This window comes from Oncorhynchus kisutch, unplaced genomic scaffold (assembly GCF_002021735.2).
Source record: "Oncorhynchus kisutch isolate 150728-3 unplaced genomic scaffold, Okis_V2 scaffold4087, whole genome shotgun sequence".
NCBI lineage: Eukaryota > Metazoa > Chordata > Actinopteri > Salmoniformes > Salmonidae > Oncorhynchus > Oncorhynchus kisutch.
In genome coordinates, this window is record NW_022266032.1 from 61,615 (window position 1) to 133,703 (window position 72,089).

Sequence of the window (72,089 nt, forward strand, 5' to 3'; positions counted from 1 at the left end):
AAACAAGGTTGACGATTTCATCTTAAATCAGCCATGAATCCCTTTGTGACAGGGAGAATGGATGCATAGTGTGTGCAATTGAATTCAAGCTTCACACATTTATTTTATATGATCTAATTAGCATAATAATACAAAATCCCCCATTAAAACCTTTCTGCTTAAGGTAGAGATCTGTTTCTCAATACACGTCATCCACAGAGGAAGGTGGCAGAGCTGTTCAGTTGTTCAATTGTTAAAAACTTCCATGACTTTGTCAACCAACTTGTTCTGATCAAAATGCCTGTGGTTATAAGTGGTTATAACTAGGTATAACCATGTATAACATTTAAATGACCTTATATAAATGCTTAGTTGCAGTCAGAACAGCTCATAATAGTATGTCAGTGGTATGAACACTCAGTAGAACTGTAATACAGAGACCAGCTCCCTCTGAATGTACACAGTGCTGTATTGGTGGGTATTCTCCGAATAATTGTTATTCTATGGGAAATTTTATTTAAATACCAAAATTCCTATAATATAATTTCCTTCTACCGTCCCTACAAACAGAAGATGGCACATCAATGGTATCAACTTCAGATGAGTCCTCTGGGGCTTGTGGGAGTTGTAGAGCAAACCGGACAAAAAAAGAGAGTCTGATCTTTCCACAGAGTTTGTAGGCCAAACCGTTCCTATGCTACAGACGTTTTAGTGAGAAGACCGATTATTGGGATGTCTCATGGTCTGACAAACACCTCTGTGGCCCGGCCACCTTACACTGCAGATGCAGAAGGGAGATGCGGGGGAATGAAACACATGCATTGCCAAAAAACGTATACAAAAAAACATATCTTTAGCTTAAACTGATTTTAATGGGGATTTTGGGGGGGATTTTTTCATATTATGGGACTTAGATTGATGCACCAGTGCGCCAATAGACTCTACAGGGATTTATACACTGAGTGGACAAAACATTATGGACACCTGCTCTTTCCGTGAGAATGACCAGGTGAATTCAGGTGAAAGCTGTGATCCCTTATTGATGTCACTTGTTAAATCCACTTCAATCAGTGTAGATGAAGGGGAGGAGACCGGTTAAAGAAGGATTTGTAAGTCTTGAGATAATTGAGGTATGGATTGTATATGTGTGCCATTCAGAGGGTGAATGGGCCAGACACAAGATGTAAGTGCCTTTGAATGGGATATGGCAGTAGGTGCCAGGGTCACCAGTTAGTGTCAAAAACTGCAACGCTGCTGGCTTCTTCACATTCAACACTTTCCTGTGGTATCAAGAATGGTCCACCACCCAAAGGACATCCAGCCAACTTGACACAACTGTGGGAAGCAGTGGAGTCAACATGGGCCAGCATCCCTGTGGAACGCTTTAGACACCTTGTAGAGTCCATGCACTTGAGGCTGTTTTGAGGGCAAAAGGGGGTGCAACGCAATATTAGGAAGGTGTACCTAATGTAGCTGATTCATGAATTCGACTCATTGATAAACGCTGCCTGCCTGTCTGTCTTGTCCCGACTTCAATATTATGGGATAGCTGGAGATCGAATTTAAATATTGAAACAATGTTGCAAATGTCGGAGAGTCAGACAGCAGGTTTATACACATCTCTGCTGTTGAAAACTAAATGTTAGTCTATTATACATGTGACACAATGTCTAGATAAGGGTACGACCAAAATAATGTACTACCTGGAACCGAAAGGCTTCTACCTGAAAACAAAATGGATCTTCAAAGGGTTTTCCAATGGGGGCAGCTGAATAGATAGATGTGTAGAGGGTAACCACTGAGCAGGACAAAACAATTACATCAGAAGACCTAGACAACTAATACCCTGAGTGCCAGTCTTTGTGGTATTATTACATCTCCTTGTCACTCATTGTCATGGCTTGATAGTGATCAATGAGTTGGTTAGACCACAAACAGATCTGGGACCAGGCTAGACAAATATATAGTGAAACATTTATTTTCCCAGAAGGAGGCATCTGTGTGTCCAACACATTTAATTTTACTCAGAGTTGTGGCTAATCCAAGGTTGTGTTGTCAGAGGAGGTTGATAATAGCAACACCCAATCATATTTCAGCCTCTGCCTGTCCTGAGGTGAATTATTTGTCTCAGTGGCTAGAAATGACTATAAGTTGCAGCACATAGCTACAGCTCTCACAGTCACAACTTGGGACAATTAACAGATACACGCAACTTCACTAAAAGTGACTATTCTACTTAACTACCTTTCTAATTAAATATACAACAATCTATTGTACAGTATTTTAATAAATTATAATAAACATTTTATTGAGTTGTTTGTTGACATTTATGCATATATTATCAAACGATTCAGATGCCAACAATCACATTTTTCTATATGTTTGTATTCATACATGTTTTTCACTTTTATCTGAGACATTTATCTTGAACTGGTCCATCTGGTCCCAAACACGTAGCAGAATGTCAACTGTAGAATGATACGCACGCTTAGAATGTCATTTGACATATGTGTTACGGTTTTCTTCTGTCGAAGGAGAGGAGGACCAAAATGCAGCGTGGTTATCTTTGTACATCTTTAATAAAGATGAAAAAATACGAACAATATACAAAACAAGAAACGCGAAAAACCAAAACAGCCCTATCTGGTGTAAACAAACACAGAGACAGGAACAATCACCCACGAAACACTAAAATAATATGGCTGCCTAAATATGGTGACCAATCGGAGACAACGATAAACACCTGCCTCTGATTGAGAACCACTCTAGGCAAACAGACTTACCTAAACTGAACACAACCCCATGAATCTACAAAAAACTAGACAAGACAGAACACATAAATCCCCCATGTCACACCCTGGCCTAACCAACATAATAAAGAAAACAAAGATAACTACGGCCAGGGCGTGACAGTACCCCCCCCCCCCCAAAGGTGCGGACTCCCTCTCTTCCTGGTCTGTGTTCTCCCTCTAGCCTCTCTCTACCTTCCCTCCCTGGTCTGTGTTCTCCCTCTAGCCTCTCTCTACCTTCCCTCCCTGGTCTGTGTTCTCCCTCTAGCTTCTCTCTACCCTCCCTCCCTGGTCTGTGTTCTCCCTCTAGCCTCTCTCTACCCTCCCTCCCTGGTCTGTGTTCTCCCTCTAGCCTCTCTCTACCCTCCCTCCCTGGTCTGTGTTCTCCCTCTAGCCTCTCTCTACCCTCCCTCCCTGGTCTGTGTGCTCCCTCTAGCCTCTCTCTACCCTCCCTCCCTGGTCTGTGTTCTCCCTCTAGCTTCTCTCTACCCTCCCTCTCTGATCTGTGTGCTCCCTCTAGCCTCTCTCTACCTTCCCTCCCTGGTCTGTGTTCTCCCTCTAGCCTCTCTCTACCCTCCCTCCCTGGTGTGTGTTCTCCCTCTAGCCTCTCTCTACCCTCCCTCTCTGATCTGTGTGCTCCCTCTAGCCTCTCTCTACCCTCCCTCCCTGGTCTGTGTTCTCCCTCTAGCCTCTCTCTACCTTCCCTCCCTGGTCTGTGTTCTCCCTCTAGCCTCTCTCTACCCTCCCTCTCTGATCTGTGTGCTCCCTCTAGCCTCTCTCTAGCCTCCCTCCCTGGTCTGTGTTCTCCCTCTAGCTTCTCTCTACCCTCCCTCCCTGGTCTGTGTGCTCCCTCTAGCCTCTCTCTACCCTCCCTCCCTGGTCTGTGTTCTCCCTCTAGCCTCTCTCTACCCTCCCTCTCTGATCTGTGTGCTCCCTCTAGCCTCTCTCTACCCTCCCTCCCTGGTCTGTGTTCTCCCTCTAGCCTCTCTCTACCTTCCCTCCCTGGTCTGTGTTCTCCCTCTAGCCTCTCTCTACCCTCCCTCTCTGATCTGTGTGCTCCCTCTAGCCTCTCTCTACCCTCCCTCCCTGGTCTGTGTTCTCCCTCTAGCTTCTCTCTACCTTCCCTCCCTGGTCTGTGTGCTCCCTCTAGCCTCTCTCTACCCTCCCTCCCTGGTCTGTGTTCTCCCTCTAGCCTCTCTCTACCCTCCCTCCCTGGTCTGTGTTCTCCCTCTAGTGTTAAACAGTAATGTTGTAATGTACTGTATGTCACAACTGTATTTCTACTGTACCTCATTAATGTATTTCTACTGTACCTCATTACTCTATTTCTACTGTACCTCATTACTGTATTTCTACTGTACTTCATTACTGTATTTATACTGTACTTCATTACTGTATTTCTACTGTACCTCATTACTGTATTTATACTGTACCTCCATTGTTACACTCCCATTGTGAAGTAGAAGGGTTCCATTATATTAGAACACAACTGTACTTTAGAACTAGAAGAGACGCCACTATCAAAATAAGAAACGATGGTAAACTGTATAGACACACATAGGCTGGGATTCAATCCAATATTGTGTAGACACACAGGCTGGGATTCAATCCAATACTGTATAGACACACACAGGCTGGGATTCAAACCAATACTGTATGGACACACAGGCTGGGATTCAAACCAATACTGTATGGACACACAGGCTGGGATTCAATCCAATGCTGTATAGACACAGGCTGGGATTCAATCCAATACTGTATAGATACACATACTGTAGGCTGGGATTCAATCCAATACTGTGTAGACACACAGGCTGCGATTCAATACAAGGAGTGTTATAGAGCACTAGACAGCTGACAATGCAACTTCAGCAGACATTCGTATGTATTTACTATAAATGTGATCTCTGTGATTGGGGAAATTGCCTTGGGTGAATTGTCAGCTGTCTAGTGCACTACTCTGTAATACACCTTGGATTGAGTGTTGTTCTGTACTGTTAGGGCGGCGCACAATTGGCACAGCGTTGGCCGGGGTAGGCCGTCATTGTAAATAAGAATTTGTTCTATAACTGACTTACCTAGATAAATAAAGGATAAATACAAAATAAAAAATAATAAACTGTTACCTGATTTTTTTTTCATTGTGCCCTTGAGCAAGGCACTTAACCTCAATTGCTCCAGGGATGCCGTTAATGTCTGACCCTATCTAAAGACCCCAGCTCTCTGCGGGTGTTGGGATTTGCAAGAAACACATGTCCAACTCACACCTGGACAAGTGTGAAATAGGACAAATAACAGCAGCTACTGTAGTCACCATCTAGTGAGTCTGACCTGAAATAACCCCTGAACAGAGATGAGTACTGAATTGCATGGCATCTAAAGGCACATTTAAAAGTGTCCCTTTCAAATAAGGGGATCTGCTGTACCGATGTTATGTCAGGAAAAGTCAGCAATCTGTCGTGGTAAAAAAATGTTTTGTCATCCAATAGGCTTTGATTACATTTCCAATATCCTTGCGCACGTGGAAATTCTGTAAGAGTAATATTTATGCCAATTATTTTATGTTCCGACCGCATTCTGTCTGCTATCAACACTTAACTTTTGGTGGCAGCGAGAATGACATAAGAAAGTTGTCAAGATGACGAGCTTGATTGAGCCTCCGCCATGTATATCTCACTAACCTTTTTTGTTGTGTGATTTCATGCCACACCCGTTGAAGTAGGCTGGCCAAAAAGAGAACAGAATATTATATAAACAAGATGGTGTACTTCAGGCCACACCTGTAAAGTAGCCAATACGAACTATAGAGAGCAGCCATTTCAAGAGTTACAGAAAAACCACGAGCTGGTAAACTACAGACTGCAGCTATTTCAAGTGCAAACGCAAGGAAGAAGATGAACAGAAAGGCAAGAAGTGATCATCAAAGTGAGTACTACTATTGTGCTTTTATACCTGTCTATAATGTCAGTTTTGAGAGTATTCTGAATGAACTCGACTCCATTCTATATGAGCCCCAAAATGACGATCTCCTTCTCTGAATTGCCTTGTGAAACCCGAACACTAAGATCGTATTTTATCATGTAGCTTGGCAATGGAATAAGCTTTCTCTCACATTTTGGAGAGGTGTGTTGCCGCTTGGAAACACCAGTTAGACCTCTCACTCAAACCCTTGTAATGTTTTATCTTATGTTGCATCTAACCCAATTTCCAATAATATTCTTACGTTACTGAATGTATCCAGAGTATTTTCAGACTTAGAAAAGTGCAGTAAATGTAAAACGCACTTCAAATCAACAGAGTAATCTCACTGGGAACATGTCAACGTCTACACCACGTTGGTTCATAGTAATTTCATTGAAATTATATAGAAACATTGATTAAACCAGTGTGTACCCAGGCTGACGTTTGGATTTAGTCTTGTGTCAGGTGTTGAGTCCTCACCTTAAGTCTAATAGGCGGCCGGGGTAGGCCGTCATTGTAAATAAGAATTTGTTCTTTAACTGACTTACCTAGATAAATAAAGGATAAATAAAATAAATAATAATAAACCACTACCTGATTTTTTAAAAATTGTGCCCTTGAGCAAGGCACTTGACCTCAATTGCTCCAGGGATGTCGTTGATAATGTCTGACCCTGTCTAAAGACTCCAGCTCTCTGTGGGTGTTGATAATGTCTGACCCTGTCTAAAGACTCCAGCTCTCTGTGGGTGTTGATAATGTCTGACCCTGTCTAAAGATCCCAGCTCTCTGTGGGTGTTTGATAATGTCTGACCCTGTCTAAAGACCCCAGCTCTCTGTGGGTGTTAATTACATCTGACCCTGTCTAAAGACTCCAGCTCTCTGTGGGTGTTGATAATGTCTGACCCTGTCTAAAGATTCCAGCTCTCTGTGGGTGTTGGGACATGTGAGAAACACACGTACAAGTGTGAAACAGGATAAATAACAGCAGATACTATAGTCACCATCTAGTGAGTCTGACCTGAAATAACCCCTGCACATCTCATGACTGTTTTAATCATGGCAGTTATCTACAGTTTCTCTTTCCCTGTTTGGAAACATGCGGAACTAGTTCATCATCGTTCCATTGGATAACAATAGACATGTTGTAAAAGATATGTATCTAAAGAGACATTGGCACATGTACGATGAGTCACAAATGGCACCCTATTCCCTCAATAGTGCACTACTTTCTACCAGAACCCCAGTGCACTATAAAGGGAATAGGGAAGAAGAAGAACCCCACATGTACCTCCCACAACACAAACATCCTTTTGAAAGGCAAGGGAGTGAATCCTTTAGCATGAGTGAACTTCACCTGGGTATCTGTGAGGCAGACGAGAGAGCTGAAGGAGGCCGGTTTATAATCTGTGTCATTGCCAAACACACTGGCCTTTCAGTAACCTTCACATATGAACATTCTATCATTAATGAGCTGGAAGAGATCAGAGGATTTGATCCTGATTCAATAACCCTCATCGATACCCTTAAATCACAAGGGTTATGCAAATATTACAACTATCACCTTTTTTTAGTTCAACAGATCACATTGGTGTGCGGTTGCAAAGTAAATGTTTTGTAAGCTAAACTGACTTTTACACACACAGCTTACATTGAGCCATACTGGAAATGCATCTCCCGAGGAGAAGGACTGTGAGTCTAGAGGGAGTCATTCCATCAACACCAGCTACAGTGTTTATTGTATTTCAGGTCACACCTGTAGTCAAATCCATGAAGTACAAAGCTGTGTCTCTACCCTGTTCAACTTGTATATGGTCTAGTTGTTATTTCAATGCTGTGTCTCTACCCTGTTCAACTTGTATATGGTCTAGTTGTTATTTCAATGCTGTGTCTCTACCCTGTTCAACTTGTATATGGTCTAGTTGTTATCTACAAAGCCGTGACTCTGCCCTGTTCAACTTGTATATGGTCTAGATGTTATCTACAATGCTGTGTCTCTACCCTGTTCAACTTGTATATGGTCTAGATGTTATCTACAATGCTGTGTCTCTATCCTGTTCAACTTGTATATGGTCTAGATGTTATCTACAATGCTGTGTCTCTACCCTGTTCAACTTGTATATGGTCTAGATGTTATCTACAATGCTGTGTCTCTACCCTGTTCAACTTGTATATGGTCTAGTTGTTATCTACAAAGCCGTGACTCTGCCCTGTTCAACTTGTATATGGTCTAGTTATCTACAATGCTGTGTCTTATCAGTTGGTTGATGAAATGAAACCTTTCTGCTAGTTTCTTACTTCTTATCTCTACTTTCATCATCTCTCTAAGCTGACATTGAATTGTTTTAAGATGTCATACTATGGATCAATTAGCTATTCGATTTAGAATTTTAGATTGCCTTTAAGTCACCTAAAAAAATATAAAACAATTATTTTTTGAAAATATTGAATTTAATTGAAATGATATAGAAACATTGATTAAACCAGTGTGTACCCAGGCTGACGTTTGGATTAAGTCTTGTGTCAGGTGTCCTCACCTTAAGTCTAATAATTTTTTCTGAATCTCAAAACTCTTCCCTTTTAATGATCCCATGGTTATGCCTTCCATATTTATTCTGTAAGAAACATTTCAATTTAGCCCTATCCATAAAAGCCAATTCCCACGAGTGTAAAGGGTTAAAGTCAACGGTAGCATGAAAACCTTGTACCAAGACATTTTAGCCAAAAAGCTGGTTGTGTAGCGGGGTGCGTAATTGGCGGCAGAGAAGTCAGGCACAGGAGAGCAGAACTGGGTAATAACCGGAGATTTATTGAACAAAACCAACGGAATCCAGAACAACAAGATAAATGGGCACATAAATAACCTGTCGTGCGCTCGCGGGGAACGTTCACAAGCATTACAAATAAACAATCCCACACAAAAACATGGGGGAACAGAGGGTTAAATACACAACAACAAATTGAAACCAGGTGTGAGGAAAAACAAGACAAAACACGTGGAAAATGAAAAATGGATCGATGTTGAGCGCCGCCCGAACAAGGAGAGGACCCGACTTCGGTGGAAGTCGTGACAGTACCCTCCCCTTGATGCGCGGCTCCCCCCCCTTGGAACTCCTGCAGCATTGAAGGGTCCAACACGTCCTCCACTGGAACCCAGCATCTCTCTTCCGGACCGTACCCCTCCCACTCCACGAGGTACTGAAGGCCACTCGCCCGACACGCCTCGAATCCAGTATAGAGCGAACAAAGTACGCCGGGTCCCCCTCAATGTGGGCACCTCCTGGAGCGGGCCAACCACCACCGGCCTGAGGAGAGACACATGAACAAGGGTTTATACGGTAATCAGGAGGAAGCTGTAACCTATAACAAACCTTGTTCACTTTCCTCAGGACTTTAAATGGCCCCACAACCACTTACCCAGCTTCCAGCAGGGATTGCGGAGGGGTAGGATCCGGGTCGAGACCCGGTCCCCCGGTGTCAACACCGGGGACTCACTGCGGTGATGGTCTGTGCTGGCGCAGCACGGCCCGCTGGAGGTGAACATGGACACGTCCCATGTCTCCTCCGTGCTCCTGAACCAGTTGTACACCGCAGGAGCGACTGGTACACACTGGAAGGGGGAGAGGTTAGTGGAGGAGTCGCGGAGCAAGTTCTGAGCCATCTCGGCCCAGGGCACGAACACTGTACACTCTCCCTGCCGATCCTGGCAATACGACCTCAGAAACCTGCCAACATCCTGGTTAACTCTCTCCACCTGCCCATTAGTCTCGGGATGAAGCCTCAAGGTAAAGGCTGATCGAGACCCCCAGATGTTCCATGAACGCCTTCCAGACCCTCCAAGTGAACTGGGGACCTCAATCAGACACTATATCCTCAGGCACCCCGTAGTGCTGGAAGATCTGCATAAACAAGGTCTCCTTGCATATAGGCCCACTGCAGCTCTGATTGGTTAAGCCGCACTGGTCTGTGTAGAGAACGGTCTGAGTCATGCGCAATAATATCCTACTCTTATGAGTTCTGCCTACAATTAAATCTCTTGCATAGTTTGTATTGTTTCGGTGTGTTACATTGAAAGTGACTAATATTGCGTTGATTCGATCACAATTGCCACAGTACAGGTAAACTTTAACAGTGTAAACTAACAGGGAAAACTCTAGAAAGTTGAGTGAAGTTTTATCTCGTCGTGCTTCTCTCTGTGAGCTGATATTTCTTCTGTGCTCTGCATGGCAGTCCAGAGGGAGCTGTGTGGCTACCGCACACCTACACACAAGCACAGTTTAGAAGGAAACTTTCTGGAGGATCAAGTTTTGAAATCGGTGGAATTATAGTATGACAGCTAAAGAGTTGGAGAAAACACTTTCCCTTTGTAATCCGTGATAGTTTACCCTTCCACATCCGACTTGTGTCAGAACCATTGTAGTAGGATTCGCTCTTAGTCCTGTATTGACGCTTTGCCTGTTTGATGGTTCACTGGAGGGCGTAGCAGGATTTCTTATAAGCTTCTGGATCTACAACTGACATTTCTATGTAAATTTGGTCGGGTCACCTAAAAGTTACATATTGCCACTTTAACCTAAGTTAAACCTAACTTTCAAATCATCACTGACTTAACACTCAGTAAGGAGCACCAGGGCCAAAGCACAGTAATTAGGGCATTCATCATACTATTATTTCATTCAAAGTAGTGCTACAAATAACCAATAAAGATCTCAATAGGCAATCGTGCATTACAAACTATAGGAACAGCTATAGGACGAGAGATAACAAACAGACAAAAAAATTGAAACTCTCGGGGGTCGGGATGAGACAGATAGGCAGTGTTTCTCAGCCAGTCAAAATCATGAAACCGCAACATTTTTATGGATATATATATATCTATATAAACAACAAAAATGTCAAATGAAACGAAGTACAGCTAGTTTGCAGTCTTTCCAGCTTCAGTTTGAAGTAATTGTGTTAGCTGTGTTGTTGGCCCTTCTGAACAACAGTGTCCTGATGAGAGAGCACATTTACTATGCCAGGCGAAATCCTGCCTCATTAGCTCATTGTTATGGATGTATCCAATAAATATCACAAGAAAACAGTTTAAACAAATGCATATGCAGCTACTTTGATGTTATAAAAGTGATAATGCCCTCTAAGACAGTGTTTGGAGGATATAAACAGCAAGTGCATGGTTTGTCTCGAGCCTAACACCCGTACCAGTATCCTCTTAACACTGGCTTCACGGGAATTATCAAATCACTACTTCGTTACTATATTTCTACTGTACTTTATTACTGTATTTCTTCTGTACCTCATTACTGTATTTCGACAGTACCTCTTTACTTTATTTCTACTGTATTTCATAATCCTATATGTAAGGCATATATATGTGTGTGTGTGTGGAGTTTGTATGTGTATGTGTGGGGAGTTTGTATTAAATACCTGATAACAACTGAACTCGATGTTCTTGGGCTGTGGGGCCCTCTAGTGGTGACCTTGAACACAACACTCTCTGGATCAGTGGAGTTGGAAAGAGCACGAACAGATCTGTGACCATGATGTTCAGGCTATCAGTCAAAACAGACAGACATAAAATAAATGATAAGGAGAAGATTTCGAAGTATGTCCTATATCTAGGCCATATAAGAAAGCTGGAAAAAAAATACAAAAAAATATTCTATAATAATTTTTGACACATATTTAGCCTGTTTTTTTTTGTTGGTACAGAACTACCTCCATTCATTATTTTGGATAGGTACAGAACTACCTCCATTCATTATGTTGGATAGGTACAGAACTACCTCCATTCATTATTTTGGATAGGTACAGAACTACCTCCATTCATTATTTTGGATAGGTACTGAACTACCTCCATACATTATGTTGGATAGGTACAGAACTACCTCCATACCTCCATTCATTATTTTTACCGGTACCGGGTTACCTTCAGACGAGTCCCATGACACTTGTGGGGGTCGTAGGGCAAAACAGATAACTATTGTATAACACCATAACAAAACCATAATGACAGTGCAGTTGCAAGTTGCTGTCATTAATATTGGCACACTTACATGATTTAATACTTGTTCTAATTAGGTTGAAATTGAAAAAACTTTTGGTGTTCACACGTATGTGTTTGATTTAGAACGGCACAGGACCAAGAAAAACAACAAGTCAAAAATGAATTAGAATGAATTAGTTTACTGTGCAATTTATCTCTCCTGTGGTAAATTTCAGGCAGCCTGGCTGACACAAACAATGTGGTAAACTGTACAACGAGGAAGAACTGTAACTCACTGTTCTGGACAAGAAGCCGTTAAAGCAATATTCTCTCAGAAATTGAGCAGACGCATTGATTGGTTCTCTCAAATATTTTCTTTTCTGGGGGGTTGAAAGCTCTCATTGTTTGGATTTGAAAATACAACAGTTGTAATAGAAGGTGGCGGCGCTGGAAGCTGTGTGTGAATGTGTGAGTGAGGAAGGGTGCGTTCCACAGCTAATGCGAGACACAGCTAAAGCGAGACGACGTAACAACCAATGGTTGCGTGCCACGTCACCAACTGTCATCGACTGGAAAACATTCAATCCAATACTGTATAGACACACACAGGCTGGGATTCAATCCCATACCGTATAGACACACACAGGCCGGGATTCAATCCAATACTGTACAGACAGACACACAGGCTGGGATTCAATCCAATACTGTATAGACACACACAGGCTGGGATTCAATCCCATACCGTATAGACACACACAGGCCGGGATTCAATCCAATACTGTACAGACAGACACACAGGCTGGGATTCAATCCAATACTGTATAGACACACAGGCTGGGATTCAATCCAATACCGTATAGACACATAGGCTGAGATTCAATCCAATACTGTACAGACACACAGGCTGGGATTCAATCCAATACCATATAGACAGACACACAGGCTGGGATTCAATCCAATACCGTATAGACAGACACACAGGCTGGGATTCAATCCAATACCGTATACCCACACACAGGCTGGGATTCAATCCAATACTGTATCGACTCAGGTAGGCTGGGATTCAATCCTGTACTTTATAGACAAACACAGGCTGGGATTCAATCCTGTACTTTATAGACAAACACAGGCTGGGATTCAATACAAGACGTGGTCTAGAGCACTAGACAGCTGACAATGCAACTTCAGCAGACATTCGTATGTATTTACTATAAATGTGATCTCTGTGAATGGGGAAATTGCCTTGCGGGCATCATCAGCTGTCTAGTGCACTGCTCTGTAACACACCTTAGTGTTGTTCTGTACTGCAACCTGAGGTCAGAGCATTGGGCCAGAAACCGAAAGGTTGCTGGTTCAACTCCAGGAGCAGACAAGGTGAAACATTTGTCCGTGTGCCCTTGAGCAAGGCACTTAACCTCAATTTCTCCAGGGATGCCGTTTTTAATCATGGCAGTTATCTACGGTTTCTCTTTCCCTTTTTGGAAACATGCAAAACTAGTCCATCATCATTCCATTGGATAATAATAGACATGTGGTAACATGCAGAACTAGTTCATCATCGTTCCATTGGATAATAATAGACGTGGTGAAAGATAAGATATGTATCTAAAGAGACATCGACACCTGCAGGATGAGGGATGAGGCAAAAGGAATGGCAAATAAGTCTGGTTGCACAATCGATTGGTAAACGTATTGCAAATTGAGAAATCATGTGACTAAACTGAATAACAAGAAGAATAAACTACAATATGAAACAAAGATAAATGACCTGAAGAATGATAGTAAAAGGTTTTGGAGCACCTTAAATTACATTTTGGGAAAAAAGGCAAACTCAGCTCCATCATTCATTGAATCAGATGTCTCATTTATCACAAAACCCACCAACATTGCCAAATACTTAAATGATTATTTCATTGACAAGAGTAGCAAACTACACATCCAAGTATATCTGACCAAATTATTAAAGACAATCATTGCAATTTTGAATTACATAAAGTGAATGTGGAAGAGGTGATACAATTATTGTTGTCTGTCAACAATGACAAGCCACCGAGGTCTGACAACTTAAATGGAATATTACTGAGGATAATAGCAAACAATATTGCCAGTCCTGTTTGCCATATTATCTATTTAAGCCTACTAGAAAGTTTGTGCCCTCAGGCCGGGAGGGAAGCAAAAGTCCTTCCGCTACCTAAGAATAGTAAAGCTCCCTTTACTGGCTCAAATAGCTGACCAATCAGCCTATTACCTACCCTTAGTAAACATTTGGAAAACATGGTGTTTGACCAGATACAATGCTATTTTACAGTAAACAAATTGACAACAGCATTTCAGCACGCTTACAGCGAAGGACATTCTACTAGCACAGCACTTACACACATGACTGAGGGCTTTGTGATGGCCACTTCAATACCTTGACTTTGTTGTCCTTAAGCCATTTTGCCACAACTTTGGAAGTATGCTTGCGGTCATTGTCCATTTGGAAGACCCATTTGCAACCAAGCTTTAACTTACTGACTGATGTCTTGAGATGTTGCTTCAATATATCCACATAATTTTCATTCCTTATGAAGCCATCTGTTTTGTGAAATGCACCAGTCCTTCCTGCAGCAAAGCACCCCCCACAACATGATGCTGCCACCCCCGTGCTTCACGGTTGGGATGGTTTTCTTCGGCTTGCAATCCTCCCCCTAATTCCTCCAAACATAATGATGGTCATTATGGCCAAACAGTTCTATTTTTGTTTCATCAGACCAGAGGACATTTCTCCAAAAAGTACGATCTTTGTCCCCATCTCCAGTGGCAAATCGTAGTCTGGCTTTTTTTATGGCAGTTTTGGAGCAGTGGCTTCTGCCTTGCTGAGTGGCCTTTCAGGTTATGTCGATATAGGACTCGTTTTACTGTGGATATAGATACTTTGTACCTGTTTCCTCCAGCATCTTCACAAGGTCCTTTGCTGTTGTTCCGGTATTGATTTGCACTTTTCGCACCAAAGTACGTTCATCTCTAGGAGACAGAACGAGTCTCCTTCCTGAGCGGTATGACAGCTGCGTGGTCCCATGGTGTTTATACTTGCATACTATTGTTTGTACAGATGAACGTGGTACCTTCAGGCATTTGGAAATTACTCCAAAGGATGAACCAGACTTGTGGAGGTCTACAATTGTTTTTCTGAGGTCGGTTGATTTTCCCATGATGTCAAACCAAGAGGCCCTGGGTTTGAAGGTAGACCTTGAAATACATCCACAGGTACACCTCAAATTGATCCAAATTCTGTCAATTAACATATCAGAAGCATCTAAAGTCATTTCCAAGCTGTTTAAAGGCACAGTCCACTTAGTGTATGTAAACTTCTGACCCACTGGAATTGTGATACAGTGAATTATAAGTGAAATAATCCATCTGTAAACAATTGTTGGAAAAATTACTTGTGTCATGCACGAAGTAGAATTCCTAAACGACTTGACTAAACTATAGATTGTTAACAAGAAATTTGTGGAGTGGTTGAAAAATGAGTTTTAATGACTCCAACCTAAGTGTATGTAAACTTCCCGACTTCAACTGTATATATACATCTCACTGAGGATGACATTTCACGTGGAGTCATGTAAGTTTCACTCTTATCAAAGAACACACGTAATCTCAGACTACGGAAAAACTTGAATAGATCTATCTGGACGTCAAAGTCATCAATGTGTGCAGTGGGTACAATGATAACCCCTTATAGAGAACACTGAGGTTGATGTCAGGGTCAGAACCCCTTATAGAGAACACTGAGGTGATGTCAGGGTCAGAACCCCTTATAGAGAACACTGAGGTTGATGTCAGGGTCAGAACCCCTTATAGAGAACACTGAGGTGATGTCAGGGTCAGAACCCCTTATAGAGAACACTAAGGTGAGCTGATGTCAGGGTCAGAACCCCTTATAGAGAACACTGAGCTGATGTCAGGGTCAGAACCCCTTATAGAGAACACTGAGGTTGATGTCAGGGTCAGAACCCCTTATAGAGAACACTGAGGTGAGCTGATGTCAGGGTTATAACCCCTAATAGAGAACACCGAGGTGATGTCAGGGTCAGAACCCCTTATTGAGAACACTGAGGTGAGGTGATGTCAGGGTCAGAACCCCTTATAGAGAACACTGAGGTGAGCTGATGTCAGGGTCAGAACCCCTTATAGAGAACACTAAGGTGAGCTGATGTCAGGGTCATAACCCCTTATAGAGAATACTGAGGTGAGCTGATGTCAGGGTCAGAACCCGTCCTGGGTCTCAATTGGTCGGTGTCGCAGGGGGTGGTAGTGGATATCTTCGTCCCCTGACGTATGAGCCGAACCCTCGTACATGCTGGGAGTGTTGTCCTCAACATTGTCCCCGGTGTCCCCGCCCTCTGTTGTAGAAAAAACGCTCACCATTGGTAGAGGAGCCAGAGTAATAGCTGTCTGTAGATACACAGGCATTGAGCATGTTGCTCTGCCAAGGAGAGGAGGTAACATGGAGATCCTACTACTACAGAGGGAGGCTTACTGGATATCCTCTCTAAAAACATTGACCCCTAGTGGCCTGAATATTAACTTTGATCTCAGGCCCTTTTAATGAACAATTCTCTCTTTCATGAACAAGTCATATAAATGGATATATTCTTTCTACGGCTTTTCAGCGTACACCTAATATGTTCCCCCTGTTGATGATGCTTATTATGCATTAAGGTTTAACCAAAAGATTACAAATATAAATGAAATACGAAACAATTAAATATGTGAAATTGATTTAAACAATAATGTATGTTGATGCTAATATTATGTACAATATTCAATTATGTTTCCATATGATAACAATAGCCTAATATATTTAATATACCATAAACTATTGTTTCTTTGACAGTTTCAATCAATTATTTATATTTAACATAATAATTATGAAACACCCTTCACTGTTATTGGTTGCTACTAATTGCACTGTTTGTCTACATAACCTGGTTCAAGCATTCATGATATTACCCTGAAGAAGATGGTGTAATATTTACAATACGAATGTTAAGCATGGTCCTGACATCACCCTGAAGAAGATGGTGTAATATTTACAATACGAATGTTAAGCATGGTCCTGACATCACCCTGAAGAAGATGGTGTAATATTTACAATACGAATGTTAAGCATCACCCTGAAGAAGATGGTGTAATATTTACAATACGAATGTTAAGCATGGTCCTGACATCACCATGAAGAAGATGGTGTAATATTTACAATACGAATGTTAAGCATGGTCCTGACATCACCCTGAAGAAGATGGTGTAATATTTACAATACGAATGTTAAGCATGGTCCTGACATCACCCTGAAGAAGATGGTGTAATATTTACAATACGAATGTTAAGCATGGTCCTGACATCACCCTGAAGAAGATGGTGTAATATTTACAATACGAATGTTAAGCATGGTCCTGACATCACCCTGAAGAAGATGGTGTAATATTTACAATACGAATGTTAAGCATGGTCCTGACATCACCCTGAAGAAGATGGTGTAATATTTACAATACGAATGTTAAGCATGGTCCTGACATCACCCTGAAGAAGATGGTGTAATATTTACAATACGAATGTTAAGCATGGTCCTGACATCACCCTGAAGAAGATGGTGTAATATTTACAATACGAATGTTAAGCATGGTCCTGACATCACCCTGAAGAAGATGGTGTAATATTTACAATACGAATGTTAAGCATGGTCCTGACATCACCCTGAAGAAGATGGTGTAATATTTACAATACGAATGTTAAGCATGGTCCTGACATCACCCTGAAGAAGATGGTGTAATATTTACAATACGAATGTTAAGCATGGTCCTGACATCACCCTGAAGAAGATGGTGTAATATTTACAATACGAATGTTAAGCATGGTCCTGACATCACCCTGAAGAAGATGGTGTAATATTTACAATACGAATGTTAAGCATGGTCCTGACATCACCCTGAAGAAGATGGTGTAATATTTACAATACGAATGTTAAGCATGGTCCTGACATCACCCTGAAGAAGATGGTGTAATATTTACAATACGAATGTTAAGCATGGTCCTGACATCACCCTGAAGAAGATGGTATAATATTTACATTACGAATGTTAAGCATGGTCCTGACATCACCCTGAAGAAGATGGTGTAATATTTACAATACGAATGTTAAGCATGGTCCTGACATCACCCTGAAGAAGATGGTGTAATATTTACAATACGAATGTTAAGCATGGTCCTGACATCACCCTGAAGAAGATGGTGTAATATTTACAATACGAATGTTAAGCATGGTCCTGACATCACCCTGAAGAAGATGGTATAATATTTACAATACGAATGTTAAGCATGGTCCTGACATCACCCTGAAGAAGGTGGTGTAATATTTACAATATGAATGTTAAGCATGGTCCTGACATCACCCTGAAGAAGATGGTGTACTATTTACAATACGAATGTTAAGCATGGTCCTGACATCACCCTGAAGAAGATGGTGTAATATTTACAATACGAATGTTAAGCATGGTCCTGACATCACCCTGAAGAAGATGGTGTAATATTTACAATACGAATGTTAAGCATGGTCCTGACATCACCCTGAAGAAGATGGTGTAATATTTACAATACGAATGTTAAGCATGGTCCTGACATCACCCTGAAGAAGATGGTGTAATATTTACAATACGAATGTTAAGCATGGTCCTGACATCACCCTGAAGAAGATGGTGTAATATTTACAATACGAATGTTAAGCATGGTCCTGACATCACCCTGAAGAAGATGGTGTAATATTTACAATACGAATGTTAAGCATGGTCCTGACATCACCCTGAAGAAGATGGTGTAATATTTACAATACGAATGTTAAGCATGGTCCTGACATCACCCTGAAGAAGATGGTGTAATATTTACAATACGAATGTTAAGCATGGTCCTGACATCACCCTGAAGAAGATGGTGTAATATTTACAATACGAATGTTAAGCATGGTCCTGACATCACCCTGAAGAAGATGGTATAATATTTACATTACGAATGTTAAGCATGGTCCTGACATCACCCTGAAGAAGATGGTGTAATATTTACAATACGAATGTTAAGCATGGTCCTGACATCACCCTGAAGAAGATGGTGTAATATTTACAATACGAATGTTAAGCATGGTCCTGACATCACCCTGAAGAAGATGGTGTAATATTTACAATACGAATGTTAAGCATGGTCCTGACATCACCCTGAAGAAGATGGTGTAATATTTACAATACGAATGTTAAGCATGGTCCTGACATCACCCTGAAGAAGATGGTGTAATATTTACAATACGAATGTTAAGCATGGTCCTGACATCACCCTGAAGAAGATGGTGTAATATTTACAATACGAATGTTAAGCATGGTCCTGACATCACCCTGAAGAAGATGGTATAATATTTACAATACGAATGTTAAGCATGGTCCTGACATCACCCTGAAGAAGGTGGTGTAATATTTACAATACGAATGTTAAGCATGGTCCTGACATCACCCTGAAGAAGATGGTGTAATATTTACAATACGAATGTTAAGCATGGTCCTGACATCACCCTGAAGAAGGTGGTGTAATATTTACAATATGAATGTTAAATGTCCTTGATGAATTAATAAACACATTAGGTGATCAATAATAACTGTATTCTGTAGGTGATTAAAAATAATAAAATAAAATATAACTTTTTGAGGTCATTTAATTCATTTGTGATTCAAAAAGGGTTAAAGAGGTGAACTTCTACTGTAAATGGAAATATGGACATTTTGTTAGACAATTGTGTTTTTAAATCATCTGTGATTTCTTTATATACATGTATTCTACTCGGCTAAGGAAACTTTAAATATATTTTACATTTGTCAAATAAAATCAATTAATTCATTCAATCTTTATGACTTGAAACTGTAACTGTGTAGTTCTACCAATTTGGAGCCTTTTGAGAAGTGCAACTTGGTAAAAGAAAACTACTTAATATTTCACCTAATTTTAACATTCAAAGGGCCTATTAAGTGCCAAATAAAGTAACAGGGTTGACTGAAGCAGGGTTGACTGAAGCAGGGTTGACTGAAGCAGGGTTGACTGAAACAGGGTTGACTGAAACAGGGTTGACTGAAACAGGGTTGACTAAAACAGGGTTGACTAAAACAGGGTTGACTAAAACAGGGTTGACTAAAACAGGGTTGACTAAAACAGGGTTGACGATTTCATCTTAAATCAGCCATGAATCCCTTTGTGACAGGGAGAATGGATGCATAGTGTGTGCAATTGAATTCAAGCTTCACACATTTATTTTATATGATCTAATTAGCATAATAATACAAAATCCCCCATTAAAACCTTTCTGCTTAAGGTAGAGATCTGTTTCTCAATACACGTCATCCACAGAGGAAGGTGGCAGAGCTGTTCAGTTGTTCAATTGTTAAAAACTTCCATGACTTTGTCAACCAACTTGTTCTGAACAAAAGAAGATAAGGAAGACCTTGTTGGACAGAAAATTAAACGTTTTAGGTTTAAAAATGTTTTCTAATCACAACGCTACTATGGCCTTTTTAATGATTCATATAATTTTTTCACACTAGCTTATTTGCCTACAGCAAGATGATTCCTCCAACGGGGAAACTTGGGATCTGGGAATTCTGCCTAGGTTAGCAAAGTTTACTAGTTCTGACTGGAACATGAACACGGCAATCCAATGAGAGGTCAGGAGTCAGGGTACTAAAGGTCAAAGAGTCAAAAGTTCGTAATCACTGTCAGTGGTCACTCCTCAGGTGTAGATAGATAGTATCCAGACAGACAGTGGTCTCTCCTCATAGATAGTTAGTATCTAGACAGACGGTGGTCTCTCCTCATAGATAGCTAGTACCCAGACAGACGGTGGTCTCCTCATAGATAGTTAGTATCCAGACAAGATAGTGGAGGTGATCATGTGCTGGTATGTATTCTGCTCTTCTGTGTCATTTTAATCACATGTACTCATAGCCCTTAGGGAGAATCTTAATGATATGTCTTTGTTTCCTCGCACGCTCTCTCCTCCTTCTCAAAACCCATTAGATGAGATGGCCAGAGGGGAGGGACCTTTAACTTTCTCATCAAATGAGTTTTTCTCACTTATCAGTAAGGGGATTAAATTATCTGGCCAGTGTTTGAGCCAGGTAAAAAGCGTTTGCATTCGTCTTGGAAGCGGCTGCCTCCCGGGCCTCACTTCCAACAAAGGTGATGTAGCGGTGTCCCATCCTCGGGATGGTTGAGCTAACTTAGGCTAATGTTATTAGCATGAGGTTGTAAGAATAAAAAAAAATCCCAGGACGTAGACTGGGCAGATATGGGCAGAAAGCTTGAGTTCTTGTTAATCTAAGTGCACTGTCCAATTTACAGTAGCTGTTACAGTGAAATAATACCATGCTATTGTTGGAGGAGAGTGCACAGTTAGGAACTTGAAAATGTATTAATAAACCAATTAGGCACATTTGGGCTGGCTTGATACAACATTTTGAATAGATATGCAATAGTTCATTGGATCAGTCTAAAACATTGCACATACACTGCTGCCGTCTAGTGGCCAAAGTCTAAATTGCATCTGGGGTCGACTAATTCATTATATTTCTTTGTTTTGTTTTTTACCAGATCTAATGTGTTATTTCCTCCTACATTCATTTCACATTTCCACAAACATCAACATGTTTATTTTCAAAAGGTATCAAGAATATGCTTCATGTCCTGATCTACAGGACAATAAGCAATACTGCAGGGCAGTTATGGTTTCAGGTATTTTTGTGTTCTAATTAGGATGCCATACTTTTCAAATGTAAAGAAATAACCTACATTTTCAGCTTTTGCTCGTGGGCGTGGAGAGGTGTGCCCTTTCTGTCCAATAATGCCCAATTTCTGTGACTGTTAATTTGGTCGGGGATTTATGAGCCAAAAAGGGTCCCAGAAACAGTGCTCCTGTCTTGAGGAGCAGACAGATAGGGAAGCCCTGGCTGCACAGACCAGAGTCTGAGGGACCTTTTCTTGTAAACAAGCTCTTGTTTTAGACACTTCCCCTCTTTCTGGGCTTTTAGAGTTCACTGTAGAGCGTATGAGTGGTCTTATAGAGTTCACTGTAGAGCGTATGAGTGGTCTTTTAGAGTTCACTGTAGAGCGTATGTGTGGTCTTTTAGAGTTCACTGTAGAGCGTATGTGTGGTCTTTTAGAGTTCACTGTAGAGCGTATGTGTGGTCTTATAGAGTTCACTGTAGAGCGTATGTGTGGTCTTTTAGAGTTCACTGTAGAGCGTATGTGTGGTCTTATAGAGTTCACTGTAGAGCGTATGTGTGGTCTTTTAGAGTTCACTGTAGAGCGTATGAGTGGTCTTTTAGAGTTCACTGTAGAGCGTATGAGTGGTCTTTTAGAGTTCACTGTAGAGCGTATGAGTGGTCTTTTAGAGTTCACTGTAGAGCGTATGTGTGGTCTTTTAGAGTTCACTGTAGAGCGTATGTGTGGTCTTATAGAGTTCACTGTAGAGCGTATGTGTGGTCTTTTAGAGTTCACTGTAGAGCGTATGAGTGGTCTTTTAGAGTTCACTGTAGAGCGTATGAGTGGTCTTTTAGAGTTCACTGTAGAGCGTATGTGTGGTCTTTTAGAGTTCACTGTAGAGCGTATGAGTGGTCTTTTAGAGTTCACTGTAGAGCGTATGTGTGGTCTTTTAGAGGAACCAAACAACCGCTAGAAACCCCCACCTGACATTAAGGTGAGAGATGTTCTGTGACCTTCCAACCAGAGAGAGACCTGGGTTGTTATGATGCCAAAGTTGTTATTGTGTTATTATGATGACATAGTTGTTATTGTGTTGTTAGAATGAGATAGTTATCTACTATATGAAATTGTTTTAAGAATATCATTCACTTGATTTAGAATTTCAAAAACCGTTGAAGTATACCAAAAAATGTAAATAAATGATTAGCCCATACATAGGCATTGAATAACTGATTCACTACATGGATCTCCCCTAAAAATCTAAACGAAGTTAGATCTGAAGTGTCTGTCCTGTATCTGAGACGTATGAGAAAGATCAGAAAAAGTTGTTCAGATTTTGTTCTACATGTATTGAACCCTTTATTTTTGGATCTAAACAAAATAATAATATACTTCTATTAATTATTTCAACTGATACCGGTGGACGTTCAGATGAGGTTTGTGAGGCCTGTGGGCATCCTAGAGCAACCCTACCAACATGCACCTGTTCAGAGGGTAGATTACTCGTTGGTTATTACTGCCGGAACTAGAAGCACAAGCATTCCGCTACACCCGCATTAACATCGGCTAACCATGTGTATGTGACAAATTAATTTGATTTGATTTGAGAGGTCATATTAGTGTGTAGCCAAACTGTTCGGACGCTACAGACAGAAGTTGGCAGATCAGCTGTACCAAGGTCAGACGAGTCCCAAAACGCTTATGGAGGTTGTAGAGCAAAACAGAGAACACCATTTGTTCGCCGTGTGAGTCTCATCTTTCCATAGAAGGGGTCATAATAGTTTGCAGTTTGGTCGGACGCTATAGACTGTGTCACATTTCACAACAGATGCGGAAGTGTGACATAGGCCTGATTTTTTTTTAAGCATTGCGTTACATGTATCTAGTTAAATAAATCAAATAAAATATTCAGCAGTCTGAATTCATCTGAATTAATTGAGGGCTCCCAAATGGTACAGCGGTCTAAGGCACTGCATCTCAGTGCCAGAGATGTCACTACAGGCACTGGTTCGATTTCAGGCTGTATCACATCCGGCCATGATTGGGAGTCCCATAGGGCGGTGCACAATTGGCCCAGCGTCGCCCGGGTTTGGCGGTTGTCTGGCTTAGGTTGTCATTGTAAATAATATTTTTTCTTATCTGAGTTGCCTAGTTAACCTCTTAAGCCTACAGAGGTAAAATGAAAAATAGGCACAAAAACATAAATGTTTAGAGAAGCTTGGAGATTATTCCACAAGTAAGGTGCAAAGAGCTGATTGACCTAACTCTGTACAGACCAAAGGAATTTCCATGTAGTTCAGATAGAGCATGATCAGCAGATAACAGTTTATTATTATTATTATATTTATATTATTTTGACCCCAAAATATTGCTAATGTATACAATATAGCTGTTTATTAGAGATTCTAACATTTAACACACTGCGTAGGTTGTCACGTTGTCTAAATATTGTAGACAGGAGCAGGAATACGTAATAGTTTTAAAAAAAATTCTACACCCAAACAAAAGAGCAAGGTGTAGACCTCTAAATAATACACAGGACGAGACCTGTAAAACAAGTGCACAAATACACGTAGCATGGAAGACGATACAAAAAAAACAGGTACTCACATGACCAACGGACATGGTAACAGAGGGCACATGTATAACATACTAATCAGGGGGAATGGGAACCAGGTGTGTGTAATGACAAGACAGTCCGGGGTTGGTGGTAATGAATCCAGTTCAGTGACGCCTAGAAGGTTGGTGAAGTACATCTCCTGGAGCTGGTGATCGGTATGAGCAACAATACAGGGGGGATCCGTGACTGTACCCCCCACCCCCCCCCCCACCCCACCCCCACCCCCACTCCTGCTCCCGACGCACTGCACTAGCAGTGGGACGACACCGGCCTCGGGGACGACCCCAGGGATGCGGTGCGGGTTGGTCAGGGCGCCGAAGGTGGAAATCCCTGGTCAGTGAAGCGCTCAGGATGTCCACCGCAGGAACCTAGCACCACTCCTCTGGGCCGTACCCCTCTCAGTCGATGAGGTACTGGAGACGCCCCACCCGACGCCTCGAATCCAAGTACGCCGGACCTCCCTCGATGTCCAGAGGACGAGGCGGGGCGTCACTGGGTCCAGCCTCAGCGAGGGGACCAGGCACTAGTGGCCCGAGGAGATGCACATGAAAAGTCGGGTTAATGTGGTAATCAGCAGGGAGATGCAAACAATACGTTACCCCATAAGCTCCCTCAACTTTAAACAGCCCCACAAACTACAGGCTCAGCTTCCGGCAGGGCAGGCGGTGTGGCAGGTTCTGGGTGGAGAGCCAGACCCGGTCGTCTGGAGAGAAGACAGGCACCTCACTGCGGTGGCTGTCGGCCTATTCCTTGTGCCGACGCACAGCCCACTGGAGACAAGTTTGCGCAGCGTTCCAGGTCTCCTCCCCTTGCTGAAACCACTTGTCCACCACAGGGGCCTCGGTCTGGCTCGGATGCCAAGGTGCCAGGGCCGGCTGATACCCCAACACACACTGGAAAGGAGTGAGGTTAGTTGAGATGTGGCGGAGGAAGTTCTGCGCGTACTCAGCCCAAGGTTGAAATTCCGCCCACTCCCCCAGCTGGTTCAGAGAGGTTAATGCAAACGATGTGTCAGATTCCAAAAAAGCTTTACGGAAAAAGCAAACCATGCAGAACGGCGCTCAGAAAACAAATACATTTATCCGCCATGTTGGAGTCAACATTCTAAATATTCCCTTACCTTTGATCTTCTTTAGAATGCACTCCCAGGAATCCTAGTTCCACAATAAATGTTTGATATGTTCGATAATGTCAATTTATGTCCAAATAGCTACTTTTGTTAGGGCATTTAGTACACAAATCCAAACGCACGTGCAGGTCCAGCCGAAAGTCGGACAAAGTTCAAAAAGTTATATTACAAGTCGTAGAAACATTTCAAACTAAGTATAGAATCAATCTTTAGGATGTTTTTATCATAAATCTTCAATAACGTTCCAACCAGAGAATTTCATTGTCTGTAGAAAAGCAATGGAACGCAGGTCGCTCTCATGTGAAATGCACATGACCAGCGCATGACTCTGCCAGACCACTGACTCAAAGAGCTCTCATCTTGCCAGACTTCACAGTAGAAGCCTGAAACACGTTTCTATAGACGGTTGACATCTAGTGGAAGCCTTAGGAAGTGCAATTTGACCCATATCCCACTGTGTTTTCGATAGGGGCTGAGTTGAAAATCAACCAACCTCAGATTTCCCACTTCCCGTTTAGATTTTTTCTCAGGTTTTTGCCTTCCTTATGAGTTCTGTTATACTCACGGACATCATTAAAACAGTTTTAGAAACTTCAGAGTGTTTTCTATCCAGATGTACTAATAATATGCATATATTAGCAACTGGGACTGAGGAGCATGCCGTTTACTCTGGGCACCTCTGGGCAACTTATTCATCCAAGCTACTCAATACTGCCCCCAGCCATAAGAAGTTTTAACACGTTTTTAATTACTACATGATTCCATTTGTGTTATTTCATAGTTTTGATGTCTTGACTATTATTCTACAATGTTGAAAATATAAAAAATATAGAAATACGCTTGAATGAGTAGGTGGTCTAAAACCTTTGACCGGTAGCGTATATATTTTTTAGCTGACATTGGCTCAATGAGTGACTGTCAGTGACTGACATAACAAGAGGGACACTGCTGATGAGCAACCAAATTTCGAAATTGTATTCTGCTATTATAACTCTCCACAGTAAGTTGAGACCCCGACTGAGTTCCTAGTTTAATTTGATTAAAATAAATTAACACGGGCCCTATGTCGCTTATGCTTAGGGCCATCCCTGCCTTCATATTTGGTTGGTGATTTATGATTGTATGTCCACGGGATGGAAGGAGGCAGAGAGACATGCCCCTCCACTGCATCACTATATGTAACCCGTTCCAAGAAGCTAGGCATACGTCACACGTTACTACATCACAGAATAGGCATTTGAACATTTACATTTTTTGATTTTATGAAAAAAAAATTTGTCATGTAGCTTAATAATAACAAACTTGTATGCCATCTGTAAATACGAATAAAATTGTGAGTTACCGAAAAACCACTCAGCCATCAAGTGCTTTGAAAGGCTGGTAATGGCTCACATTAAGACCATTATCCCAGAAACCATAGACCCACTCCAATTTCCATACTGCCTGAACAGATCCACAGATGATGCAATCTCTATTGCACTCCACACTGTCCTTTCCCACCTGGACTAAACTAAAGCTCAGCGTTCAACACCATAGAGCCCTCAAAGCTCATCAGAAAGATAAGGAACTCTGGGACTAAACACATCCCTCTGCAACTGGATCCTGGACTTACTGACGAGCCGCCACTAGGTGGCGAGGGTAGGTAACAACACATCCGCCACGCTGATCCTCAACACTGGAGCCTTTCAGGGGTGCGTGCTTAGTCCCCTCCTGTACTCGCTGTTCACCCACGACTGCGTGGCCAGGCATGACTCCAACACCATCATTAAGTTTGCAGACGACACAACAATGGTAGTCCTGATGAACGACAAGACAGCCTATAGGGAGGAGTTCAGAGACTTTGCCAGGTGGTGCCAGAATAACAACCTATCCCTCAACGTGACTAAGGAGATGATTGTGGACTACAGGAAAAGGAGGACCGAGCAGGCCCTCATTCTCATCGATGGGCTGTAGTGGAGCAGGTTGAGAGCTTCAAGTTCCTTGGTGTCCACATCACCAACAAAATAGAATGGTCCAAACACACCAAGACAGTCATGAAGAGGGCATGGCAAAGCCTATTCCCCCCCCCAAGGGAACTAAAACGATTTGGCATGGGTCCTCAGATCCTCAAAAGGTGCAACATCGAGAGCATCCTGACTGGTTGCATCACTGCCTGGTACAGCAATTGCTCGGCCTCCATCCACAAGGCACTACAGAGGGTAGTGCGTATGGCCCAGTACATCACTGGGCAGTGTCAGAGGCCCAGTACATCACATATGGCCCAGTACATCACCAGGCAGTGTCAGAGGAAGGCCCTAAAAATGGTCAAAAACCCCAGCCACCCCAGTCATAGACTGTTCTCTCTGCTACCGCATGGCAAGCGGTACCGGAGTGCCAAGTCTAGGATCAAAAGGCTTCTCAACAGATTTGACCCCCAAGCCATAAGACTCCTGAACAGGTAATCAAATGGCTACCCGTACTATTTGCATTGCGTCCCGACACCCCCCACCTGCCAACACCTCTGTTTACATCTCTGTTTATCATATATGCATAGTCTCCATAACTATACCTACATGTATATATTACCTCAATTAGCCTGTCTAACCTGTGCCTGTATATAGCCTCGCTACTGTTATAGCCTCGCTACTGTTACATGTTCGCTACTGTATATAGCCTCGCTACTGTTACAGCCTCGCTACTGTATGTAGCCTCGCTACTGTTACAGCCTCGCTACTGTTACAGCCTCGCTACTGTATGTAGCCTCGCTACTGTATATAGCCTCGCTACTGTATGTAGCCTCGCTACTGTATATAGCCTCGCTACTGTATGTAGCCTCGCTACTGTATATAGCCTCGCTACTGTTACAGCCTCGCTACTGTATGTAGCCTCGCTACTGTATATAGCCTCGCTACTGTATGTAGCCTCGCTACTGTATATAGCCTCGCTACTGTATGTAGCCTCGCTACTGTTACATCCTCGCTACTGTATATAGCCTCGCTACTGTATGTAGCCTCGCTACTGTATATAGCCTCGCTACTGTATGTAGCCTCGCTACTGTATATAGCCTCGCTACTGTTATAGCCCTGCTACTGTATATAGCCTCCCTACTGTTATAGCCCTGCTACTGTATATAGCCTCGCTACTGTATATAGCCTCGCTACTGTATATAAGCCTGCTACTGTATATAGCCTCGCTACTGTATATAGCCTCGCTACTGTTATAGCCCTGCTACTGTATATAGCCTCGCTACTGTATATAGCCTCGCTACTGTATATAAGCCTGCTACTGTATATAGCCTCGCTACTGTATATAGCCTCGCTACTGTTATAGCCCTGCTACTGTATATAGCCTCCCTACTGTTATAGCCCTGCTACTGTATATAGCCTCGCTACTGTATATAGCCTCGCTACTGTATATAAGCCTGCTACTGTATATAGCCTCGCTACTGTATATAGCCTCGCTACTGTTATAGCCCTGCTACTGTATATAGCCTCGCTACTGTTATAGCTCTGCTACTGTATATAGCCTCGCTACTGTATGTAGCCTCGCTACTGTATGTAGCCTCGCTACTGTATGTAGCCTCGCTACTGTATGTAGCCCTGCTACTGTATATAGCCTCGCTACTGTTATAGCTCTGCTACTGTATGTAGCCTCGCTACTGTATATAGCCCTGCTACTGTATATAGCCTCGCTACTGTTATAGCTCTGCTACTGTATGTAGCCTCGCTACTGTATATAGCCCTGCTACTGTATATAGCCTCGCTACTGTTATAGCTCTGCTACTATATATAGCTCTGCTACTGTATATAGCCTCGCTACTGTATATAGCCTCGCTACTGTATGTAGCCTCGCTACTGTATATAGCCCTGCTACTGTATATAGCCTCGCTACTGTTATAGCTCTGCTACTGTATGTAGCCTCGCTACTGTATATAGCCCTGCTACTGTATATAGCCTCGCTACTGTTATAGCTCTGCTACTGCATATAGCTCTGCTACTGTATATAGCCTCGCTACTGTTATAGCTCTGCTACTGTATGTAGCCTCGCTACTGTATATAGCCCTGCTACTGTATATAGCCTCGCTACTGTTATAGCTCTGCTACTGTATGTAGCCTCGCTACTGTATATAGCCCTGCTACTGTATATAGCCTCGCTACTGTTATAGCTCTGCTACTGTATATAGCCTCCCTACTGTATATAGCCTCCCTACTGTATATAGCCTGTCTTTTTACTATTGTTTTTATTTCTTTACTTATCTATTGTTCACCTAATACCTATGTTTTACTTTAAAATTGCACTGTTGGTCAGGGCCTGTAAGTAAGCATTTCACTGTAATGAAATTACATTTGAATTCGGCGCACGTGACAAATAAACTTTTATTTGATTTGAAGCTGGAAAACTATAGACTTCCACTATTTCTAGTTACAGAAAAACCCCTGGAGCTGGAAAAATATAGACTGTAGCTATTCCAAGTGCATACACAAGAAAGATAATGTCAATATGTGAGCAAAGTGAGTACTACTATTGTACTTGTCTATTCTGTCAGTAATTTGGAAAGTGTTACTAGTTTGTTATTTTTTGATGTGTGAACCCTTTCTTCACCTCTGCTCAGGGAGTCAGGCATCTGAACAGAGATACCAAACTAACTTTAAAACATGCTTTCAAACAGTGAAAACTCTACCATTAGGTTGTTAAGGGCGGATCGCCACTAGATTTAATCAATGACATTTTTTTTTTAATTAATGAGAAAAATATGGCATATGGAAACCAAACAAGGGCGGTCTATGGTGATAGGTGGGATGCGCTGACAGTGGCTGTAAAGGCGTGTGTAACTGTGGCGCAGGAGAGCAGAACTATGAAATAGCCGGAGCAGTTTAATCTTTTTTTTTAAATTACGGCATACAGAAATAATCAAACATGGGTACAAAACCCGACGCACAACAGAAAACATTAAAACAAACAATTCCGGACTGGGACATGGGGGGGGGACAGAGGGTTAAATACACAACATGTAATGAATGAAATGAAAGCAGGTGTGTGGGAAGACAAGACAAAACAAATGGAAAATGAAAAGTGGATCGATGATGGCTAGAAGACCGGTGACGCCGAACGCCGCCCGAACCAGGAGAGGAACCGACTTCGGCGGAAGTCATGACAGTATCCCCCCCCACCCCTTGACGCGCGGCTCCGACACCGGCCTCGGGGACGACCCGGGGGGCGAGGCCTAGGGCAATCCGGATGGAGACGGTGGAACTCCTGCAGCATTGAAGGGTTCAACACGTCCTCGACCACCCACCCACCATAATAATAATAAAATAATGTTGAAAACAGGCAAAGAAAACATTAGCCTGACTCTTGGTGCCTGACAATTTCCCTGCAGTTTCACATTTAGATGCCCCAATAATGTCCACAACGAAGGCAAAGTCGCTCTGCCAGTCTGTGTCTTTCAACTCAGAGAAGTCATCAGCTTTACCAACCGTATCAAGGAACATACCCATCTCCCCTCTCAGTTCACACACACGGTGAAATACTTTCCCCAGGCTTAGCCAGCGCTCATTTGAATGGTCCTGGTGCCTCTGTGTCATTGAGCAGCTGAATTTACTGACGATGGTTCAGCCCCCTTTGCCCATATACAGTTAACAAGTTTTACAAGCACTTTGACAACATTTTCCAGCTTTAACACACTGTTACACAGGGCTTCCTGGTGAATAATCACTTCCTCTGTGTTAGGGCTTTCTTCTTTTACGTTGTCTTGTAATCTTTTTAGTAGGCCAATGTTTTACCGATTAAATTTGGTTATCCGTCTATTGAAAATTGCACACTCCCTTAACTTTTGTTGTGTGACAAAACTGCACTTTTTAGACTAGCCTTTTATTGCCCCCAGCACAAGGTGCACTTGTGTAATGATCATGGTGGTTAAACTTCTTCTTGATATGCCTCACTTGTCAGGAGGATGGATTATCTTGGAAAAGGAGAAATGTTCACTAACAGGGATGTAAACACATTTGTGCACAAAATGTGAGAGAAATAAGCTTTTTGTTCATTTATGTACAATTTCTGTGATATTTTATTTCACCTCATTAAACATGGATCAACTCTTTACATGTTGCATTTATATTTTTGTTCATTGTAATATTGTGAGTTGCCTTGTATTAGTTATGGTTTGTCTTTAAGCTTTTTCTAAAAGATTTACATTGAAAGTTGTCATTTTTATGAGTTTGCCAGATGTACAGTAACTGACTATTCAGAGAGGGATTATGTTTTGTTGTCATGTACTGTTTACTATAAGCTGTTTTCCTTTAGATGTTTCTATCTTAGTAGCTTAGTTGAGATTTAATTGATGTTAGTGTTTATTCAGTGTCTGTAATTTCAATCAACAATAATTGAATAAAACTAAATTATGATTAACAAAAGACATTTCCCTTTCTCAAATTTCCTCTAAAAACAATTATGACATTTTCAACTGACCATTTGGCTTGTTTTATTGGTCTCGGTCTCCACTCAATAGCCCATCAACCACATAGTAAACAGGTATTACATGGAATCACCAATCACCTGGAACACAGTATATACATATTTTCTGTTGTGCAATCATGCCCTTGTTAAATATTTTATCTAACTGTTATAATTTTAAAGACTATTTTAAAACCTGTGTGTTTCAACAGATTCAGGGCTGCACTCTGACCTAAGGATAGTTCTGGTGGGGAAGACTGGAGCAGGGAAGAGCGCAACAGGAAACACCATCCTTGGGACGGAAGATGCGTTCAATGCAGAGGCGTCTCCAGTGTCTGTCACTGCAGAGACTAAGAAGAAGATAGGAAAGGTGGATGAGAGGAAGATTGAAGTCATCGACACCCCAGGGCTCTTTGACACATCAGTGGATGCAGTGAAGATGAAAGGAGAAATAGACAAGTGTATTGAGATGTCAGTTCCAGGACCCCATGTGTTCCTGCTGGTGATCAGACTGGGGAGGTTCACAGAGGAGGAGAGGAACACTGTGAAGTGGATCCAGGACAACTTTGGAGCAGAAGCCTCAAATTACACCATGGTGCTGTTCACTGGAGAAGATCAGCTGGGGAGGAAAACAGCTGAGGACTTTGTGAATAAGAGTGAAGAGCTCCAGGCTCTCATCGCTCAATGTGGCGGCAGATACCACTTTTTCAATAACGTTAATAGAGTTGACAACCCTCAGGTCAAACAGCTGCTGAAGAAGATGGAGAAGATGGTGGAGGAGAATGAAGAAAAATTCTACACCCATGAGATGTTCGAGAAGGCCCAGGAAATAATGGACTGGGAAAATACTACGGTTGTGAAATTTTTAAAATCGTGGCCTGTACCTTTAAAAATAGTGACAACACCATTATGGATCCCTTTTGTTCTGAATCAGAAAAAAAAAAGAATTGACATGAAAAAAAAGCTCTCTGATCTTCTATGGGGAACAGATAAGATCAGGGATGAGATCAGAGAAAGGGCAGATTTATCGAATCAAGATAATATAGTGGACTCAGGAGCAAATACAGGTTCTGATGTTCTTGTTTCAACTCCAGCCACCACTGCTACCCCTATCCTAGCCACTCCTACCCCAGCCAGCCCTATCCCATCCTCCTCTATTCCGGCCACCCCTATCCCAGCCTTCACCATGTCATCCACCTTTACAATCACCATTCCACCACTTGCAAATGCATCTCTCTATCTGATAGTGGGAGCTGTTGTAGTCTGCATATTTGCAGTATTTGTAGGTCTATCTTTGATGGGTTAGAAGTTACAATAGATACAGTGCATTCAGAAAGTATTCAGACCGCTTCTCTTATTCCACATTTTGTTACGTTACAGCCAGTTTCTAATATGGATTAAAAAAACAATTTTCCTCTTCAATATACACACAATGCCCCGTAAAGACAAAATGAAAACAGGTTTTTAGAAATGTTTGCAAATGTGTGAAAAATAATATTTACATAAGTATTCAGACCCTTCGCTATGAGTCTCAAAATTGAGTTCAGGTGCATCTTGTTTTCATTTATCGTCCTTGAGATGTTTCTACAACTTGATTGGAGTCCACCTGTGGTAAATTCAATTGATTGGACATTATTTGGGAAAGGCACACATCCGTCTATATAAGGTCCCACAGTTGACAGTGCATGTCAGAGCAAAAACCAAGCTAAGAGGTTGAAGGAATTGTCCGTAGAGCTCAGAGACAGGATTGTGTCGAGGCACAGATCTGGGGAAGGGTACAAAAAAACGTCTGCAGCATTGAAGGTCCCCAAAAACACAGTGGCCTCCATCATTCTTAAATGGAAGAAGTTTGGAATCACCAAGACTCTTCCTAAAGCTGGCCGCATGACCAAACTGAGCAATCGGGGGAGAAGGGCCTTGGTGAGGGAGGTGACCAAGAACCCGATGGTCAGTCTGACAGAGCTCCTCTGTGGAAATGGGAGATTCTTCCAGAAGGACAACCATCTCTGCAGCACTCCATCAATCAGGCCTTTATGGTAGAGTGGCCAGATGGAAGACACTCCTCAGTAAAAGGCAAACATTTATATTAACATACAATATATTCCTCTTATAATTCTAGCATGAACTTTCTCATCAGATCAGTATCTGAATGCATTCTTAGTCTAAATGACTATACATTATAAAGTGTGTAGACCTCCACAATCAACCTGATACCCCAAAATATACAATTTTAGACAAGTCTAAATCAATGATGGGTACAGTTGGCCAACCCCCCCTTCATTCTTCTGGCGTCTCTTCATTGTCTTCTTCAGATAGCTTCACAGTTCAAAGTGGATGGCCCATGATAATGTCCCAATTCCAATGTCTCACTTGGACCGCCACCACCTTATGTATTTTCCATTTGCTAATCAGTACACCAGCAACATGAGAGAAGTTTGGAACGGATCTCTCTCCATGCTCCCTCCACGTGGACTCCTGTCGCACTCTTGAGAGAAAAGGCAGTTGATACCTTCAACTGGATACTGTGTACGGGTTGCTGGCTCTGACTCAGGTCTCATGGTAGAAGTGGTGAAGGACAAGGCCGTAGTGAACGCCATTGTTGCCGTTACTTCAGCCGGTTAGAGGGGGTTTGAGGCTCACACTGTTCTAGGCAAAATTATCCCGGCCATGCATCTAGATACCACCTGGGGTCCCTATCGCCATAACCAGAAAAACAGTTTAGTTTAGGGCAATTCTGATTCAAATAGATCAGATGATACAGTGTCCCTTTTAAGTGGAATAAACACCTTCTAGAAAAAAAACCATCTTAGAGCCCCTTTCAAGTAATCACAGTATATACATATTTTCTGTAGTGCAATCATCCTCCTGAAATTTTTTCCAACCTGTTGCATTCATTTGGTCAAAATATAAAACCTGTTGTTTAACAAATCTAGGACCTTCAAAAACGTTGGGGCGGTCTTATCAGCTTAATATTCGGCACTAAAACATTTACTTGGATCTACTTTAACTTGAAACACTGTTGCACATAATGGAAACCAATTATCGTTTTAGATTACATTACCTTCTTGCTTAAATCACTGGTGGAGTTGTAAAAATCATCTCCCATTCTTCTGCACCAAATGTCCCACTGTGTCACTTACAGCCCACTCGAGCCTAGCGGGCACCACTCGCTTTCACCCGCAGACTAAAACGTTTCATTATTAGAGTCTATTCAAAAACCACTAATAACATATTCCCATTCACATACTGTCAACAATCATTACATTTTAAGTTATCAATTGTGATCATGTTCACAGTTCTAAATTAGTCCTTCAATTTCAACTAAGCAAGCTGCTAAATCATTCAGTTGACATCTTAAAACAAACTGGCTGCTGTATCTAGCTAAGCAAATGTTGGTATAATTGAATTATTGTTTAGTCATTATTCATAAAATTCCTAACAGCAAACCATAGCAATAGTTGAGTTACAATCAGAAACCCAGATTTTAGTAACATAGACCCTATGCCTATAGAAATATCAAGTCAAAATGACAAATCCTGCAAATAGACCAATTATAATGGTTTGTAGTTTTAACATCTGGCCCATAATAACAACACAATTACCAGAAAATAGCCTTAAAGTTCATCCAAGTGTTTCTTTGCAAAGATTTCACATGTGCAAATGGGATTTAGCAGTCAACGAGTTGAATTGACATTCATTGGTTTGGAAACAGATCTGCTGAGTTTAATAAAAGTGGATGTCTTTTCTCCTCAAAGATTATTATTTTGATGGAAAACCTCATTTGGCTTCTTACGTCATTTCAAGTTACGTCTTTATTCTGTGTTAATTCGCTCTAACTTTATGGGAAAAGGGTTTATTTGATAAACACATTTTCCTCTCTTGCTGCGGGAATAAATAAACACATTTTCAGGCTTCATGGGCAGGCTTTCTTTCCCCGACATGTATAACCAGGACAGAGAAAATACCATAAGCGTTTATATTTGTTTTAGTTAGGGGTACCTAAACTTGATATACGCCAATCTTTTTCTGAGCATATTTCCCAGACCTTTTCAGACAGTCGTAGAATGTAAAACCTTATTTTTATCGAATGATTCATAAAGGGACCACACTGAATACTTTCACACCCCTCACGTAGGTCTGGATGGATGTTCCAGTTCTATATTATTATACGTTCCCCCTTGTTACTTTATCAAATCTCTAGTAATCAATTATACCCACGTACAAGTTCTCATGTGTTCATATCTTCACAGAATCTCCATGTAACGTTATAAATCAAAACTTATAATCCAATTTTCAATGAAGTTATTATGTACATTTCTATATCTTATTATCCATATTTCTGATGATCCAAATTTCAATCTTTTATTACCCAAACTCCAGGTTAACACTTATTTCCACGCTCACACAACTCTCATACCACATTCACACAGTACTGTTCCCAAACATACTCAATCAATATGTGTTCTTACTTCTATGAGTTTCCACTTCAGGACTAGTTCCTGGAATTACAAAATTTGCACAGTTGCATCTTACCATACAAACCCAAGGCATTATAATGCATTTCACCCCTCTCCTTACAACGACAGTACGTTCACGACTCCGTGTTTTCTCCTCTTAGGACAGTATCATCAGAACTTCCTTGTTATTAAAAAAAAAAATCAGAATCTCATAACCTGAAAGCAGAGGTACGTTCACGACTACATGTCTATTTTCTCAGGACACTACGGTCACGATTTCCTTTCTATTATGACGATTTCTTCCCTCACACAAATCTTATCATCGTAAGCACGGCAGTACGGTCAGGTCTTCTACTCTAGGGCAGTACGGTCAGGTCTTCTACTCTAGGGCAGTACGGTCAGGTCTTCTACTCTAGGGCAGTACGGTCAGGTCTTCTACTCTAGGGCAGTACGGTCAGGTCTTCTACTCTAGGGCAGTACGGTCACGACTCCCTCTTTATTATGACAATACCATCAGGATAACATCTCTAAAACGTCAGTACGTTCACGACTTTGTTTTTATTGAATTGTTTTCAAGAAATATTAGTCTCACCCTATTCGATTTGTCTTTGTTTGGGATCCTGTATCCGTCCGCCGGCCCCATCTGGAGGAGCCTGGGAGGGTTGCCTTGAATCACACCTAGAGTGATTCCCATGCACGGTTGACCCTGGTCCCCAGGAGTCGTCAGCAGACAGAGATAAGGATCCCATCCTCGTCACCTTGAATGTTGTGGAGAATTCTTTATTAAGTGAGAGAGACTTTGTTAACCCCCCCCCCCCCCCCCCCCTACATTTCTCAGATGCAAAGACGATTAGAAACAAAGAGAGATTTGTTATACTCCTACAGGCTAACTTTATCTCAGGTTACAAACACCAACTCATTCTAGGTTTTATCACCAAGCCATCATAAATACATTTTTAGCGCCAAGCCCCAGAGGCCCAACTAAGTCACACTCACACAGAAGAGAGAGTTCCCATCAAAGCAATTCGATCCACAAACAGTATTAAATCATAATCTTGTATTTTTCTACCATAATGGGAAGAAGGTTCACCTTCCAACAGGACAACGACTGTAAACACACAGCCAAGACAACACAGGAGTGGCTTCAAGACAAGTCTCTGAATGTCATTAAGTGACCCAGTCAGAGCCTGGACTTGAACCCGATCTAACGTTTCTGGAGAGACCTGAAAATAGCTATACAGTGACGCTCCCCATCCAACCTGACAGAGCTTGAGAGGATCTGCAGAGAAGAATGGGAGAAACTCCCCAAATACAGGTGTGCCAAGCTTGTAACATCATACCCAAGAAGACTCGAGGCTGTGATCACTGCCAAAGGTGCTTAAAGAAAGTACTGAGTAAAGGGTCTGAATACTTATGGAAATGTGATATTTCAGTGTATCTTTTTTATACATTTGAAAAAGAATCTACACAACTGTTGTTGCTTTGTCATGAAGAGGGTATTGTGATGTCATTATGAGGTATTGTGATGTCATGAAGAGGGTATTGTGTGTAGATTGATGAGGGGGAAAAAATAATTTAATCCATTTTAGAATACGGCTGTAACGTAACAAAATGTGGAAAAAGTCAAGGGGCATGAATAATTTATGAATGCCCTGTATATTTACAGTATATACAGGCTTAATGTTGATTAGTCAGAAGTACCAATAAATAGGGGAGGTTGAGAAATCCACTATAGATAATTTAGTGATGGAGTTGATTAGAGTACTGTAGCGAGAAATGTTATAGTGTACTGCATGTGGTCACTAGTAGTAATGTTATAGTGTACTGCATGTGGTCTCTAGTAGAAATGTTATAGTGTACTGCATGTGGTCACTAGTAGTAATGTTATAGTGTACTGCATGTGGTCTCTAGTAGTAATGTTATAGTGTACTGCATGTGGTCTCTAGTAGAAATGTTATAGTGTACTGCATGTGGTCACTAGTAGTAATGTTATAGTGTACTGCATGTGGTCTCTAGTAGTAATGTTATAGTGTACTGCATGTGGTCTCTAGTAGAAATGTTATAGTGTACTGCATGTGGTCACTAGTAGTAACGTGTGGTAGTGGTAATGGTATAGTGTACTGTATGTAGTCTCTAGTAGTAATGTTATAGTGTACTGTATGTGGTCTGTAGTAGTAATGTTATAGTGTACTGTATGTGGTCTCTAGTAGTAATGTTATAGTGTACTGCATGTGGTCTCTAGTAGTAATGTTATAGTGTACTGCATGTGGTCTCTAGTAGTAATGTTATAGTGTACTGCATGTGGTCTCTAGTAGTAATGTTATAGTGTACTGCATGTGGTCTCTAGTAGTAATGTTATAGTGTACTGCATGTGGTCTCTAGTAGTAATGTTATAGTGTACTGTATGGGGTAGAGGCTCATCAAAGAGAAGGACAATTTAAATAAAATTGAGCACACAGCCATGCAATCTCCATAGACAAGCTCAGTGATTTTCCATGTGGCACCATCATAGGATGCATCCTTTCAAACAAGTCAGAGAGCAGGACAATTATAATTTGACATGGGAAGATCAGCCATTTTATTACTAGTATCTACATTCCAATGGGTTTATTCCAGCACACAGTTGTTTGTTTATTGGGAGTATTTTTTTTCATCAATCAGTTCCACTTTATTTCACATATATACTTTTATTATGTCTTCAATAATTCTATGATAATAATCTATTTAAAAATAACATTCATTTACCAGTTAGCCATCTGTATGTTATGGTTGATTACTTAAGTATTGTTAATAAAAGTGTTTTAGATCAATGAAGCTGTTTTGATTTTAGTATCTTTGATGATTTGAGGTGACAGTTGTATCTAGTGTTGTATGACGTTTCCATATTGTCAATAAAAATATAGTAAAATTAATTGATCTTGTTCTACACTTCATGTATATACTCTTTCTGTCCTGCTAAAGTCTGTTTGTTCAGGGAAGTGGAGGAAAGAACAGGAGACAGAATGAGTGGATATGAATATGAATATCCATATATAGAAGTCAAGAAGTCAGGAAGGAGGAGATTTAAGGTGGTTTGTTGACAGCAACTGCAGTAGTTATTTTGGATGGTAGCAGCACCAGTAGTAGTTCAGAAGGTGGTACTGTAGCAGCTCCAATAGTAGTTCAGAAGGTGGTACTGTAGCAGCTCCAGTAGTAGTTCAGAAGGTGGTACTGTAGCAGCTCCAGTAGTAGATCAGAAGGTGGTACTGTAGCAGCACCAGTAGTAGTTCAGAAGGTGGTACTGTAGCAGCTCCAGTAGTAGTTCAGAAGGTGGTACTGTAGCAGCTCCAGTGGTAGTTCAGAAGGTGGTACTGTAGCAGCTCCAGTGGTAGTTCAGAAGGTGGTACTGTAGCAGCACCAGTAGTAGTTCAGAAGGTGGTACTGTAGCAGCTCCAATAGTAGTTCAGAAGGTGGTACTGTAGCAGCTCCAGTAGTAGTTCAGAAGGTGGTACTGTAGCAGCTCCAGTAGTAGATCAGAAGGTGGTACTGTAGCAGCACCAGTAGTAGATCAGAAGGTGGTACTGTAGCAGCACCAGTAGTAGTTCAGAAGGTGGTACTGTAGCAGCACCAGTAGTAGTTCAGAAGGTGGTACTGTAGCAGCACCAGTAGTAGTTCAGAAGGTGGTACTGTAGCAGCACCAGTAGTAGTTCAGAAGGTGGTACTGTAGCAGCTCCAGTAGTAGATCAGAAGGTGGTACTGTAGCAGCACCAGCAGTAGTTCAGAAGGTGGTACTGTAGCAGCACCAGTAGTAAATCAGAAGGTGGTACTGTAGCAGCACCAGTAGTAGATCAGAAGGTGGTACTGTAGCAGCTCCAGTAGTAGTTCAGAAGGTGGTACTGTAGCAGCACCAGTAGTAGTTCAGAAGGTGGTACTGTAGCAGCACCAGTAGTAGTTCAGAAGGTGGTACTGTAGCAGCACCAGTAGTAGTTCAGAAGGTGGTACTGTAGCAGCACCAGTAGTAGTTCAGAAGGTGGTACTGTAGCAGCTCCAGTAGTAGATCAGAAGGTGGTACTGTAGCAGCACCAGTAGTAGTTCCTGTTACAGGTGTTTTAACGGGGTATTTTCATGGTTCAATGCCTTTAAAAACACTGAAAGACCCTGACATATAAAGATGTGGAAGACAAGAGGTTGGAGTGGGAAAAACACTCAGAGTGATTTATGTGTAGCAGTAGAGTAGATTAATACTGTACAATGAGAATCAACAGACGTCAGATAAACGTCCTTTCGTGTATCTGAGTGCAGACACACGTCCTTTCTTTTTACATACAACATGATTGGTTACACTTTACTTGACATCCAGCATCATAACAGGTTATAACATGTCATAATCATGTCTTAATATGTCATAACAGGTTATAACACTTCATAATAATGTCTTAATATGTCATAACAGGTTATAACACATCATAATAATGTCTTAATATGTCATAACAGGTTATAACACATCATAATAATGTCTTAATATGTCATAACAGGTTATAACACATCATAATAATGTCTTAATATGTCATAACAGGTTATAACACATCATAATAATGTCTTAATATGTCATAACAGGTTATAACACATCATAATAATGTCTTAATATGTCATAACAGGTTATAACACATCATAATAATGTCTTAATATGTCATAACAGGTTATAACACGTCAATCATGTCTTAAGGCCAGGCACCACAGGCTAATAGGGATTTTTGTTTGTTTACTCTCATCAGGCTGACACTTTACAAGTTCAAAGTAAACATATATGGAAGTTTTTATTTGTTTTTAAATGAAAACCTCATTAAATATGTGCTATTATGTAAATGACGAGAATCCGTTTTTCAACACATTGCTTCAAGGCATAATGTTGTTGTTTCGTTCTATTGGGAGACTCTCAATGGTCAGACTTTTACAGAACAGTTTATCAAACATTAGTAATTTCATGGAATTAGTTAAAAACACAATTCACATGCATGACGGGTGCATATTTTGCATATATTTTACAGTCATAGCTATGTCATGATATGTCATAACAGCTGACATAATGTGTCATAACCTGTCAAACAGAACCTACCACTGTAGTTATTTTATGGTTGGTTATGACACCTACATAAGAGTCAAACCCCACAGAACCTACCACTGTAGTTATTTTATGGTTGGTTATGACACCTACATAAGAGTCAAAACCCACAGAACCTACCACTGTAGTTATTTTATGGTTGGTTATGACACCTACATAAGAGTCAAACCCCACAGAACCTACCACTGTAGTTATTTTATGGTTGGTTATGACACCTACATAAGAGTCAAAACCCACAGAACCTACCACTGTAGTTATTTTATGGCTGGTTATGACACCTACATAAGAGTCTCTCATTGGCTAGAAATGACTAGTTTCTGGGAAAATGAAACTTAACAGAATGTAAGGTGAGGCACATTGGGCGCTTTAGTTTTGCATGAGTTTTAGACCATTCCATTGGTCGAGGTAGATCTCCACCCACCTGGGGCACCTGGCTAAGCAAAACCAGCAGGACCACTGCTTCAGGTCTCTCAGTGACAACAGGGGACAACAATATACAGATCTGTGCAACACTAAAAGTGAGTATTCAACTTAACTACCTTACTAATGAAATGTTGTACAACAATCTACTCTACAGTATTTGAATAACTGTAGTACAATATTAAGTTGACATTTTATTGATACCAGGTCTGTTCACATTTATGCATAAATAGTCATATGATTACATTACTTAACATCAAAATGTCAAAACAATATAATCATGTAGCTGTTAACAATCACATTCTGCTATATGTGTGTATTCATACACATCTTAATATTGTAGAACAGTGAAAGAGGAAACATGGTTAGACTTTTACCTGAAACATTTACCTTGTTTAGTGTAGAGATAGTGCAGTATACTGTACCTTGTTTAGTGCAGAGATAGTGCAGTATACTGTACCTTGTTTAGTGTAGAGATAGTGTAGTATACTGTACCTTGTTTAGTGCAGAGATAGTGCAGTATACTGTACCTTGTTTAGTGCAGAGATAGTGTAGTATACTGTACCTTGTTTAGTGTAGAGATAGTGTAGTATACTGTACCTTGTTTAGTGTAGAGATAGTGCAGTATACTGGAACTTGTTTAGTGCAGAGATAGTGTAGTATACTGTACCTTGTTTAGTGCAGAGATAGTGTAGTATACTGTACCTTGTTTAGTGCAGAGATAGTGTAGTATACTGTACCTTGTTTAGTGCAGAGATAGTGTAGTATACTGTACCTTGTTTAGTGTAGAGATAGTGTAGTATACTGTACCTTGTTTAGTGTAGAGATAGTGTAGTATACTGTACCTTGATTAGTGTAGAGATAGTGCAGTATACTGTACCTTGATTAGTGCAGAGATAGTGCAGTATACTGTATCATGTTCAAGGGGGTCGATCTTGGGTCAACAGCCGTCTTATAGCAGGTTGTTGCTGTGAGGGAAACACCTGCAGGTTTTTGTCAGTACTGACTAAGGTCACATTCCACTGCTTAGAGGTTGCATGCATCAACCAATGGTTGACTGATAGATTGCTTAAACATATGATGTGGTTAGCGGATATGTAAAATACCTATACAGGTGTTGTAAGATCTGGCGTCAGCAATGTCTGAGCAGAGGAACAGAGGAACACATCCTTTGTGTTCTGACACCTCCCGATTTACTCATTAAGTACTGTTTTCAGTTATACTGATTCCACTTAATTATTGTCTGAACTGTTCCTGTCTGTCTACACAGTAGATGTGATGTTTGATGGTAATGGAACACGACCTCTAACTGGTCTATCTGGTCTTAACAGCAGCAGACAGGCAACGGTAGAATAATAACCATGTTTAGAATGGCATTTGATACGCCCCATATGAGTACATTATGTACGCCCTATATGAGTACATTATGTACGCCCTATATGAGTACATTATGTACGCCCCATATGAGTACATTATGTTCACCCTATATGAGTACATTATGTACGCCCTATATGAGTACATTATGTACGCCCCATATGAGTACATTATGTACGCCCCATATGAGTACATTATGTACGCCCCATATGAGTACATTATGTTCACCCTGTGAGTACATTATGTACGCCCTATATGAGTACATTATGTACGCCCCATATGAGTACATTATGTACACCCTATATGAGTACATTATGTACGCCCTATATGAGTACATTATGTACGCCCTATATAAGTACATTATGTACGCCCTATATGAGTACATTATGTACGCCCTATATGAGTACATTATGTACGCCCCATATGAGTACATTATGTACGCCCTATATGAGTACATTATGTATGCCCTATCTTAGGAAATATACTGTGTTTTACAACAGTTGTACCGCATATCATTACTCTTTTTATAGTTTATAGTTTTATAGTTTTTATTGTTTAGAAGTCAAATAGCTGAAAAAAATAATAATTTAGTCTCTCCTCATCTGTGAACGTTTGTCACGATCGTCACAAAGATGAGACCAAGGCGCAGCATGAGTAGAATTCCACATGATATTTAATAACTGAAACTCAACTAACAAAACAACAAACAATCGAACGAAACGTGAAGCTATATGAATAGTGCAGACAGGCAACTAAACATAGAACAAGATCCTACAAACACCAAAGGGAAATGGCTACCTAAATATGATCCCCAATCAGAGACAACGATAAACAGTGGTCTCTGATTGGGAACCATATCAGGCCAACATAAACATACAAAAAACCCTAGACCTACAAAAGCCAAGACAATACAAAAACTAGCATACTCACCCTAGTCACACCCTGACCTAACCAAAATATATCAGGGCGTGGGCGTGATAACGTTGGAACTTGGCCAAACGCTTTGGATGAGTCACTGAAGAAATGTGGACTTTGTATTTTGTAATGAGGTCATTGTCTGTTTCCATGTTTTTGATTGGCTGCAGTAGTAGAGATGGAACAAGGGACAGGAAGGATTCTGAAGATTCTGTTCCTGTTGACACTCACTGGTCAATGCCAAGGTACACACACACACACATACTGTGCAGGAACACATAGTGTCTTGATAAATGGCTACTGAAAATTATCATCTCAAGCACTTCTTGTCTGTTTCCAGTTTCAGGGCAGCTCTCTGACCTGAGGATAGTTATGGTGGGGAAGACTGGAGCAGGGAAGAGTACAACAGGAAACACCATCCTGGGTAAAAAGGTGTTTAAAGTGGAGGCTTCTCCAGTGTCTGTGACTGCACAGAGTGAGAAACAGAGTGGAGTGGTGGATGGGAGGAAGATTGATGTCATCGACACCCCGGGGCTCTATGACACAACAATGTCTCAAGAAGAGATGAAAAGTGAAATAGAAAAGGCCATCTACATGTCAGTTCCAGGTCCCCATGTGTTCCTGCTGGTGATCAGACTGGGGAGGTTCACAGAGGAGGAGCAGAACACTGTGAAGTGGATCCAGGAGAACTTTGGAGAAGATGCCTCAATGTACACCATCTTGCTGTTCACTCATGGAGATCAACTGGAGGGCAAAACAGTCAAAGGGTTTCTTGCTCAGAGCAAAGAGCTACGGAGACTCATCAATATGTGTGGGGGCAGATATCACTCTCTAATCAATGACAAGAGAAAAGACAACACTCAGGTTAGAGAGCTGCTGGAGAAGATCGAGGAGATGGTGGAGGAGGACAACGGAGGAGAACACTACACCAGTGCTGACTATGAAGAGGCTCAGAGAAAAATCAGCGATATTACGTTTTACTGTAAACTGGCAGCGTACGGCGGTCTAGCCGCAGCAGGACTAGGGATGTTGTCTGCTTCACCAGTATTGGTGGCAGCAGGTCTAGCTGTAGGCGTCAGCCAAGGGTATGAATGCACTATGCATATGCTAGGCTTTTAAAACACCAGGTGTGCGTTCAGTTGGTCTTAACGTTTTGCTACGTATGGCAACGGTACTTACTGAATGATATAACAGTTCTTTCAAAACCATTTGCAATGTTATATATATGCTAGCCGTGTGGCAGGGTGGCCTATCATGATAGTTTTTGAAAGCAGCCCAGGTGTTGACCATGTTTATCTTAGTGCATGTATTTAGTGTGGAAATATAGTATTGTTGTGTCTTTACTATGGATTAAATGACATGACATGCTATTTTATAAAATCAATTCTCTGTAATGAATATTACCTGATTAAACTAATCATGCAAATGTAATTAACTAGGAAGTCGGGGCACCACGAAAGCATGTTTATAGAGCTGTTGTCTTCCGAATAAACTCTGAATAGACCTGGTAATCTTTTATATCAATAGCAGTCAATATTTAATCATCACCTTATTCAGTCTCATCTGAAAGTTGTAAATTCTTGGTTATCTTCACGAACCCTGGCTAACAAGTTGAATCTGCAATACAACATTTTGATTAATTATTTATTTACAAAATACCTAAATAGTCCCACAGAATTACATATGCACAGGATGGATCATACATTGACGACTAATTATGTCATAAAAGGAAACATCCCTAGCGGACGAAACCGATATGACGGCTGGTTACACAAAGAAAGGGGGTTGGGTTTGAATGAAAGTACGGGAAGACTGAGGAACAAAAGGATTGGGTATCTATCGGTCCTTATGAAGCTATGCTATCGTAAATACAGAATCGTATGCATTCTAAATAACTGCCCATTCGGAAAAGGAAAATTCAAGAAATATATTTACTCTGAGCTGCGCTTCGATAGATTGGTCGAAGATGGAAGGCTAGGTTGCACAGCAGAGATCTCCCTTGTCCTTTGAAGAGTATTTCTGGGCAGATACGTTGTAGTCGTTCGTCTGGTGGTAGAACGGATACGATGTAGTACCCTGTCTTTCGGTGGTAGAACGGATACGATGTAGTACCCTGTCATTCCGAAGATATTCTCCGTCCCTTCCCAGGCCATGCACGTCCACAGCTGCTGCTGATAACTCGACGGCCAGGATGTATCACTTCTTTAGTGAACAAGAGTTCAAAGTTCATACCAAGTTGCAATACCATAAGCTCATGCTATATTCTGGCTGGTAAAGTTGAAATTCCTCCCTTCAGTGTGTCGATTGTCACCTCCATGTTGAAATTTGCCCTTTTTAAACTATGGACAGCAGTCCTCATGTCATCGGGAACATAAGAGGTTGACTTTCGTCATTGGGCATTTGTCGTGGGGGAGAGAAGGGCGTGTTTCATAGTTCACAACCAATGCCTGTTCACTTGGGCTGGGCCACTGTGTGAGCATAGTTCACTTATGAAAACAATTCTCTCATTTAGAAGCTAAAATGACATTTCATCTTTTCACAAATAGTTTCATATTTAAACATTTAATTTGCACAACAATTCCATGTGAATCTGATAACTAGAATGTGTAGACTTTCCAAGATACAGTTTATGTTGTCCTATCATCATTAATAATGTCTCAGACAACAACTGATCTGACATCACATTTTTTACGTACCAACGGACACTTTCAACTGGTTGGATTGCCAAAATAATGTTAGGTTCCCAACCTTTTGATGTTACCATACTCAAGTTACCAAGGGGCTTTCCAAGAGTCCATTCTGTAGAGTGGAGAGAAAAAGGGGGAAATGTATTTATGGAGGTTTCATTTATTTACACTCAGAGTGATTTAAGTGTAGCAGTAGAGTAGATTAAAAACTCTCTGGGATAGGCGGGACACAAATGTCCCACCTGGCCAATTGCCAAGGAAAATGCAAAGCGCCAGATTCAAATAAAACGCAGAATTAAAATATAAAACATGCCTTACCTTTGACGAGCTTCTTTAGTTGGCACTCCAATATGTCCCATAAACATCACAAATGGTTCTTTTGTTGGATTAATTCCGTCGATATATATCCAAAATGTCCATTTATTTGGTGCGTTTGATCAAGAAAAAAACAGCATCCCATTTGCGCAACGTCACTACAAAATATTTCAAAAGTGACTTGTAAACTTTGCCAAAACATTTCAACCTACTTTTGTAATACAGCTTGAGGTATTTTTAAACGTTAATAATCAATCAAATTGAAGACGGGTCGATCTGTTTTCAATACAGGAGGATCACAAACTAACGCTACTTACCCTAATCCAAGATGGCCGTACTTCTTCATTTCACAAAGGAAAAACCTCAACCTATTTCCAAAGACTGGTGACATCCAGTGGAAGTGGTAGGAACTGCAAACAAGCTCATATTTCATTTAGTGTCCCAAAGAAACCTCATTGAATAGACAGTGACGTAAATTTTTTTCCGGAATGGTTAGTCCTCGGGTTTTGCCTGCTACATAAGTTCTGGAATACTCACAGACATGATTCAAACCGTTTTAGAAACTTCAGAGTGTTTTCTATCCACATCTACTAATAATATGCATATCTTATATTCTTGGCATGAGTAGCAGAAAGTTGAAATTGGGCGCGCTATTTATCCAAAAGTGAAAATGCTAGCCCTATCCCAAAGAGGTTTTAATTAAGCTGTTAAGGAGCCTTTTGGTCCTAGACTTGGCGGTCCGGTATCGCTTGCCGTGTGGTAGCAGAGATGACAGTCTATGACTTGGATGACTGGAGTCTCTGACAATTTTATGGGCTTTCCTCTGACACCGCCTATTATCTAGGTCCTGGATGGCAGGAAGCTTGGCCCCAGTGATGTACTGGACCATTCGCACTACCCTCTGTAGCAACTTACCGTCAGATGCAGAGCAGTTGCCATACCAGGCGGTTATGCAACCGGTCAGGATGCTCTCGGTGGTGCAGCTGTAGAACTGTTTGAGGATCTGGGGACCCATGCCAAATCTTTTCAGTCTCCTGACGGGGTAAAGGTTTTGTCATGCCCTCTTCAGCCCCATTGATGTTAATGGGGGCCTGTTTCGGTCCACCTCTTCCTGTATTCCACGATCAGTTCCTTTGTCTTGCTTACATTGAGGGAGAGGTTGTTGTCCTGGCACCACACTGCCAGTTCTCTGACCTCCTCCCTATAGGCTGTCTCATCGTTGTCGGTGATCAGGCCTACCACTGTTGTGTCGTAAGCAAACTTAATGATGGTGCTGGAGTCATGTTTGGCCACGCAGTCATGGGTGAACAGGGAGAACAGGAGGGGACTAATTATCAAGTATACCGGTACTAAGTATGCCGCCTTATCTCAGCTCACTGGTCACCATAGCAACACCCACCCGTAGCACGAGCTCCAGCAGGTATATTTCACTGGTCATCCCCAAAGCCAGCACCTCCTTTGCCCGCCTTTCCTTCCAGTTTTCTGCTGCCAATGATGGAAACGAATTGCAAAAATCACTGAAGCTGGAAGCTATATGGCCTATTTATTGCCTTACTTCCCTAATTTTACTACATTTGCACAAACTGTACATAGACTTTTTCTATTGTGTTATTGACCGTACATTTGTTTATCCCATGTGAAACTCTGTGTTGTAATTTTTGTCGCACTGCTTTGCTTTATCTTGGCCAGGTCACAGTTGTAAATGAGAACTTGTTCTCAACTGGTCTACCTGGCTAAATAAAGATGAAATAAAAAATACGAAAAAGGGTTGAGGATCAGCGTAGCAGACGTGTTGTTGCCTACCCTTAACACCTGGGGGCGGCCCTTCAGGAAGTCCAGGATCCAGTTGCAGAGGGAGGTGTTTAGTCCCAGGGTCCTTAGCTTAGTGATGAGCTTCGTGGGCACTATGGTGCTGAACGCTGAGCTGTAGTCAATGAACAGCATTCTCATATAGGTGTTCCTTTTCTCCAGGTGGGAAAGGACAGTGTGGAGTGCGATTGAGATTGCCTCATCTGTGGATCTGTTGGGGCGATATGCGAATTGGAGTGGGTCTTGGGTTTCCTGGAGGATACTGTTGATGTGAGTCAGCCTTTCAAAGCACTTCATGGCTACCGAAGTGAGTGCTACGTTAATCATTTAGGCAGGTTACCTGCGCTTCCTTGGGCACTGGGTGCATACACATCTTATCTTTTTACATATGAAATTATTGGTAACACTTTACTTGACACCCAGCGTCCTAACATGTTATGACACGGTTATAACCAAAACATTTATATTGATCCTTTATTTAACCAGGAAGGTCAGTTAAGAACAAATTCTTATTTACATTGACGGCCTACACCGGCCATACCCGGACGACGATAGGTCAATTGTGTGCCGGCCTATGGGACTCCCAATCACGGCCGTTTGTGATACAGCCTGGAATCGAACCAGGGTGTCTGTAGTCTGCACCTGACAATAATGGGCTACTCTCCCCTTTTAATGACCTGTCACTCTCCTGTCATGTCTCTGATATGAGCTGAGAAGGAAGGAATCCATAGGACTTATTTTCTTTAGAGCTGCATAACCAAGTCCATGTTCGTGGGCTAAAAGAACCATCCTCACATTTACATTAAATGCCCCATCTCCCCTGGAGTACTCCTGCAGCCTGGAGGAGGTGTAAACACTCCTCCTAAATGCATCACGATTACCTTCCGTGTGCTCTATGGGGATTTTCAGTCCAGCGTTTAGACACTTGGGGCAAATCAAATCACATACAAATTGGTTTATTTGTGACGTGGAATAAAAGCAACTGTTGGCTGGCTGCTGTCTGGTTGATCGTTGCTATCTGTCATCTTCATCTCGACTAATTTACATCTCGACGCGCTGCTGCCGGCTACCTGCTTTTCCTCCTCTACCTGTACTGCCACTGTCTCGACCCCGCTGATCAGGCAAATGTTTTCTTTCATTCACTGCTCTTCTCGTATTGGCTTACTGAGATCGCCTATTTTTATTCACATACTGTGGATATATTCGGTGAGATTTTCTCATTTTGTCTCTCTTTACGTGGATTCTTTGCGGGAGATATTTTCAAACAAAGAAGTGCTGCGAGGCATTTTAACTGAATCAGGTTGCCGGAAAGGGTGTTTAAATGCCAGTGACCAATCGGATATCAGGAAATGACTAATCTTTCAGCGTAAAGCACTACGTCTACAAAGGATATATCCATTTATGGACTAGCTAACGAAATGCGCCTGAAAACTAGCTTTTGAATGATATATGATTCAACATGATGAGTTTAAAAAAATTGTGGTTGATATTCTACATGAAACATGCTAACAAAAACTAAATGTATGCTAGATATAGTTAACGGAGTTGGGATACAAATATACAAATCAAGTATTTATGTCAATTTTTGTCGATTTATTTGTACATTTTATGGAAGTTATAGTTGCAAAACATCCCCAAATCTGAAAATTGACAGATGGAAGACAAATCTAAATTGTTGCCTGTGGTGCCTGGCCTTAACATGTCATAACAGCTGACATAACCTGTCATAATAAGGTCATAAGACTGTCATGATAAATATATTTAGACCTGTTGTGACATATATTGCATTATTTTATGGCTGGTTATGACACCTACATAAGAGTCAAACCCCACAGAACCTACCACTGTAGTTATTTTATGGTTGGTTATGACACCTACATAAGAGTCAAACCCCACAGAACCTACCACTGTAGTTATTTTATGGTTGGTTATGACACCTACATAAGAGTCAAACCCCACAGAACCTACCACTGTAGTTATTTTATGGTTGGTTATGACACCTACATAAGAGTCAAACCCCACAGAACCTACCACTGTAGTTATTTTATGGTTGGTTATGACACCTACATAAGAGTCAGAACCCACAGAACCTACCACTGTAGTTATTTTATGGTTGGTTATGACACCTACATAAGAGTCAGAACCCACAGAACCTACCACTGTAGTTATTTTATGGTTGGTTATGACACCTACATAAGAGTCAGAACCCACAGAACCTACCACACAAGGCAAAACATTCCATTACATCATATCCTATATCATTTTCTGAAATTGACTGACCATTAAATACCACCTACAGTGGTAGGTTCTGTGGGGTTTGACTCTTATGTAGGTGTCATAACCAGTCATATAATAACTACAGTGGTAGGTTCTGTGGGTTTTGACTCTTATGTAGGTGTCATAACCAACCATAACATAACTACAGTGGTAGGTTCTGTGGGTTCTGACTCTTATGTAGGTGTCATAACCAACCATAAAATAACTACAGTGGTAGGTTCTGTGGGTTCTGACTCTTATGTAGGTACACAGTATAGTGTAGTATACCGGACCTTGTTTAGTGCAGAGATAGTGTAGTATACTGTATCTTGTTTAGTGCAGAGATAGTGTAGTATACCGTACCTTGTTTAGTGCAGAGATAGTGTAGTATACTGTACCTTGTTTAGTGCAGAGATAGTGTAGTATACCGGACCTTGTTTAGTGAAGAGATAGTGTAGTATACCGTACCTTGTTTAGTGCTGAGATAGTGCAGTATACTGTACCTTGTTTAGTGCAGTATACTGTACCTTGTTTAGTGCAGTATACTGTACCTTGTTTAGTGCAGTATACTGTACCTTGTTTAGTGCAGTATACTGTACCTTGTTTAGTGCAGTATACTGTACCTTGTTTAGTGCAGTATACTGTACCTTGTTTAGTGCAGAGATAGTGTAGTATACTGTACCTTGTTTAGTGCAGAGATAGTGCAGTATACTGTACCTTAATTAGTGCAGAGATAGTGCAGTATACTGTATCTTGTTTAGTGCAGAGATAGTGTAGTATACCGTACCTTGTTTAGTGCAGTATACTGTACCTTGTTTAGTGCAGTATACTGTACCTTGTTTAGTGCAGTATACTGTACCTTGATTAGTGTAGAGATAGTGCAGTATACTGTACCTTGTTTAGTGCAGAGATAGTGCAGTATACTGTATCATGTTCAAGGGGGCCGATCTTGGGTCAACAGCCGTCTTATAGCAGGTTGTTGCTGTGAGGGACACACCTGCAGGTTTTTGTCAGTACTGACTAAGGTCACACTGCTTAGACGTTGCATGCATCAACCAATGGTTGACTGACAGATTGCAAAAACACATGATCGGATTTGTTGATGTGTAAAATACCTATCCAGGCATTGTAAGATCTAGCGTGTGGTGGTTCATTTCTTTACTATCAAAGGTGGAGAGACAAACTTATCACACAAGTCAGAGTTATACTTAAACTAAATCTTTAATGACTTATTAATAAGGGAGCAGGTCAATACAACACACACATATAAAGTGAATCGATTGAGTCTCTACGATAATGTTGGCTGGTCGACGAATCACCCTCAGATGATCTATAGAATGGGTCACCTATAATTCATAGCAGACAGACGTCAGCAACGTCTGAGCAGAGGAACAAAGGAACAGAGGAACAGAGGAACAGAGGAACAGAGGAACAGAGGAACACACCCTTTGTGTCCAGACACCTCCCGACTTCCACATTGTTTAAATGTTCACCTCTAACTGGTCTATCTGGTCTTAATAGCAGCAGCCAGGCAACGGTAGAGTAGTGGCCATGTTTAGAATGGCATTTGATACATATGAGTACATTATGTTCACGTGATGTAGGCTACGTTGTTAGGGAATGTAATTTGTTTATCCACAGTTATACCACATATCATTACTCTTTTTATAGTTTATAGTTTAATCGTTTTTGTGGTTTGAAAGTCAAGTAGCAGAAAAAATATATAATTTAGTCCCTCCTCATCTATAAACGTTGGAACTTTGCCGAACACTGCATGAGTCACCGAAGAAATGTGGACTTTGTATTTTGTAATGAGGTCATCGTCTGTTTCCATGTTTTTGATTGGCTGCAGTTGTAGTAATGGAACAAGGAAGAGGAGGGACTCTGAAGATTCTGTTCCTGTTGACACTCTTTCTGCAAGACTTCACTGGTCAATGCCAAGGTACACACACACACACACACACACACACACACACACACACACACACACACTTTGTTTATTTGAATCCCATTGTCTTTTCCAGAGGCAGCAGATGATTTTCCTGGGGTCAACAGAAAACACAAAACATGACAAGTAACTAAACACTGATAGACAAGGACAGTCACACAAATAAATACATAGATATAATAATAACAGTTTTTTCCAACTGCTTACACACGTTTTCAAAACTGTCTCCTTTTTTTCAAAACTACACACAATTCCCAAAACTGCACACACAAAATGCCTCACATCTACTTCAAAATGCCACAAACACATGTCAGAATGAAGCATTTGCATCAAATGGCAAACACTGCTTTCATAATAGTACATTTGTGGATATACCATGTAAACACTGTTGTTCTAAATCTAAAGCTCTTTGGTCTTTCATAGGCTTATATCTACATTTCAATACAATGTTCTACAGTGAAAGTAATCTGCTGAGAGGGGTAACAAGTACACTGTAAACACCAATGCAATGTAGAAACAGAAAATATTTATTAGGCCAAACATTACTGTTGTATACAGTAGCATACAACAAAACCATAAACATATGTAAACCAAAAGTATATTCTTTAGAATACAGTAAACAACACAATTGTGTGTGTGGGGTCCCAGGGGGAGTCACCAGTGCTAAGCTACCCTTCATCTCTTCGCCGGCCTGGGTCTGGCCACAATACTTCGTGCACATCACAAGATACGCTTTCTCTTGCCAAACATCGAGGGAAGTATCTCCTAGTGTGGCGTATCCAACCTTGGACAGAGGCAACCTCTATGTCCCCACATGCGTCCTCCATTGCCTGGAGAAGCGGCATGCGGGCATAGGGTTGGCGATCATACACTTTCCAGCGCCGGGCTGAGAAGAATTCCTCTATGGGATTTAGAAAAGGTGAATATGGGGGTAGGTACAAAACTACAAATTGTGGATGGGTGGCAAACCAGTTTTGGACCAGAACGGCCCAGTGAAAACTAACATTGTCCCATAAAACCACAAATCTAGCAGGCTCCTGATCTGGATCAGGGACAAGCATTGTGTAAATTGTATCCAGAAAAGTGAGCATATGGCCGGTGTTGTACGGACCCAGTGTGGCATTGTGATGGAGGACCCCGTTTTGAGTGATGGCAGCACACATAGTTATATTACCCCCACGCTGTCCAGGGACATTGGTAAATGCCCTCTGTCCTATTACATTTCTTCCGCGGCCAACCTCATCCACATAAATAAATTCATGGTGAATTACATGGGCATCCAGCTCCAATACTCTCTGTAACAGACAAAAGGATATACAGATGAGTAAATATGGTATGTCTGAAGTACTGGAAGTAGTGTTGCATACATACCTCTACAAAGTCATGTCGCATATTCTTGACTCTGTCAGAGTTTCTCTCAAATGGCACCTTGTGAAGTTGTTTCATCGTCACTCGGTGCCGTTGGAGGATGCGTTGTATGGTCGACAGGCTTACAGCATTGATGTTGTTAAATATGGTGTCATTATTCAAGATATGCTCTCTTATCTCTCGAATCCTAATTGCATTGTTGGCCAAAACCATATTTATAATTGCAGTCTCTTGTACATCTGTAAACAAGCGTCCTCGTCCTCCATGATGTCTTTGCCTTTCCACTCTGTATTCAAACACAGTATGTGTTCAGCATAGGAACTGTAAACAATGTACAAAAAAATGTAGTACAGCATGATAACCAACCTCATTCATTCAATGCAGTGCAGTAAATGGATGGCTTAGAGTTACAAATGCGTACACAATACTATGCAGTCATACGTATTTTACAGTACATTACTGTAATGCTAAAATAGTCATTATATAGTTGCATACCTGTTCTCATTTCTGAAGGTTCGAATTATGGACGCCACTGTAAATTGACTCAAGTTGGGCTCGACTCTCAGTCCAGCCTCTCTCATGGTCAAACCGTGGTTGATCACATGATCAACAAGTGTTGCCCTAATCTCAGAGATGGCTCTCCTTCCTTCTCTTCTTTGCCCTCATCCTCTTCTTCCTCTTCCTCCTACTCCTCTTGCTCTCTGTCCATTGTTGGCCATAATTGTTCAAAACCGGTAATATGACCTATAACCTATTTATAGGCCTATTTTACAGTAAAGCAGTGATTGGTTAGTGATCAGTTAAGCTATTAGTGTTTGCACATGTGAGGAGTGTGTGTGGTGAATAAGTGTAGCATTTTGATTGGTTGTGTTTGGAAAAGGAAAGCAAGTCCCTTCCTGTTAGATTTTTGTGTTTTAGGTAGAGAATTGTGTGTAGTGTTTTGAAAAAAGTGTTTTATGCAATTGACAACTGAGTCAAAGGCTGAGAAATAGCTTATGGTTTTGGATATTTGGTGTGTAGTTTTGCACTTTAAGTAAGAGGTTTCAAAAATCGTGTGACATGAAAAGATTGTGTGTAAGCAGTTGGAAAAAACTGTAATACAATACAATGTAACGGTTCTCTTCTTCCTCTTCCTCTGCAGGGATCGGACCAAGACGCAGCGTAGTTATAATTCATGGTACTTTTAATAACGAAAACTATACATGAAATAAACTACAAAACAAGAAACCTGAAAACCCGAAACAGTCCCGTGTGGTACAAACACTGACACAGGAGACAACCACCCACAAAACCCAACACAAAACAGGCTACCTAAATATGGTTCCCAATCAGAGACAATGACTAACACCTGCCTCTGATTGAGAACCATATCAGGCCAAACATAGAAATATACAAACCAGACACACAACATAGAATGCCCACCCAGCTCACATCCTGACCAACACTAAAACAAGGAAAACACACAAGAATGATGGTCAGAACGTGACATACAATAAAATTAATGATGTGTTTGTGTCCCTTCACAGTTCCATTCAATGACAAGTTGCTTAGTCTTTTATTTTATTTATTTGGGATGGCAGGTAGCCTAGTGTTTAGAGCGTTGGGCCAGTAACCAGCAGGTAGCCTAGTGTTTAGAGCGTTGGGCCAGTAACCAGCAGGTAGCCTAGTGTTTAGAGCGTTGGGCCAGTAACCAGCAGGTAGCCTAGTGTTTAGAGCGTTGGGCCAGTAACCAGCAGGTAGCCTAGTGTTTAGAGCGTTGGGCCAGTAACCAGCAGGTAGCCTAGTGTTTAGAGCGTTGGGCCAGTAACCAGCAGGTAGCCTAGTGTTTAGAGCGTTGGGCCAGTAACCAGCAGGTAGCCTAGTGTTTAGAGCGTTGGGCCAGTAACCAGCAGGTAGCCTAGTGTTTAGAGCGTTGGGCCAGTAACCAGCAGGTAGCCTAGTGTTTAGAGCGTTGGGCCAGTAACCAGCAGGTAGCCTAGTGTTTAGAGCGTTGGGCCAGTAACCAGCAGGTAGCCTAGTGTTTAGAGCGTTGGGCCAGTAACCAGCAGGTAGCCTAGTGTTTAGAGCGTTGGGCCAGTAACCAGCAGGTAGCCTAGTGTTTAGAGCGTTGGGCCAGTAACCAGCAGGTAGCCTAGTGTTTAGAGCGTTGGGCCAGTAACCAGCAGGTAGCCTAGTGTTTAGAGCGTTGGGCCAGTAACCAGCAGGTAGCCTAGTGTTTAGAGCGTTGGGCCAGTAACCAGCAGGTAGCCTAGTGTTTAGAGCGTTGGGCCAGTAACCAGCAGGTAGCCTAGTGTTTAGAGCGTTGGGCCAGTAACCAGCAGGTAGCCTAGTGTTTAGAGCGTTGGGCCAGTAACCAGCAGGTAGCCTAGTGTTTAGAGCGTTGGGCCAGTAACCAGCAGGTAGCCTAGTGTTTAGAGCGTTGGGCCAGTAACCAAATGGTTGCTGGATCGAATCCCCGAGCTGACAAGGTCCAAATCTGTCATTCTGCCCCTGAACAAGGCAGCTAATTTACTGTTCCCGGTAGGCCGTCATTGTAAATAAGGAGTTGTTCTTAACTGAGCCTAGTTAAAAAAAAGGTTAAATGAAGAAACTGTGAAGAGACCTCTGGTGTCATGTCTTGTGGGGTATATATGGGTGAATAAGCTGAATGGTATTTGATTATTTGACTAGAAGAGAGACAGTCAATGTCTCATCAACCCTCAACCAGGAAAGACACAGACACACACATTAGCCTTTTATCAAGACACTATCAACTCAAGCACTTCTTGTCTGTTTTCACAGATTCAGAGCAGCGGTCTGACCTGAGGATTGTTCTGGTGGGGAAGACTGGATCAGGGAAGAGTGCAACAGGAAACAGAATTCTGGAAGGAGATGCATTTACAGCAAAGTCATCTCCAGTATCTGTGACTGTTCACTGTGAGAAACAGAGTGGAGTGGTGGATGGGAGGAAGATTGATGTCATCGACACCCCGGGGCTCTATGACACAACAATGTCTAAAGAAGAGATGAAAAGTGAGATAGAAAAGGCCATCTACATGTCAGTCCCAGGACCTCACGCCTTCCTGCTGGTGATCAGACTGGGGGTGAGGTTCACAGAGGAGGAGAGGAACACTGTGAAGTGGATCCAGGAGAACTTTGGAGAAGAAGCCTCAATGTACACCATCATTCTGTTCACACATGAAGATCAACTGGAGGGGAAATCAGTCAAAGAGTGATTTCAGAGTTACGGAAACTCATCAATATCTGTGGGGGCAGATATCACTCCCTAATCAATGACAAGAGAGAAGACAACACTCAGGTCACAGAGCTGCTGAAGAAGATCGAGGAGATGGTGAAGGACAATGGAGGGGAACACTACATCACTGAGATGTACCAGGAGGCCCAGAGGAAGATCGAAGCAGAAGCGCTGGAGAGGAGGAGGCAGGAAGAGAACAAGAGAGAGAGAGAGAGAGAGAGGATGGTGGAGGAAATTCTAATCAAGTGAGAGAGACTTTAATTTCTTCAAACAGTTATCTTTTTTAAATATTGTTTCATCATTGCAATAATGAAGCTGGTCGACCGCAGACTCTGAAGTGGGATCCATGAGCAGAACAGAGCTACAATATGTTGTAGTTCATCCTCCTGGATGTGCATGACAGTCAAACAGATGTGTAGAATTATAAAAAGGTACATTGTGATATCAAGCAACAGACAGCAGGATTTACATTGCACCAGGTCTCTAGGTCATTTACTGCTTGTTTATACATAATCACTAATGTAACATAGACACCAGGTCCTTCCCTCAAATGATGAGGTCCAGAATTAATCTGTCATTTTGGAGAAATAAACTGGAGGGAGGGTCTGCCTGGCACCGGTAGACAGGCACACAGACACTAATCATGGAATGGAATGCAGTCTTTAGGTTTTTATCACCAAATCAATTGCCAGCCCAAGCTTCAGAGGCACAACTCAGTTCCACAGACACAGATGAGACAGTACTAAGGAACCTTATTCGATGCATAAACATTATTAAAACATAATCTTGTAATTTATCTACCATAGGATGCAGGAGCAGGAAGAAATAAGAAGAAGAGAAGAGAAATTGAATGACTGCAAGTGGTATGCCAGTACGGCTGCATTGGGGTTGGGAGCCATGCACAGCTCTCCATGGTCCTTAGCAGCAGGGGCTGTATTAGCCGCTGTTAAAGGTTATGAATGCTGGGGCACCTATTTCAAATCAGGTAGTTCCACCTCAGAAGACCAGGAGAAATAAGATTTCCACATCCATCATCTCAGATTGTTTTGAAATTAAGATGAATTATGGTGTTATATAATATACATAGAATGTGATCTCTGAGAAATTTAATAAATAAATTAAATTTATTGTGCCCAAATTTGACATTTTAATTGATAGGATTCATATACTATTCAATAAATATAGTACCCAACATCTGATCTGGATCCAATTTTTCCCCAACAATGACTAAGAACAAAGAATGGTCAAAAGCCTCAGATCAGATGTTGGGTATTATTTCACACTAATGACTTGTTATCTGGAGGGCGGCCATTTGCATTTCCCCAATGGTCCTAATGTGGAATCCGTAATCATGCCGATATCATGGACAGTAATGGTTTGAGAACATTCCAAGATTTGGAAGATACATACACATTACCAGATACATACACATTACCAGATACACACACATTACCAGATACACACACATTACCAGATACATACACATTACCAGATACATACACATTACCAGATACATACACATTACCAGATACATAGACATTACCAGATACATACACATTACCAGATACATACACATTACCAGATACATACACATTACCAGATACATACACATTACCAGATACATACACATTACCAGATATATACATTACCAGATACATACACATTACCAGATACATACACATTACCAGATACATAGACATTACCAGATACATACACATTACCAGATACATACACATTACCAGATACACACACATTACCAGATACATTCCCATTACCAGATACATACACATTACCAGATACATACACATTACCAGATACATACACATTACCAGATACATAGACATTACCAGATACATAGACATTACCAGATACATAGACATTACCAGATACATAGACATTACCAGATACATAGACATTACCAGATACATAGACATTACCAGATACATACACATTACCAGATACACACACATTACCAGATACATAGACATTACCAGATACATACACATTACCAGATACACACACATTACCAGATACATTCCCATTACCAGATACATACACATTACCAGATACACACACATTACCAGATACATTCCCATTACCAGATACATACACATTACCAGATACATTCCCATTACCAGGCAGCTCTTTAGGATTCATATACTATTCAATAAATATAGTACCAAACATGTGATCTGGATCCAATTTTAACCCAACAATGACTAAGAACAAATAATGGTCAAAAGCCTCAGATCAGATGTTGGGTATTATTTCACACTAATGACTTGTTATCTGGAGGGCGGTCATTTGCATCTCCCCAATGGTCCTAATGTGGAATCTGTAACCATGCCGATATCATGGACTGTAATGGTTTGAGAACATTCCCATTACCAGGCAACTCTTTTTGTTTATATTTACAACTCAGGTCAGGTATGTTGGCCTGTAGAGTCCCTTGGGAAACCCAACTACCAAACCATCCAATGATGGGATTTATAAATAAATGATCTGGGGCTCCTGAAAGGACTGATCTCTATAACATACGTGCTATATATGTTAACTTCTGAAAGGACCTATCTCTATAACATACGTGCTATATATGCTAACTTCTGAAAGGACTGACCTCTATAACATACGTGCTATATATGCTAACTTCTGAAAGGACTGATCTCTATAACATACGTGTTATATATGCTAACTTCTGAAAGGACTGATCTCTATAACATACGTGTTATATATGTTATATGTTAACTTCTGAAAGGACTGATCTCTATAACATACGTGTTATATATGCTAACTTCTGAAAGGACTGATCTCTATAACATACATGTTATATATGCTAACTTCTGAAAGGACTGATCTCTATAACATACATGCTATATATGCTAACTTCTGTAAAGTGGTAAAACATTGTAAACAACCCCCCCCCCTCCCTTGTTGTGCCAGCAGATTTTGACCGCCTCTGGTCCCATACTAGACGACATTTACATAATAACCATGTTGCTTCAATTATTAGAAAGGATCATCTCTGAAAATGCATATAATTCTACTATAGAGAGTCTCCTGGTCACATGACCTTGTAGAGAACGATACACTAACAGACTCACAGACTTTATCTTCATTTCCCCATTTAATGTCTATGATGTACTAAGTTAAAGAGTTGAAGAAAAAACAAAAAATATCCGTAGCTGATTCACATAATCCCTTTTTACTCTCTGCACCACTTATCACAGAACCATTGACCGATGTATTTTAACTTGACAGTTGTTTCTGGTGGTGTCCTTATGATCTGTAAAGCAGGACATGTCCTCCCCCTAAATAAAGCAGGACATGTCCTCCCCCTACATAAAGCAGGACATGTCCTCCCCCTACATAAAGGAGGACATGTCCTCCCCCTACATAAAGCAGGACATGTCCTCCCCCTAAATAAAGGAGGACATGTCCTCCCCCTAAATAAAGCAGGACATGTCCTCCCCCTAAATAAAGGAGGACATGTCCTCCCCCTAAATAAAGGAGGACATGTCCTCCCCCTACATAAAGGAGGACATGTCCTCCCCCTAAATAAAGGAGGACATGTCCTCCCCCTAAATAAAGGAGGACATGTCCTCCCCCTACATAAAGGAGGACATGTCCTCCCCCTACATAAAGGAGGACATGTCCTCCCCCTACATAAAGCAGGACATGTCCTCCCCCTACATAAAGGAGGACATGTCCTCCCCCTACATAAAGGAGGACATGTCCTCCCCCTACATAAAGGAGGACATGTCCTCCCCCTACATAAAGCAGGACATGTCCTCCCCCTACATAAAGGAGGACATGTCCTCCCCCTACATAAAGCAGGACATGTCCTCCCCCTACATAAAGGAGGACATGTCCTCCCCCTACATAAAGGAGGACATGTCCTCCCCCTACATAAAGGAGGACATGTCCTCCCCCTACATAAAGGAGGACATGTCCTCCCCCTACATAAAGGAGGACATCCTTCTGACTTACATAACTACCGAACAATTTGAAAATGATCTTGCCTTCACAAAGTACTATAATCCCTGGCCAACTGTCAACTAAGAACATTTTTAACTTCCCACTCTATTCTTAATGTGAACCAATCAGGTTTTAGAATCCCATCTATTCTTAATGTGATCCAATCAGGTTTTAGAATCCCATCTATTCCTAATGTGAACCAATCAGGTTTTAGACCTGGACAGAGCACAGAGCACAACATTCCTTGCATTTTGTTTCCCTGGAGCGTCTAGTGCAGGTTAGGACTCTGGTGTTGAATTATTTCAATGAAGATTGTATTTTACCATTTTTTTCTCCACAATTTCGATCTTGTCTCATCGTTGCAACTCCCCAATGGGCTCGGGAGGCAAAGGTTGAGTCATGTGTCCTCTGAAACATGACCCACCAAAACGCGCTTCTTAACACCCGGAAGCCAGCCGCACCAACGTGTCGGAGGAAAAACTATTTAACTGACCACCGGGTTAACCTGCATGCGCCCGACCCGCCACAAGGAGTCACTAGAGCGTGATGAGCCAAGTAAAGCCCCCCCCCTGGCCAAACCCTCCCCTCACCCGGACGATGCCAGCCTATTGTGTGCCATCCTATGGGGACTCCCGATCACAGCCAGTTGTGATACAGCCTGGGATTGAACCCGGGTCTGTAGCGACACCCCTAGCACTGTGATAAAGGGCTTTAGACCGCTGTGCCACTCGGTGGGCGGATTGCAGTTCTTTCAATTGATTGTGGGGGTTTGTATGGTGACATTGTGGTGTTGAGGTTGTTCTTGTACTTATATTTATTCTCCTTGTTCTATTTGTCATGTTAGTTTTTCTTCCTGTTTGGGAGAAAATGTTTGTATTCAAGGCACCGTTGGGAATGTGACCCTGGTCTCATTTGGGCTACCCTCAATAAGTTAAAGTTAAAAAAGAAGAAATGTATAAACAATTATTGGAAAGCTCATATTCTGAGCTAACCATTCAAAAAGTATGGTCCACAGATCTATTTGAATCTGAACAACCCTTTAACTGGAACAGAATATGGAAAAATATGGCATCCTGTAATCTGAACCATCAATTTATACATCGCGTGCAACCCAATCATCACCAAGTTGTACCAGGGTGCTGGTGGTATGAACGAAGGCATGACTGGTGGATTCACTGATGCTGGTGGTATGCCCGAAGGCATGACTGGTGGATTCACTGGTGCTGGTGGTATGCCCGAAGGCATGACTGGTGGATTCCCCGGTGCTGGTGGTATGCCTGAAGGCAAGACTGGTGGATTCCCCGGTGCTGGTGGTATGCCCGAAGGCATGACTGGTGGATTCCCCGGTGCTGGTGGTATGCCCGAAGGCATGACTGGTGGATTCCCTGGTGCTGGTGGCTCCGATCCTGCAGGCGGTGAATCATCTGGACCAACTATTGAGGAAGCCGACTAAACCATTCCAACGTTCCTGCCACTAACAAGCAACGTTTCCCCAACGTTCCCTTCCCTAACAAGCAACGTTTGAAATGCTGCTTTGAGTCAATGACTATTATCACTGTGACTCTTATCACAACCTGTGTCAAGTCACTCCAGTTCACAATGAGCGTAGTAGTAGTCCATCACAACTTTTTCCCACTGATCTTTGTCTATAGCGCCTGCTGAATTCAAGGCAGCAATGTTGTTGAGATCAACCCATTGCTAACGTCATATCTTTAAAAAAAATCTGCTCAGTATCTTCACATACTGAGCAGCTCATGTTATAGACAGAAGGGTGCTACATGGCAGACCAATCCGAACTCATCTCTTGGCATATCCAGCCCATCCATTATCTCAGCCAATGATGACTAGCGGGAAGGTTCCTCGCTCTTTACGTGGCTAAACCAACTGGGCTCGTATGGCATTCAAGTTTGATTTTAAGGCATTTCTGCCAAACAAGCGGTGAAGTAGTGAAGTTGTGAAGTAGTGCCTAGCTTCTTGAATCGGGTCACATATGAACATTCTATCACTAATGAGCTTGAAAAGATAAGAGGATTTTTCCTGAGTCAAAAACCCTCACATAAATCCTTATCACAAGGGTTGTGTAAATATAGTAACTCTATCACAGATCACGTTTTGTCCAACAGATCACGTGGGTGTCCGGTTACTAAGCAAATGTTTCATAAACTAAACTGACTGTTACACACAAAGAAATAGGATCCGGGTACACAGGCTACGTTGCCACAACTTTTACTGGAAATCACATTACAAACACACCTTGTGATGAGAAGGACGTCATTTCATTAAAACACAACTCGTGATGACAAGGACTGTGAGGGAAGTCAGTGCATCATGGTGGTGACTTCAGAACAAAGCAGACGTTTCATACAGCTGTGGTAAGAGACATGTATCTAAATAGGAAGGACTGTCTGAAACACGTCAGCACATGTGGGATGTTTCTCCCAATGGCACCTTATTCCCTTTACACTACTTTGACCAGGACCCTAGTGCACTACTTTCTACCAGGACCCTTGTGCACTACTTTCTACCAGGACCCTAGTGCACTACTTTCTACCAGGACCCTTGTGCACTACTTTCTACTAGGACCCTAGTGCACTACTTTCTACCAGGACCCTAGTGCACTACTTTCTACTAGGACCCTAGTGCACTACTTTGACCAGGGCCCTAGTGCACTACTTTCTACCAGGACCCTAGTGCACTACTTTCTACCAGGACCCTAGTGCACTACTTTCTACCAGGCCCCTAGTGCACTACTTTCTACCAGGACCCTAGTGCACTACTTTCTACTAGGACCCTAGTGCACTACTTTGACCAGGACCCTAGTGCACTACTTTAATCAGGACCCTAGTGCACTACTTTAATAGGACCCTAGTGCACTACTTTAATCAGGACCCTAGTGCACTACTTTAACAGGACCCTAGTGCACTACTTTAATCAGGACCCTAGTGCACTACTTTAACAGGACCCTAGTGCACTACTTTAATCGGGACCCTAGTGCACTACTTTAATCAGGACCCTAGTGCACTACTTTAATCAGGACTCTAGTGCACTACTTTAATCAGGACCCTAGTGCACTACTTTAACAGGACCCTAGTGCACTACTTTAATCAGGACCCTAGTACACTACTTTAATCAGGACCCTAGTGCACTACTTTAATCGGGCCCCTAGTGCACTACTTTAATCAGGACCCTAGTGCACTACTTTAACCAGGACCCTAGTGCACTACTTTCTACCAGGACCCTAGTGCACTACTTTCTACCAGGACCCTAGTGCACTACTTTAACCAGGACCCTATAGCACTACTTTAACCAGGACCCTAGTGCACTACTTTAACCAGGACCCTAGTGCACTACTTTAACCAGGACCCTAGTGCACTACTTTAACCAGGACCCTAGTGCACTACTTTGACCAGGACCCTAGTGCACTACTTTAACCAGGACCCTAGTGCACTACTTTAACCAGGTCCCTAGTGCACTACTTTAACCAGGACCCTAGTTCACTACTATTTAGAGTTTCTGTAATGCACATGATATACAGTGTACTTTCTACATGTGACACTCAAGGTGCAGGTTTATAGTCACCAGACTTGTTTTGGTTTGTTCTCATATCTGTTGATACAGTGAACGACCATGACATCCAAGACTATACAAAAATGAATTGATCTTGTTCTACACTTCATGTATATACTCTTTCTTTCCTGCTAAAGTCTGTTTGTTCAGGGAAGTGGAACAGGAGGCAGAATGAGTTTAAGATGGTGTGTTGACAGCAACAGCAGTTGTTCTGAAGGTGGTAGCAGAACCAGTAGTAGTTCCTGTTGCAGTGGGTTTAGCCTCTTATGTACAGTGCCTTGCGAAAGTATTCGGCCCCCTTGAACTTTGCGACCCTTTGCCACATTTCAGGCTTCAAACATAAAGATATAAAACTGTATTTTTTTGTGAAGAATCAACAACAAGTGGGACACAATCATGAAGTGGAACGACATTTATTGGATATTTCAAACTTTTTTAACAAATCAAAAACTGAAAAATTGGGCGTGCAAAATTATTCGGCCCCCTTAAGTTAATACTTTGTAGCGCCACCTTTTGCTGCGATTACAGCTGTAAGTCGCTTGGGGTATGTCTCTATCAGTTTTGCACATCGAGAGACTGAAATTTTTTCCCATTCCTACCAGTAGTAGTTCAGAAGGTGGTACTGTAGCAGCACCAGTAGTAGTTCAGAAGGTGGTACTGTAGCAGCACCAGTAATAGTTCAGAAGGTGGTACTGTAGCAGCACCAGTAGTAGTTCAGAAGGTGGTACTGTAGCAGCACCAGCAGTAGTTCAGAAGGTGGTACTGTAGCAGCACCAGCAGTAGTTCAGAAGGTGGTACTGTAGCAGCACCAGTAGTAGTTCAGAAGGTGGTACTGTAGCAGCACCAGTAGTAGTTCAGAAGGTGGTACTGTAGCAGCACCAGTAGTAGTTCAGAAGGTGGTAGCAGCACCAGTAGTAGTTCAGAAGGTGGTACTGTAGCAGCACCAGTAGTAGTTCAGAAGGTGGTACTGTAGCAGCACCAGTAGTAGTTCAGAAGGTGGTACTGTAGCAGCACCAGTAGTAGATCAGAAGGTGGTAGCAGCACCAGTAGTTCAGAAGGTGGTAGCAGCACCAGTAGTAGTTCAGAAGGTGGTACTGTAGCAGCACCAGTAGTAGATCAGAAAGTGGTACTGTAGCAGCACCAGTAGTAGTTCATAAGGTGGTACTGTAGCAGCTCCAGTGGTAGTTCAGAAGGTGGTACTGAAGCAGCACCAGTAGTAGTTCAGAAGGTGGTACTGTAGCAGCACCAGTAGTAGTTCAGAAGGTGGTACTGTAGCAGCTCCAGTGGTAGATCAGAAGGTGGTACTGTAGCAGCACAATGGTAGGTTCTGTGGGGTTTGTCTCTTATGTAGGTGTCATAACCAGTCATAAAATAATGTAAGATATGTCACAATAGGTCTATATATATGTATGACAGTGTAATGACCATATTGTGACAGGTTATGTCAGTTGTTAAGACATATTTTGACACGGTTATGACCGTATAGTGTTACCATTTTAAGTGTTTCTGAAATCCTCTATGTGAAAAATGAATGGTGGAAAAATGATTGGAACCGTTTCCCTGTTTGACTGGGTTTTATGGGTATTGTGACTCATGCTCTGGTAATCTATGGAGTTGGAAAGAGAACAAACAGATCTGGGACCAGGTTAGGCAACTATAAAGTTACAACTACATTATACAGTTACTATTCAAAATTCATTTTTAACATTTTTTTTCCCAGGAGACTTCTGTGTCCAACACATTTCACTCTATCCAAAGATGTGGCCTATCTTATGATTCTGGCAAGCAGCCAAGGTTGAACAGCCGATACCCAATCAAAATTCAGATTTAGCCTATCCTGAGTAGAATAATGTTTGCCTAGCAACATTCTCTCATTGGCTAGAATTGAGTACGCGCTGGGAAAATGAAACTTAACAGAACGTAAACTGCAGCACAATGGTATTGTAAGGTGCAGCACTTTAGTTTTGCATGAGTTTTAGACCATTCCATTAGTTCAAGGTAAATCTCCACCCACCTGGGGCATCTGCTAAGCAAAACCAGCAGGACCACTGCTTCAGGTCTCTCAGTGACAACAATATACAGATCTGTGCAACACTAAAAGTGAGTATTCAACTACCTTACTAATTAAATGTTGTACAACAATCTACTCAACATTACTTGAATAACTGTAGTACAATATTAAGTAGACATTTTATTGATAACAGGTCTGTTAACATTTGTGTAAATAATCAGAATCATCATCATAATAAATAATCATATTTATGTGTAAATAAACATTACAGTATGTTTGTATTTATACACGTTTTAACATTGTAGAACAGTGAAAGGAGAAACATGGTTAGACTTTTACCTGAAACATTTACCTTGATTAGTGTAGAGATAGTGCAGTATACTGGACCTTGTTTAGTGCAGAGATAGTGTAGTATACTGTACCTTGTTTAGTGCAGAGATAGTGTAGTATACTGTACCTTGTTTAGTGTAGAGATAGTGTAGTATACTGTACCTTGATTAGTGCAGAGATAGTGCAGTATACTGTACCTTGATTAGTGTAGAGATAGTGTAGTATACTGTACCTTGTTTAGTGCAGAGATAGTGTAGTATACTGTACCTTGTTTAGTGTAGAGATAGTGCAGTATACTGTACCTTGTTTAGTGCAGAGATAGTGTAGTATACTGTACCTTGTTTAGTGCAGAGATAGTGTAGTATACTGTACCTTGTTTAGTGTAGAGATAGTGTAGTATACTGTACCTTGATTAGTGCAGAGATAGTGCAGTATACTGTACCTTGATTAGTGTAGAGATAGTGTAGTATACTGTACCTTGATTAGTGCAGAGATAGTGCAGTATACTGTACCTTGTTTAGTGCAGAGATAGTGTAGTATACTGTACCTTGTTTAGTGCAGAGATAGTGTAGTATACTGTACCTTGTTTAGTGCAGAGATAGTGTAGTATACTGTACCTTGATTAGTGCAGAGATAGTGCAGTATACTGTACCTTGATTAGTGCAGTATACTGTACCTTGATTAGTGCAGTATACTGTACCTTGATTAGTGCAGTATACTGTACCTTGTTTAGTGCAGAGATGGTGCAGTATACTGTATCATGTTCAAGGAGGCTGATCTTGGGTCAACAGCAGTCTTATAGCAGGTTGTTGCTGTGAGGGAAACACCTGCAGGTTTTTGTCAGTACTGACTAAGGTCACATTCCACTGCTTAGAGGTTGCATGCATCAACCATTGGTTGACTGATAGATTGCTTAAAAATATGATGTGGTTAGCGGATATGTAAAATACCTATCCAGGTGTTGTAAGATCCGGTGTCAGCAACATCTGAGCAGAGGAACACTATGCTTTGTGTTCTGACACCTCCTGATTTACACATTTAGCACTGTTTTCAGTTATACTGATTCCACTTAATTATTGTCTGAACTGTTCCTGTCTGTCTACACAGTAGATGTGATGTTTGATGGTAATGGGAACACGACCTCTAACTGGTTTATCTGGTCTTAACAGCAGCAGACAGGCAGCGGTAGAATAATAACCATGTTTAGAATGTCATTTGATACGCCCCATAGTACATTACATTATGTTCACCTGATGTAGGCTACGTTGTTAAGGAATGTAATTTGTCTTACAACAGTTATACCACATAACATTACTCTTTTTATAGTTTGTAGTTTCATAGTTTATCATTTGAAAGTCAAATAGCTGAGAAAACAATATAATTTAGTAAACATTGGACCTCTGCCAAACACTCCCAGATGAGTCACTGAAGAAATGTGGACTTTGTATTTTGTAATGAGGTCATCATCTGTTTCCATGTTTTTGATTGGCTGCAGTAGTAGAAATGGAACGAGGAAGAGGAAGTATTCTGAAGATTCTGTTCCTGTTGACACTCACTGGTCAAGGCCAAGGTACACACACACACACACAGTTTTCAGAAGCCTTTAATCAAGCCACTATCAACTCAAGCACTTCTTATCTGTTTCCAGTTTCAGGGCAGCTCTCTGACCTGAAGATAGTTCTGGTGGGGAAGACTGGATCAGGGAAGAGTGCAACAGGAAACACCATCCTGGGGAGGGAGGGGTTTAAAGAAGACTCCTCCCCTGAGTCTGTTACCTCACACTGTATGAAGCAGAGTGGAATGGTGGCTGGAAAGAAGATCAATGTGATTGACACACCAGGACTCTTTGACACAAAATTGACTGATACGGAAATGAAAAGTGAAATAGAAAAGGCCATCTACATGTCAGTCCCGGGACCCCACGTCTTCCTGCTGGTGATCAGACTTGGGGTAAGGTTCACAGAGGAGGAGCAGGACACTGTTAAGTGGATCCAGGAGAACTTTGGAGAAGAAGCCTCAATGTACACCATCTTGCTGTTCACACATGGAGATCAACTGAAGGGAAAATCAGTGGAGGAGTTTCTGGCTGAGAGCAAAGAGTTACGGAAACTCATCAATATCTGTGGGGGCAGATATCACTCCCTAATCAATGACAAGAGAAAACACAACACTCAGGTCCCAGAGCTGCTGAAGAAGATAGAGGAGATGGTGAAGAAGAATGGAGGACAACACTACACCAATGAGATGTACCAGGAGGCCCAGATGAAGATCGAAGAGGAGGAGGAGAGGAAGAAACAGGAAGAGGATAAGAGAGAGAAAGAGAGGCAACAGAAGGAGAGAGAAAGGATCAGAAGAGAAGAAATATTGTCTCGATGCAAGATATCAGCATTGGTCAGTTCGGCTGTATTGGGGTGGGGATACAAATTCTCATCTCCATTGTGGTTAGCAGCAGGATCTGTATCAGCCATTTTTGAAGGTTATCAATGCATGGATGCTTATTTCAATTGGGGTGGTTCTGACCCAAAAGAGCACGAGGAATAGGATTTCACCATCTCAGATTGTTCTGAAGTTAAGATTAGTTTTCAGGCAAATTTCTTTTTGGGGGGGGTGGAAATATAATTTGATCACTGAGAAATTAAGCTAATTGATTGCACCCAAATTGGCTATTCTAATTGATAAGATATTCAATAAATATACACTATATATACAAAAGTATGTGGACACCCCTTCAAATTAGTGGTTTCGGCTATTTCAGCCACACCCCGTTGCTGACAGATTTATAAAATCGAGCAGACAGCCATGCAATCTCTATAGACAAATATTGGCAGTAGAATGGCCTTACTGAAGAGCTCTGTGACTTTCAACATGGCACTGTCATAGGATGACACCTTTCCAACAAGTCAGTTCTTGAAATGTCGTCCCTGCTTGAGCTGCCCTGGTCAACTGTAAGTGCTGTTATTGTGAAGTAGAAACGTCTAGGAGCAACAACAGCTGAGCTGCGTCTCTGTCCTCGGTTACAACGCTCATTACCGAGTTCCAAACGGCCTCGGGAAGCAACGTCAGCACAGGAGCTGTTCGTCGGGAACTTCATGAAATAGGTTTCCATGGCCGAGCATCCGTACACAAGCCTAAGATCACAATACGCACAGTGTCGGCTGGAGTGGTGTAAAGCTCATCGCCAGTGGACTCTGGAGCAGTGGAAACACGTTCTCTGGAGTGTTGAATCAAGCTTCACCATCTGGTAGTCCGACAGATGAATATGAGTTTGGCGGATGCCAGGAGAACACTACCTGCCCAAATTCTGTTTGAATTTGGTTTGTTTCCATGCCTGTCATAACATTCTTTATCTGACCTGGACTTTACTTGCATAAAAATGTTGGATATGAAATCAAAGGAATTCGCACCTCGACATCAACCAGAGTTACAGTGACCTAAAATCACAAAACATACATCTTAAAAATATTCATATCATGTGTAATAGTAGAGTATAAACACCATTAATCATATCGACTTTATAAGTCTAAAAACACTATTCTTTACATCTGCCAAGAGAAACAGAGATTGGTCCTCCTCTCTGAAGTGGGTCATCAACAGAAGAATGGCAGAATGGTCTTTTGGCTTTTAAAAATGTTGACAATTCTCTTACTCTTGTTCGGGAGAGCTTGAGTCAGGCGTCTGTCAATCACGACACCAGGGAGGGTTTTGAAGTGGTCACAGAGCCATAACTTGGTGAAACGGAAAGGCCACTGTTCCTGGAGGTCACTGATGCTTGGAGGAGGACAAGAGTCCTATCCATTGTTACAGATAATATCCTTTCTTCATTTTCTTAAAAAAAATTACATACATTTTTTTAGGCTATGTGCTGCACTCCATACCAGCACAATGACCATGACATTTGTCTCGCTCCCTCATAGCATAAACCATTTATTTTGAGGGGGGAAAAATGAACTATTTACAGAACCTTTTAAACCTTGTGTGTGTGTGTGTGTGTGTTCCGAAAGGGTTCTTTGGCTGTCCCCATAGGAGAACCCTTTTTGTTTCCATGTAGAACCCTCCATGGAAAGGGTTCTACATGGAACCCAGAAGAGTTCTACCTGGAACCAAAAGGGTTATACGTAACGTTACCTGGAATCAGAAAGGGATCTTCAAAGGGTTCTCTTATGGGGACAGACAAATAACCATGTTACGTTCTAGATGGCACCCTTTTTCATAACAATTATGTAAATATGTTACATTCATCAATCAAGATCTCACCTCTTTGGTTGAAATTCCTGACACTATATCGGCGTCAAATGGTCTGTTATATCTTCCGGTTGAACATATTCAAGGTCTTTAATATTCTCCACTACAACATTTGCCCTCAGATGCTCTGACAAAGATCTCACCAAATGCTCCAACTCGGGCAATTGGTGTTGAATTGCATCTTGAAGACCCTCCATGCCTGGTTTAAGAAGAACACACTGGGTGATTCAGGGAAACAACAGAGAAACCTGAAAGATCAACAAGAAAGATCAATGCAACAGACTGACATTTCAACTTGGCTACTGTTAGCTAACACAATCCAAACAAGCTATCGTTAGCTAGCTAGTTAGTAGCTTAGTTAAGAAAACCTGCAGTACGTATATAGAAGAATATAGTATATGGAATTACTACA

At 41.6% G+C, this 72,089-nt stretch overlaps 2 protein-coding genes and 1 pseudogene across 3 annotated transcripts; all 3 read left to right on the plus strand.

Moving 5' to 3' along the window:
• The first annotated feature begins 4,874 nt into the window (after positions 1-4,874).
• On the plus strand, positions 4,875-33,107 carry LOC109884509 (GTPase IMAP family member 9). 2 transcript variants are annotated; one of them, XR_004209613.1, is made up of 2 exons: positions 4,875-5,693; positions 7,373-8,710. XR_004209613.1 is itself a non-coding variant. In XM_020476472.2 (2 exons), exons 1-2 carry the CDS (start codon positions 5,663-5,665, stop codon positions 32,971-32,973), a joined length of 1,125 nt encoding a protein of 374 aa, XP_020332061.1. In that variant the 5' UTR covers positions 4,903-5,662; the 3' UTR covers positions 32,974-33,107. The 2 variants fall into 2 exon arrangements, 1 of the variants encoding a protein (XP_020332061.1); XM_020476472.2 differs by lacking the exon at positions 7,373-8,710 and adding an exon at positions 31,880-33,107 and having other exon boundaries at positions 4,903-5,693.
• Positions 33,108-41,659: 8,552 nt separating this feature from the next.
• On the plus strand, positions 41,660-57,816 carry LOC116353026 (GTPase IMAP family member 7-like; annotated as a pseudogene).
• A 9,082-nt stretch (positions 57,817-66,898) lies between these two features.
• On the plus strand, positions 66,899-71,715 carry LOC116373900 (GTPase IMAP family member 7-like). Its single transcript, XM_031822196.1, has 3 exons — positions 66,899-67,194; positions 68,931-69,005; positions 69,084-71,715. The coding sequence occupies exons 2-3, from the start codon at positions 68,939-68,941 to the stop codon at positions 69,974-69,976; spliced, it is 960 nt and encodes a 319-aa protein (XP_031678056.1). The 5' UTR covers positions 66,899-67,194; positions 68,931-68,938; the 3' UTR covers positions 69,977-71,715.
• Positions 71,716-72,089: the final 374 nt, after the last annotated feature.

Excerpts from the sequence above, each read along its gene's own strand:
- LOC109884509 (XM_020476472.2), top strand. The coding sequence starts at position 5,663 with ATGAACAGAAAGGCAAGAAGTGATCATCAAA. Across the intron at positions 5,694-31,879 it reads GGCAAGAAGTGATCATCAAA|ATTCAGGGCTGCACTCTGAC; the intron begins GTGAGTACTACT and ends GTGTTTCAACAG.
- LOC116373900 (XM_031822196.1), top strand. The coding sequence starts at position 68,939 with ATGGAACGAGGAAGAGGAAGTATTCTGAAGATTCTGTTCCTGTTGACA. Across the intron at positions 69,006-69,083 it reads ACTCACTGGTCAAGGCCAAG|TTTCAGGGCAGCTCTCTGAC; the intron begins GTACACACACAC and ends ATCTGTTTCCAG.